General features: G+C 44.8%; 1 protein-coding gene, 2 long non-coding RNA genes and 1 other non-coding gene across 5 annotated transcripts in view; 2 read left to right on the top strand and 2 right to left on the bottom strand.

The window, feature by feature from the left end:
• Positions 1 to 12,568: 12,568 nt before the first annotated feature.
• LOC124654513 lies at positions 12,569 to 14,354 on the top strand. Its single transcript, XM_047193516.1, has 2 exons — positions 12,569 to 12,752; positions 12,862 to 14,354. The coding sequence occupies exon 2, from the start codon at positions 12,863 to 12,865 to the stop codon at positions 13,913 to 13,915; it is 1,053 nt and encodes a 350-aa protein (XP_047049472.1). The 5' UTR covers positions 12,569 to 12,752; position 12,862; the 3' UTR covers positions 13,916 to 14,354.
• Positions 14,355 to 14,433: 79 nt separating this feature from the next.
• On the top strand, positions 14,434 to 17,354 carry LOC124654514. Its single transcript, XR_006988378.1, has 2 exons — positions 14,434 to 16,067; positions 16,740 to 17,354. It is a non-coding gene; the product is annotated as an uncharacterized LOC124654514 (long non-coding RNA).
• Positions 17,355 to 58,284: 40,930 nt separating this feature from the next.
• The window catches only part of LOC124658274, a 4,138-nt gene continuing 1,328 nt past the window's right edge, over positions 58,285 to 61,094 (bottom strand). For both annotated transcript variants that reach the window (XR_006989102.1, XR_006989103.1), the window contains exons 2-3: positions 59,967 to 61,094; positions 58,285 to 58,650 (exon numbers count right to left, since the gene is read on the bottom strand). The exon at positions 59,967 to 61,094 is cut by the window's right edge and continues 577 nt beyond it. This is a non-coding gene — a long non-coding RNA (uncharacterized LOC124658274). The remainder of the gene's footprint in view (positions 58,651 to 59,966) is intronic.
• Positions 60,904 to 61,009, bottom strand: LOC124658575. The gene has a single exon (XR_006989291.1). It is a non-coding gene; the product is annotated as a small nucleolar RNA snoR97 (small nucleolar RNA).

Genomic DNA, 61,094 nt, shown 5'->3' with positions numbered 1-61,094 from the left:
CTTGGAGCGTCTGTTTGTTTTTCTTTTTGTTTTTTTTTGAATAAATCGGATCCTAGCATTCTTTGTTTGAGAGAGAGACACGCTCCGCTGTTTTGTATGAACACATATGTTCTTAGCTTTATCTTTAATGTTCATTGCGAAAGTTGGACTATTTCATTCATTGTTATATGGTTGGAAACGGAAAATGCCGCATGTGGTAAATGGTTTAATGTCTTGAATAATTTGATACTTGGCAATAGTTGGGCTCATATAGATCATGTTTAAGCTCTTGCATCATGTACCTTGTACTCATTAATGAATAACTACATAGAGCTTGTTAAAATTTGGTTTGCATGATCGATCTCTAGAGTCTAGATATTTTCTGGTTGAGGTGTTTGAACAACAAGGAGATAATGTAAAGTCTTATAATAGTTGCAATATGTTCATATGTGAGCTTTGCTGCACCTTTTATACTTGAGTTTGCTTCAAACAACCTTGCTAGCCTAGCCTTGTATTGAGAGGAATTCTTCTCGTGCATCCAAATCCTTGAGCCAATAACCATGCCATTTGTGTCCACCATACCTACCTACTACATGGTATTTCTCCGCCATTCCAAAGTAAATTACTTGAGTGCTACCTTTAAAATTCTATTCCTTTGTCTTTGCAATATATAGCTCATGGGAAAAATAGCTTAAAAACTATTGTGGTGAAGAATATGTACTTATGTGTCTTATTTCTTAATAAGTTGCTTGTTGAGCGGTAACCATGTTTCTGGGGACGCCATCAACTTTTACCTTTGTTGAATATCATGTGAGTTGCTATGCATGTTCGTCTTGTCTGAAGTAAGAGCGATTTTCATGATCAAATGGTTTGAGTATGCATACTGTTAGAGAAGAACATTGGGCCGCTAACTAAAGCCATGATTCATGGTGGAAGTTTCAGTTTGGACAATCAATCCTCAATCTCTTATGAGAATATTAACTGTTGTTGAATGCTTATGCATTAAAGAGGAGTCCATTATCTGTTGTCTATGTTGTCCCGGCATGGATGTCTAAGTTGAGAATAATCAAAAGCGAGAAATCCAATGCGAGCTTTCTCCTTAGACCTTTGTACAAAGCGGCATAGAGGTACCCCTTTGTGACACTTGGTTGAAACATATGCTATGCAATGATAATCCATGTTAATCCAAGCTAATTAGGACAAGGTGCGAGCACTATTGGTATACTATGCATGAGGCTTGCAACTTATAAGATGTCTTATACATAACACATATGCTTTATTACTACCGTTGACAAAATTGTTTCTTGTTTTCAAAATGAAAAGCTCTAGCACAAATATAGTAATCAATGCTTCCCTCTGCGAAGGGCCTATCTTCTACTTTATTGTTGAGTCAGCTTTGCCTATTCTTTCTATCCTGAAGCAAACACTTGTGTCAACTGTGTGCATTGATTCTTACATGTTTACTTATTGCACTTGTTATATTGCTTTGTGTTGACAATTATCCATGAGATATATATGTTGAAGTTGAAAGCAACCGCTGAAACTTATATCTTCCTTTGTGTTGCTTCAATGCCTTTACTTTGAATCTATTGCTTTATGAGTAACTCTTATGCAAGTCTTATTGATGCTTGTCTTGAAAGTATTATTCATGAAAAGTCTTTGCTATATGATTCATTTGTTTACTCATTATCTTCATCATTGCTTCGAATCGCTGCATTCATCTCATATGCTTTACAATAGTATGATCAAGATTATGATAGCATGTCACTTCAGAAATTATCTTTGTTATCGTTTACCTACTCGAGGGCGAGTAGGAACTAAGCTTGGGGATGCTTGATACGTCCCAAACGTATCTATAATTTCTTATGTTCCATGCTACTTTTATGATGATACTCACATGTTTTATACACATTATATGTCATATATTATGCATTTTCCGGCACTAACCTATTGACGAGATGCCGAAGAGCCGCTTGCTGTTTTCTGCTGTTTTTGGTTTCAGAAATCCTAGTAAGGAAATATTCTCGGAATTGGACGAAATCAACGCCCAGGGTCCTATTTTTCCACGAAGCTTCCAGAAGTCCGAAGAGGAAACGAAGTGGGGCCACGAGGTGGCGACACACCAGGGCGGCGCGGCCCAAGCCCTGGCCGCGCCGGCCTGTTGTGTGGGCCCCTCGTGACCCTCCCGACTCTGCCCTTCGGCCTATTTAAGGTCTTCGTCGCGAAACCCCCAGTACCGAGAGCCATGATACGGAAAACCTTCCAGAGACGCCGCCGCCAATCCCATCTCGGGGGATTCAGGAGATCTCCTCCGGCACCCTGCCGGAGAGAGGAATCATCCGATACGGAAAACCTTCCGAGAGACGCCGCCGCCGCCAATCCCATCTCGGGGGATTCGGGAGATCGCCTCCGGCACCTGCTGGGAGAGGGAATCATCTCCCGGAGGACTCTTCACCGCCATGATCGCCTCCGGAGTGATGAGTGAGTAGTTCACCCCTGGACTATGGGTCCATAGCGATAGCTAGATGGTCGTCTTCTCCTTATGTGCTTCATTGTCGGATCTTGTGAGCTGCCTAACATGATCAAGATCGTCTATCTGTAATGCTATATGTTGTGTTTGTCGGGATCCGATGGATAGAGAATACTATGTTATGTTGATTATCAATCTATTACCTATGTGTTGTTTATGATTTTGCATGCTCTCCGTTATTAGTAGAGGCTCTGGCCAAGTTTTTACTCTTAACTCCAAGAGGGAGTATTTATGCTCGATAGTGGGTTCATGCCTCCATTAAATGCGGGACAAGTGATTGAAAGTTCTAAGGTTGTGGATGTCTTGTTGCCACTAGGGATAAAACATTGATGCTATGTCCGAGGATGTAGTTATTGATTACATTACGCACCATACTTAATGCAATTGTCCGTTGTTTGCAACTTAATACTGGAAGGGGTTCGGATGATAACCCGAAGGTGGACTTTTTAGGCATAGATGCATGCTTTGGATAGCGGTCTATGTACTTTGTCGTAATGCCCAATTAAATCTCACAATACTCATCATATCATGTATGTGCATTGTCATGCTCTCTCTATTTGTCAATTGCCCGACTGTAATTTGTTCACCCAACATGCTATTTATCTTATGGGAGAGACACATCTAGTGAACTGTGGACCCCGGTCCATTCTTTTACATCGAATACAATCTACTCGCAATACTTGTTCTACTCGTTTTTCGCAAACAATCATCATCCACACTATACATCTAATCCTTTGTTACGAGCAAGCCGGTGAGATTGACAACCTCACTCGTTTCGTTGGGGCAAAGTACTTTGGTTGTGTTGTGCAGGTTCCACGTTGGCGCCGGAATCCCTGGTGTTGCGTCGCACTACACTCCTCCGCCATCAACCTTCAACGTGCTTCTTGGCTCCTCCTGGTTCGATAAACCTTGGTTTCTTTCTGAGGGAAAACTTGCCGCTGTACGCATCACACCTTCCTCTTGGGGTTCCCAACGGACGCGTGCTGTACACGCATCACACCTCCTCAAGCATCACCTCCTCTCACCCCCACAATCACCGACGACCACACCGACGACCACACCGACAACCACCTCCTCTTTCTAAGCAGATGACCATCGTGGCGGCGGTACATCTCCAAGGCACGACCTAGAACTTGACCGACGACCTAGAACACGACCGACCTAGATCTAGATCTAGATCCGCTTTTTGAATCCTGGAAAACATAGCGCCGGCGAACTAGGGCCGGTGCGCCGGTGATAAATCGAGTTACCGCCGGCGAACTAGATGGTGCGCTGGCAATAAGCCTTTATCACCGGCCCGTTCGCACCGGCGGGCTCTGGTGCGCTGGCAGTAGCCCAAATAGGTGCGCCGGCAATAGGCCTTTTCCTTGTAGTGACGGCAGTGAGGTGGAAATTGAGCGGCGGTGGTGGCTAATCGAGGCAGTGGAGTAACGGAGGAGGTCGAGGGAGAAGAGAGGAGTCTTTGCGGTGTGAAGAAATCGACGAATGGTGGCCTCCTTTTATAGGCGCGGAGGTGGCCGTGGGTGCTGCGGCGAACTCGACCACGGCGCGGCTTCTCCGGCGGTCTATCGAGCTAGGAGAGGGCGGCGTACTGTTCTGCACATCCTGGCGAACCTATGGGCGGCGCTAGCTAGCTCAGGCGGTGCCTAACACGGTTGGGCTGTCGCGAGTTCTAGCGCGCCCGAGGCGGGGTTTCGTCCTCGTCTCCGGCGGCGGCGGGCACGGGTCGGTGTCGAGCGAGTGTCTGGCGGCGTCGCGTTGTCACGGTGAAGCTCAACGTGCGAAAAGGGGGTCCAGGCGATGCGCGAGGTGGCCAGGCGACAGGTGGCCAGTGGGTGCCCGTGGGCGCGCGCGCGACGCCATCGGCATGGCATGGCCGCCATGGGCGCGAGCTGGTCTGGAGTCTGTCGGCCTCTTCTCCGGCAGTGGCGTGTGTAGGCGGTTGCAGTAGGGCGAGGTGGCGAGATATGGCACGGTGGCCGTGGCTGGTGAGTGAAGGAGAGAGGAGAGGCATGCCATGTGGAACATGGCCGGCATGGCCATGGCCATGCCATGTATATCTCCTCTCTTAGGGTTCCTATGCCAAGGTTTGATGGAGAGGGGACCAAGGGACATGTAGAGGCCAAGTGGTGCAGTTAGGGTTAGGCAAACACTATTTAGAATAGTGTTTAGGATTTGATCATATTTGAAAATCCAAATTTGTGTCAAATTTGTTCTATGTAATGTAGTTTCAAAATTTGAAATTGAGTTGTTTGGATGAGTTGCAAATGACCAGAGACACACATTGGTGGTGGTGGCATTGCAAACATAAAAGAAAAGCAAAAATTGCAAAATGTGAGATTGTTGAATTTGGTAAAAAGTCTCAACTTTGCATGAGCATAGTTTTTGATCCAGGGTGAATTTGATATGATGGTCTTTACAAAAGTTGTTCACCTTGATATGAACTTGGATGAGGTGCAAAGAATTGGATTTGTTTGGTTTGAAAATCTTGAAATCCAGGGGCTCAAAGTAGTGACCAGATTGTAAATGGCAGAATTGACCATTATTACATGTGATCACATTTTGAGTTCAAACTTGATTTGATTTGAGTTTATTTGATTCCAAGAGTGTTAATAAGTGTTTAGTAACATAATACAACTAATGGTGAAAGTCAAATTGGTCTAAGGTAAGGATTTGCAAAAATGGCATAAACCATATGTGAGGGTTTTAGGGGTTTTCCTATTTTATTTCTTTTCTTTTTCTTTGATTTGAATTGTGATCTTTTCTTGATCCATTTAGGGTTTTAGGGTTTAGCACATAAGCATAATAACAATCATCATGGCATATCACTCAATAATGCACAAGTCCTATGCATAGCACTATATGCAAATAAAAGTTTTTGTTGGTTCCAAATTTTGCACAATTGAATTCTTCTTCTTCCTTTATTTGAAATTTGGGATGTTACACACCTTGACTAGCATGCATAATGTGTTAGTCCTTAATATTGCAAAAAGAGCAGGTGCGGGTGCCCAACCCACTTAAATTAAACACATAATCAAAATATCCTAACACTATGTACTTGAGAGAAATTATGAACCATAGCTTGTTCAAACAAAGGAGAAGAGGAACTTTATTGTTCTCTCTATAGGAGCCGCTCTTGAGGCCATTAAACATGAAGGGATGATAGATCATTTGATGCCATTCGTTGACGTACAGACCTCTCAAAATATATTTTCAACACCTCTATTGCATTCAAAATGAAAAACTCTAGCACATGAGTAATCTTGCTTCCCTATGCGCAGGGCCTTTCTTTTAATTTTATATTGAGTCTTCATCTTCTAACTTTATGCACCAATTAAGAGAGCATAGTTGTCATTCTGAGTATAATGTGCATAGTCCCAAAATCTATTATTGATTGTAAATCTAGGCGCAATGCACTTTATATCCATGTTGATTAGCTTTGTGAGGTAATTGGCATAATTAGCCTTTGTTTTGCTTGCTAAAATTATTGCACTGTCATGTCGTAGTTGTTTTATGCTTTGCCAATTGTTGTTCAGCCATTCAGTTCTAATAATTTTATGCAGTTGAGGAAAACTACTGCAGTAGGAAATTTGTATCTTATAGCTTCACTGTCTGCAAATTATACAGAAATAGGAATTGCATCCTCTGAATTTGGTTCATCGGAACTTAATTGGAACATTTTGTGTGGAATGCTTTTACAATTGTTAGATCTATTTTGTACTGGGCCTCGCTTTGGTTTTCCGTGCCTTCTGTTTTCTTAATCTTTGTAGGATTGGTTGCTATTAACAGATATCTAGGCCTGATGTGCACAAAACATTTTCTATAGCCTGAGAGAAAAGCGTACATAATAGACTGGGAAGACATTGTGGATAGAAAAAATGTAGCAACTGAGACCACCCTTTACGACTTATGCAAGCAAGACAGCGACACTATCGTGGCAAACCTTTACCTATAGCTGCATTCTACAAACCAGATAATCATCATGCCATCAATCTACCAAGACATATACACACACGAACTAACTAGCGCTAAATTTTGCAGGGTAACAAGTACTACCTCTGGACGGATTTAATTGACGCGGCTCTACTAAGCGTGCAGGCTAATCTTGCTTCAATCCGCGTCAATCTATTCCGACCGGAGGGAGTATAAGCTAAACATAACGGTCACCGATGTAGACGATCCAATCAACTGGTGGTTCCATTCTTGCAAAGTATGCTGAAAAAAAATGGATTCAGTCAGGAGTTTCTCGCAGATGCCCCAGCTGCCACACCACAGATGAACGCTACAGGTATAATTATGAGCAGACGAACAAGAAGTATCAGATAAATAGTTGCATATTATGCATGTGCCCGCTAAAGAACCGTTCATGTATGCAGGTACAAGATGAAAGTCAGCGCAGTAGATGTGCAGCCGAACGCTCGAGATGTACCCGTCACTGGCCACTTGACATTCCTCGGCGACAGCGGCGAGGCTCTCACAGGCAAAGAGGCAGATCTTCTTGCTCCACTTACTAAAGGCTGTCCTAATTATGTCCCCGCTGTCATTACTGCTACAGTTGGCAAGAAGTGCACTGTGATCACCGAGGTAGACCAAGAGACCTATGATGCTGATCCCGGAATAGTGTTTCTGACTGTCTCGAAGGCCCAGCTAATCACTGACTCAGTCCAGCACTGGGATCTTCTACCCACACTAGCCTTGCAATAGCCAATAAGGCGATTGTGCCAGCCAAGGACCTTGAAAGTACACAAAGCCGCCTCCCAGAAAGCTGCAACTCGCAGACAACGCTGCCGAAGGATATAATCGAACCAGCAGATGCTGACGAAGAAGAGGTAAATAGTAGACTATATGATTCTCTATGAACAGCTGCACAGGTGTGTTCTAATGTCTATTTCTACCAGGACATGGGTAAGACAACCAAAGACAAGAAAAGGAAGAACACCAACGAGAAGAAAGGACCTGCATGCCAAGGCATTATTCAAAGGGAAGCGGTAAATGATTCCCCCCCCCCCCCCCCCTCCCCTCTCTCTCGCAGCTACAGTAGCTGAGCGTCTCCACTAAGATCCCGGGCCGCCCCGACGCCGATCTCGCCGGCGACGCCGGTAGAGATGGACGGAGGGGAGGCGCCGGTGTACATAGTTTAGCTAGGGTTTGCGGCAGCTTGCCGGTTGTGGGTTTCTTGCCCAGTAGTGGAAGCGGAGGTCGAGATCTGGCCGCCTGGATCTCGCCTGAGATAGGGTCTCTCCGGTTTCTTCTTCTTCTCCGGTGGTCGGAGGGAAGAGGGGAGCGGGAGACTGACGCTTCTTCCAATAAAAAAGTGGCGGTGTTCCTCCTGTTGCAACGCGGATGCGGCGGGCGGTGCCTTCTCCTGGCCGGCCTTGGAGGCGAGGGGGAGAAGGTGCGCACGCCGGAGAACAACGATGTCGACGAGCTCCTGGCCGGCCGTGGAGGCGAGGAGGAGTTTAGCCGCACCGCTACCATCTCTGCTGCTTCTTGGAGGCTGTACCTCTGCTGCTTTTGGTGTGAAGGTAGCACTCCGACGCTGCTCCTCTCGGCCGGCCATGGCGGCGAGGGTGAGGACAGCAAGGATGCTGCTGCTTCCACACACTGCAAGCGGCACCACAAATGGGTTCGAGCTGCTACGGGTTCATGCGCCGCTGTTCAAGCGGCTTTCTTCCTGGGATGTTCTTCACCAGGGGACCTACGCCGGCGTCTTCGCCCTGCCCCTGTACCTGATGGCCGAAGGGCGGCCCATCTCTAGGATCTCAACCTCCACTGGGAGGTTTCTCTCTGGCTCGTCGTCGACAGCCCATGCTGGCGGCGCCCCAAGTGGCTTGTTCCCCGGCGGCGCTGACAGCAGTCCATGGCGGAGTCCTTTCTCCGGCGAAGAACAGGGACCTGATCGCGTTTTTAGTTTTTCCGCAAGGGTCCTGTATGCAATTTCGGAGGGCTGGTTTTTTATTTCTTGTTTCTTCGTGGCCCTTTATGTAATTTGGTCTGTAACCGTGTGGAATTAATGCAGCTCTCGGTCCTTCGGGACCTTTCCTGTTCAAAAAAAAAAAAAAAACAAAGGGAAGCGGTAACATTAGCCTTGCCAGGTCATTATCTAGCCGCCTGATGACGATGCACCTCACATCTCATCGTAATCAACTACTGATTCTACATCTTATTTTCATTACAGACTCTCATCACAGAGTTGCGTCGAGGACAAGTGAACTGTCAAGGAAATCAAAAAAGTCAATCAAGCACCCAGCTGCAGATAAAGCTTCTTATCAATCTGCCAACTTACCCTATTTGTGCTACTAATATTATCTAATATACTTAGGTCAATCGCTGCAGTCTCCTAAGATTGCATACCTAAGAGCATCTCCAGCCGCGTCCCCCAAAGCGTTCCCAAAAGGGATTTGGGGGCGCCGGACAAAAAAACCGTTCCAGCCGCGTCCCCCAAAGCCCATTTTTGTCCGGCGAGCTCCCATACAGTGTCCGGCGGCCCGAGCCCGTCCCGAACACAACGAAAAGCGAGGCGGGGAGTGGCGGGGCCGACCCGTCAGCGGCACAGTTAATTTTAACCTAACCGTCGCCTACCTCGCGACGGAAGTTATTCGCGCGCAGTGACACACGGCGACATCTTTGCCTTAATGGCGACGGAGGGCGGGCGAGACGTCTCGTCGGTCGGCCGCGCAGCCTCCACGCGTCGCCGGTGTTCGCACGCCACCGCCCGTTCCCGCGCGATCTTCCCGCCTCTTCTCGCTCTGTTCCCGCGCTTTCTTCCCGACGCCGGCGTCTATAAAAGGTCTCCCGGCTCAACGGTAGCCACCACACCCCGCCGGCAACAAACACGGCCCTCGCCGCTCCACCGCCGTCTCCTCCACCACCGGTAGCAATGGCGACCCGCCCGGCGCCGGCCACTTCCCTCCACCGCCGTCCCTCCACTTGCGGTCCCGGAAACGCGAGGTCGACACCGACCCCTCGGCAGCGGCCGGGAAGAGCGATGGCGTGCACACCGTCGGCAGCGGCGGGAGGCGATGCGGCAGCGAGCCCGCCATCGGCGGGAGGCGGCGCGGCGGCGGATCCGGCGGCGTTCGCGCCCATGGCCCCGCTGGCCGGCGAGGCCGCGGCGGCGGCAGCGTGGCGAGAGCGACGAGGACACCACCGTTGCGGCGTCCGACGCCTCGACGAGACGAGGAGGCGCGACGATGCCGTCACGGGCGGAGATGGAGCCGCGGTGGGTCGACGAGCGCCGCCGCCGCGCGCGGTGAGCGGGAGGCGCCGTACCGTGAACGGCGGGAGTCGATAGAGCGCCGGCGGCGGGAGTCGATCGAGCGCCGGCGGCAGCCGGCGGCGGAGGAGCGTCATCGGCGGGAGGCGGCGCCGAGGGCGTATGGGGGAGGCGGGCGGACGAGTTGGCGGCGGAGGACGCCGTGTCGGCGGCGGCGATGATGGAGGCGCCAACGGATGTGGAGGAGGAGGCGCCAATGGAGGAGGAGGAGGCCGAGGCGGAGGAGACCGAGGCGGAGGACGACGACGGCGAGTTCGAGTGGTCCGACGACGACGGGCCGCACCCGACGAGACGGTCGATCGGCAACGCGCGCTCGTCGAGTCCTTCGAGTCGGAGAAGAAGCTCCGGGACGACGCCCGTGCCCGCGAAGAGGCGCGGATTCGTCGCGCCGTCGAGCTCTCCCTCCGGGCGGCCCGACAGGGGAGGCGGAGGAGGACGCGCGGCGGGAGCGGCACCGTCCGGCCACCGCCGAACGCAAGGAGAGGAGGCGCGCGCGACGGAGTTGCGGCGTAGGGGAGGCGTCGACGGGGCGGGACCGTCGAACGCACCGCCGGGCGGTCAGTAGTCTAGGTTTAGATGAAATCTAGCCGTTTTCATTCAAACTTTGTAATATATAATCAAAATTGAATGAAAACCTTTGTTTTCGTGCACCAATATTCATTTGGGGGCGGCGTTTGGGGGACGCGGCTGGGGAGCGACGTCCCCCAAAGGCGGCACGAACAAAACACGTCCCCAAACGCTCAATTCGGCGCGGTTTGGGGAACGCTTTGGGGGACGCCGGCTGGAGATGCTCTAAAAAGCTCAATGTGTGAGTGTTTGCTGTTCAGAGCTCCAGTATGATTATTTATGTATACTTATCCAGTATGTACACCCTTATCGACGACAATGAACCTTAAGACTTGATGAAACACCAGCTTTCTAGGTATACTACCGCTTTACCCTTTAGTAGTGTTATATATACTTTCTTCCACTGGCTCATGGAGTTGCGTGGTGGTGAGGTTATGCCTCCTTCCGTCGAGGAAGTGAGGCATGTGGTTCCTTTTGATGTTGGGATTGCTAAGTCAGGCTTGCAGGCACCAGTGTCCGGCGGTGTCGTCGCTAGAGAGGTTTGCGATTTTCTCGCTACCTTGGCTGCTACCTTTCCTGCATCCGCAGTTGATTGATGGGTGCCCCCAATGTCATGGCATGTCTTTGTCGGCGCAGGCGCAGTGTTGATGTGTCGTGCTGGAGTTCATTCGTGTCGTCATGTGGTTCTTTGTGTTGGCTAGTGTGGGTGCGGCCTTGTTGTTTGGGTCCTTGTTAGGGTTGGTTGTGTGTGTGGGTGTGGTTTATGTGGGCTCGACCCTGTTGTTATGGTTTTCGCCCGGTTTTCTCCTAAAAACTCGGCACCTCCTTCTTAATTAATGAATGAGGCAAAGCTTTTGCCTCCGTTTCAAAAAAAAAAAAATATGTACCGTGGCAACTCCATCAGTTGTTGCTAATCCTTCTAACTGCTATATTATTAAGCTCCTGAATGTGCCTTGAGTTCATGCAGGAACATGTGATAAACTATACACCATCTTACACAAAAGGCTAAAACGGGTCACCAAATGAACTATTCCAAAAACAAATACATCTATACAGTTTATACTTTGCAGCCTCTTAGCTGTATATAAGAAAACCTTACTTAGATCCTCCCTCACAACTATACAAACAAAACCAGTTAAATTACTCTTTTATATTTCTTTTTTCTGATTAGAGATAATAACCAGATATTCCTGTTGTGCCCTCTTTACCTCCCTTTTATTAGCTTATATATGAAAAACATAGAGGTTTTTTTGAGGGGTAGGAAATATAAAGGTTATGTACTCTTTTCGATCTAAATATCCAGATTTGTCTTCCGGTACTGATGCCGTATGCTATGCATTCCAGCTCCCAACAAATGCAAACAAGCAATTCATTCTCATTCATTCATAAAAGACACTTGTGAAACCAAATCTGAAGCAACATTTCCACATAGACAAGCAATTCAGTCACGGAGAGGGAGAGGGAGAGGGCAGAACCATACCAGACCATACGGCGGATAGCGGTGACAAGGACCAATCGCTGCTCATGGAGAAGTCAACGGCTGCAGCTTCGGCGGGAGGAAGGCGTCCTCGCATCTATCCCTCTGCCCGGCCTATGTGCTCTGCTGCCTCGGTTCCCTGTCCACGGCGGGCGGAAGCAGCTACCAATTCTCGCACCAATTTCTGCCAGATGGCTCGCACGCCGACTAAGCGAAGACGAACGGAGATAACCTCCAAGACAAGACAGTGCCGCCCCAGATCCCCGCCTCCTTCCGCCAAACCCACCACATCTCGGCCCTCCGCTCACATGGCCGGCCGGCTACCTGGGATGCTAGGCATCGACCGTAGTAGCACTGCGCGTCAGCCAACTGCCTGGAATGGAGCTAGCTAGCTGCTGCCGTCTTCTTCTGAATATTATCAGGTAGGTCACACTACCTCGATCCACTTTTTTTCTCTTCCTGAAACAAACACGAAAGCTATTCACTGGCTCCCCCCCTCCCTCGGCTTCTTTAGTTCAGGCCCATACATACATACATACATACATACATACATACATACATATATATATATATATATATATATATATATATATTGTTTGTTGTTTTGAGTAGCTCATCAAGATATCGCTCGATTATATATATATATTGTCTAAATGGAGAAAACGTCCACATCTGCGACCTAATAAAAAAAATGCAGCCAAACTCCCACACGGTTCGCTAGAGGTTGTTCTGTTGGGTAGACTACCGCGGCGGGGTTGGAAGTGGACGAACCCTAGTTCCTCGCCCCCACCCTCACCCCCTCTGCTCCGTTCTCCGCCGCCGCCTCTCTCCTACTCCGACCCCGGAACCAACTCCGACCCCGAAACAGACTCGTGCGCCCCGCACCCCGCCTGTCTCCTTCTCCTGCGCGATTTGGTTTGGAGGTATGAGCTCTATATATCTAGATCCGCCCGTACGCCCACAAGATGAGATCGATTGCGCTCTTCTAACAAAAATCCCATCTTTTTTTTTTGTCTCTTCTCTGGTTTGTAGGATGTCTAAGCGACGATGGCAGGGTCTGGCCAACTGCCATCACCGCAGCGGCAGCAAGACTGAGCACAAGAGCCTATATCTGGTTCTAGATGACTGGCACAGGGGCTTCACCATCCGCAAGCTTGACGCTGACAGCCCTGACCTAAGCACCCCCCCTGTCGTCCGGCTAGTGTCACCTGCCTTTAATCATGCCATGGATTTTGCAGCACTGAACAGCAACATCATAGCTACTAGCAACCAATATACTGCAACCGTGGTCTTCGACACCGAAACTTCTTCTTTGGCAATGGGAAATCCCCTCCCTGATTCACTTCTCAATACCGTCAACTACTTTTTTACCGACGGTCAAGTGCTGTTTGCGTTTGCCTACGACTTCATGTTGCGGCCTCAATCCTTTGAAATCCTCACCACCACCAAGGATGACATCAACTCTTTGTGCCCAAGCACTGACTGGTCCTGGAAAAGCATGCCGGCACCCTTCGCCAAGGATGAAAGGATCCAATCCTACGCCCTTCACCCAGACGGACACACCATATTTGTGTCCTCTTACAGCAGCCGTGTCCGCCGTGGCACCTTCTCCTTTGACACCAAGAACCATGAGTGGAGGCGTCATGGGGATTGGATGTTGCCTTTCAATCTCCAAGGCTACTTCGACGCCCAACTAGATGCATGGGTTGGGCTACACCGAGATGGCTACATCTGCTCCTGCCAAGTTCCCTCCCTCGGCAGTAGCTGCAGCACATTGCAAGAGCCCAACTGGAAGATGGCCAAGGAGCACAAGATGTGGAGCCCACAGCGTCAGTTGGCTATAGGGCGAGGGGCTACTCTCACCTACATGGGCAACTCCAGGTTTTTCCTTGTTGATTGTGTGGCGGCTGATGGTTTAGAGTTCCAGGATGCTTTTGGTTACTCTTGTGGCTGCGTGCTCAACATGACCACGTTTCGTCTCAGGTACGATCGTGAGGGCAATCTGCAAATCAAAGACAGGAACACTACCTCTTGTCCTGTGTCTAAGCAACTCTCATCGTTCTCCCCGGTGGCATTCTGGATGTAGCTGTGGATATCAAACTTGCTGTTTTATTTATTTGGCTGTATGTCATGCATACTAGCTATATTCATCGTCCTATCTGTAAATTACTCCCTCCATTTTTCTATATACAAGGCCACCTTCTGAATTGGTTCCAACTTTGACCATTGATTTGAGCAACAAAATATATGTTGCATGCCACAGAAAGTTAGACCCATTTGTACGCTTTCTGTGACATATAACATATATTTTGTTGCTCAAATTGATGATCAAAGTTAGACCCAAATTATTAAATGGCCTTGTAGAAAAAAGAGAGAGTATGATTTGAATCAATAAAAATCAAGCCGGTTATTATGTGGAACCTTCCGGAGCTCTTAATTGTTAATTCTGCAAATGCAGAAACCGATCGATGGATGTCTATGATTATGAGTTCCAGCAACTTATGATATTTTTTTTGTAATGATTAGTATAGATGTGAGTTGGAATCTATTCTCTTGATGAATATAGCTGACATATAATATCTCTGCAGTCCCCCCCCCCCCCAGGGGGCTCTTGTCGCATTTTAACTTCAAGTAAAGTTAAACAAAGCATAGTGTGAGTTGTTCATAATTTGCAAACATTTACTAATTTATTATATGGAATGGAGAATGTAAATTCATGGTCACTTCCTTTCCTTGACATGGTAATACGTACATTCTCCTGTCCATAAGTCAAAGACTAGGTACAATTTAGAACATCTTTAGGATTCAGATCTGTGTTACATTCTGTTAAATTGCAAAGTTTTTTTTGGTTTTTGTTTGGCAACTAAATCCTCACCTGTTTAGTTGCTTTTATGCATTACTGATTTACAGTCAGTTGCGAAAGAAAGCCTTCACTACTTGTTATGCTGGTGCAAAGCGTGATTTAGCAGTGCACTAAACATTTTGTGATAGGTTATTATTCTGCCGTTGTGCCATGTTCGTTAATTGTGCATCACATGTTCACCGAAGTGGCTAGGCTATTAGAAACTGTGACACTTCTTTTTTGCGGTATTTATTCTGCATTGTACAGAACAAGTATTATGCATGTTATTTTCCTCCTAGAGAACTCTGTGCATGCACACATCCTAGTGAGGACCTCAATGAGGGACAGGCTAGGCTAGAGATGTCAGTGAGGTTATCCAACATTGGGGCTTGGGAACACCGGTGTGCTGCAGTACCGGATCAGCATTTCCACTGGATGCCATGAACAGCTTGTTGAAGCTAGGGAATGCCACCTGTATCACACATCTTCAATAGATCAAGAAAACATTGGTATAGTGAGCGTTGCTTGGCAAGTCGATAAAAGCATCTCCACCGGCGTGCCCAATAGTGACCCCAATAGCCCTATTGGGGCCGCCACATGTTTTTGGGCCACACCAGGGCGCCCCATAAACCGTCGGCACCAATCCGAGTCCAATAGAATAGCCGGCACACCCGTGCCGGCCCCTAGGGACAGGGCGCCGGACAGGTGCACCGGCGCGTGTTGGCACATATGATTTGTTGTGTGGGGCCGTCCTGGCAGTGAGAGAAAGGGAATAGTTTAAGCGTAAGTACAGTACTAATTGTTGGGCTATTCCGGAATATATGGTCTAAAAGTTGCCTTTCTCACATGTAGTTGCTTGAAGAAAAATATTAGAATTGATGGATTAAAAATGCTCTTTTCTCTGAGTTACCGTCTTTGCTTCCCTCCATGTTGTTAGTCCATGTGCCATCTTTTCCGATATTCTACCTATCTTTTTGTCTTTAATACACTTTGGCTCAGATTTTCCTGATTTTTGGTTATTTCATATGTCTGGCTTGTTTTTGTATCGTGTTGAAGGCATCCTAATTCAGCACTGCTCCTCCAGATTTGTATTTGTTATCCTGGTTTGATTAGAGTGAACATAAGTTGGAAATTAAGTGGGAATACTTTGCTTTTCTGTTGAGATTGAATATCCACATTACCCCTATGAAAGTGTGCAGTTTTATTCCTGTTTTTATTTTATTTTCATTCAACTTTCCCTGTCACGTTTTTCTCAAGGTTGAGTATTGCATGAGGTAGCTACACTCTTGGCTTCTAGTTTGCTATAATCTCATGTTCACCAGACTGTATGTAGGTGAAGTATAAACTTCATGGAAGAATGACCCATGGGGAAGAGTCGATGTTTGTCAGGAGCAAGGTACATGATATCTACTTACGTATTTCTAGGGCCTCATTGGTCAAATATCTAAATGGATTTGCACGACAAGATGGTTATTCTTCCTCTTACTGTTATGATCATTACTATAGCTTTTCCTGTTCTTTCATTTTATCGCTGCCTGTGCCTTGTGGTTGCATATGGAGCTGTTCCCATGAAATTGTTTCTAGGATTGGTCAAACAGGGGATTCATTATCTACTAATGCTAGATACTAGAGTTACAAGATTTGTTGGAGGCGAGCAAATCCACTTTGAATCAATGCTTATAAGATTCTTTACCTAAAAGGGCCATTTTATTAGTGTAAAAAAATGGTCCATATCAGATAAATATGGTGGAGAGTTTAGTTTGTGTTAGCAGAAAGGTGTAGTATTACTATGCTCAAGGCAATTACCTCAATACCTAGACTTTTGTAAGCTAAAATAACTTAACTTTCATCCATAAAATTTTCATATGAAATATTGCAATTGCTTGATATGTCCGTGATAAATAGTTGTGTACATTGTTTAATTTGAGCTTTTTTTACCTTTTCCTTGGAAATATTGCGAATCCCAACAAAGTGTTTTGCTGCATGCACCTATGGTTACAGGGATGAACTGATTTGAACTAGTTTATCATTTTCCTAATTTGTACTGTATGATGTTCCATTACTACAGGTTGTCGAAGGGAGATTGGGCTCTTTAGGTGGCTTAGATACAGCAGCATCTATTGCTGTCCTTTCAGATGCTGGCATGCATTCCAGCAGAGGCAGAGATGCAGGGCAAGGAGATTACGGTGTGTATCAAAGGAGGGCAACCAAAGTGGGGGCAGTGGTGGCCAGGATGTTTCTTCTTGGCATCATCTAATAAGAAAACCTCTGCCTGACCCCAGACAGTGGAAAAGGAGTAGACATAATATGTCTTCCGATGGTCAGGCACTTACGGAAAAGATCATCGATCATGGTATTGTGAAAGGAAATGTTTCAAGTGCCGAGCATGATGAGAAAAAGTCCCATGAGGATACTTGAAAGATGCTTCAGTTAGCACTCAGAAGCTAGATGCAAACCAGTTAGCTAGAGGATACTTCGAATGAAAGGCAAGCATGAAGAAGTTTGACTTAACTTTTGGCAAGTGTTGCAAATATTGTTGCTGTGACTATATTGACAGGATCGTTTCTCCCATTCAGTTTTGAAATGTTAAATTTTTAAGCTGGGCTTTCTTCTGTTTGTTACTCCTGCAGTTGAAACAAATTCAGTCTCTTTGCTGATCAAAATGCTAATACTATTTAAATCATGTTGCTTTGTGTCTTTGTGTGTATTGTGCCAGTGATAATTGGTGTAGAAGTGAAATAAGCCCATGTTAATGAGCCATCTGATATACCCTTAGTTTAGTCATTCTGAAAAAGATAAATATATCCCACTCCTTTGAGAAGCAGCTCCTGTGCTGCTGTGTGCAAATATTGAATATTAAACAGTAGCTGAAGTTCCTATTTCATTGATTACTGTATATGCTCCTGTAGTTTATCTGCCTGCTTAGCATATTATTGCTTTTTTTTTTGTAACTGCAAGCATACGATAAAAGGGGAATGTATCACCTGAAAATGGCTCGGTTTCTGCAAATCTGCGAATGCCCCAGAGACGTCGGATTAGCCACGCATGGTCAGATCTCGTCCTACCACTAAGCCACCGTGCACTTTATACAAACCCCCTACGCATCTATTCCTTGCTGACATGAGTCCCTAACCCTTTGTGAACGAATTCCCCATTCCTCTACTCATCTCTCTCCAATATCTCCCCAGTACCCATCTTATACAAACTCCATGGCGATTCTGCCCAAGCCGGCCTAGTCCATCCCGCCACCGCTGCGCAGCTAGGTCCTCGATGGGAAGTTCGTGGCATCATTTCTTCACCGCTACACCCTGCTAGGTCCTCGCCCAGTTGCAAGATCTATGCGTGGACATCTGAACCTAGGGTTTCCTATTCAGTTTGTCCACCACTCGGTTAGTTTAGCCTTGTAGAGATTTCTTGATGTGAAATCACTATATTTAGTTTAACCATGCTCCATTGATCCATAAGATGGTTTCATGTTGCCTTTGAGTTGATATTGGTGGTGCATTGCTCTTAGAGGCTCTAACCCATTGGGTTTGCACGTTTGATTGGTATGTTTAATCTGGGAAACAAACTAGGCTTACTGATAGTTTGTCTAGTATGAGTTTGGAGTATTCTGTGATGGAGTTGTCTGCAAATGCTTCGATACTTTATGTTAGATGCAATGAGAAAGTTAAAGCTGGTTTTGATTCTATCATTTCTCGAGCGAGATATAAACCATTGCTCTGGCCTCTGTGGATATTTCTGATATTTCTAAATGTTAGGTCGAGTTTGCATAATGAAATTATGTCAGAAAACTTACATTACCTCTAACAACTTGCTTATGCAGCAGAATATATAGCTCCGAGGCTTTCATCAAATTGTCATGAGATTCGGTTCTATAAATAATCATGTACTTAACTCTACATCCTAAGTCTTCATGGTTAACATCCTTACTTCGTTCAATAATAGCAGGATGATAAGCTAGGACGCTGCAAGTAGAATATAGATTTGATATCAATTATCAAATGGTGATACAGCTAGAATAAAGTTCTGCTTGCTTTATCCCCATCCTTGCATATTAATATGCCATCCCATTTATTATTGTGATTTCGTGCTATAACTCTTAGAATGACATTGAGTTTTCTTTCCTTACAACTCACGCGAGCCACCTCAAATTTGCTGCACCCCTAGCTTGATTAAAATTACGATTCATTGCTATTCTGCAACAACGTTACTTATTGAGCTCTTTTCTTGTCCTCACATTGGGGGCATCTATTTTCCACTGGAAACAAACATGAATGCATATTTAAGTGATATCATATTTTTATTTTATAAATTTAAGCCATGTATTAGGTTTCATGATAACTCTACTGCAACGGGAACTAATGGTTTTGTGGCGGCGGATTAAATTTGTTTCAGTTTTGGATTTTTTTTCTCAAGTTTAAAATTACAAGTCTTTATTCAAAGGGTGATCAGTGCATTTCATTGGCATGTAAATCAGAATACGATCTACAAGTATGCTGTCCTGCAAATCTGAAACTTACATGCCTGAATTCTGAGAGAACTCGTCTTCACCATTGTGAGTGTTATTTTACAACAGGGTAGGCACATGTATTAGAGAAATGGGACAGTGGCGACTTGATGTAGAACCTCTCTAACTGAATTTGTGGACATATCAGAGAGGAATAGACCTGCAGCCTTATTGCCTAAACCATCGTATTATCCTTCTTTGACTTGAAAAAAGATACTTGCTAGCTTTCTTATAATACATGCTACTATACATTTATTATTTCTTTAGGTCACATAGATACTTTCCTGGAATTGAAAGGATTTTTCCACTGTCATCTCATTTAACTTATGCATTTTTATCTGCAGAAATTTGAAGGACAACAATGCACTCTGTAGGTCCATTCAGCAGATGATGCCGCCGCGGGATAGTAGTTGTCTTGCAGCATTCGAAATCTGTATATGTTATCTAGAACTTATGTATTAGATGGGATTTCTATAATTAGTCCAAATTCCATGCTCCATTTGATCCACGATGGTTTCAGAAAATGTAAAACACACATGTGCTGGAGACATGATGCTTAATTGATTCTTTTTTACCTATGTGTTGAAGTTTAATGCTCTTTTTAAATAATCTGGGAGCCAATAACATCGGTGCTAGCTATAGCTAAATTTGTTATACACTAACTGAAGCTGATATGTATCACGGCACTCGTTTTAGTTAATTTGTGAAACATAAAGAATGGTATACATCCAAAATTCTTGCAACCAAAATTCTTGCAACAACGACCAAATCAAGTGGCACGGTTGCTAACCGAAGAAGGTCCACGTGAGACACAACTCATACTAGCGGGCCTGATTTTTCTTGGAGAACATCTGTGAAGGGCCTCATCGCGAATTCTTAGTTGTGGCTGCGGGTGTTTACTTGTAAAAGGACAGACTAGTCTCAGACGATATCATAACCATTTGTTCAGGATCCACCAGACCTGAGCAAAAATTTGCAGATTTTCAGGATCTGGACGTTTTCACCAGACACGCCCCCACGATAAAAGCTGTGGTTTCAGCTGAAAGCAAGAAAGGAGAAGAAGATGCTGACCTGTATTCTGCAAATAAAATTCTTCATAGCAAGCATTACAACGTGTCTAGAATTATAGAGGTTGAGTATGAGTGGGTGGCAATCCCAGAAGGAAGAGTGAAGACGCGCATGAGAAGGAAAGTACTCATGGACATATCTTAACTCAGAAAGAGTGCTGTTTGTATTGTTTTGAGATCCCATCCAGGCCAAACCATCTGGTTGTGGCTCTAGGGAACATCACTTGCCTGATACTTGCACAATTTGAGCATGTTGCTCCTGGTCACTGCGTTATTCTTCCGTTGCAGGTATTGTGTGCTGTGCTTTCATAAGAAGCGAGCTACAGCTGCTGTGAATTCAATAATATTTTACCTTAATTCTTAGTGGTCCTTTTATTTTTTGGTCTGCAGCATGATTCTGTAATAAGATCAGTTGATAGCAGAGTTTGGGAGGCTGAAGATGTTTGCGCAGCAGGGCAAGGATGTGATTTTTATGGAGACTGACATGTGCTTGACCAAGCAATGGAGACATACACTGCATGATTGAATGCATCCCCATGATAGCGGTGTTTGGGAGGAGACTCAGTTTTGTCATAAGTTTCAAGGACATAAACTGCAGAATGGCCCAGTTGTACTGACCGTATATTGTGTGCAATGTTACTGATGCACAAAATGTGTCTTTCTTCCTAGCGAGAAATGACAGTGAACTCAGTTCACCATCAGGTTTTGCTTGTGAAAAATAGTTATTGTTCAGTATTAACGTGTTGCTGCTACTCCACTTTGGTAAGTTTGTACTGCGTCCTGTCTGTATCCCGGTCTTCCAACGCGGCTGCCTTTCATCATTTACTGGGCGTTTTGCCATCGTACTTACGCATGTCTCTTCTGTGTGTTAAGTTTCACCCTGTTATCTTCGACCAAAGCAGCAGCAGTGTAATAATGTATCTACATATCTTGTCAGGTTTGTGCTGCTGCACTCTGGGCATTTTGGTCTTTCTTGTGGCCTGTATCTGTCTGCAAGCACCGAGTCCTCAACTGATTACCTATTTACCTGGGAAAGCATCTCATCATACTACACTTGTTGTTACTGGTCTTGCAAGAAAATGGATTCCATCATAAACCCAAATTTAGGTCGCTACACACATTTTTATACAGCACATCATCTAAACAAATCAAGGCCATGAACCTAACAAGCCAACTTTGATTGTTTTGTTGCACATAGTATTATATACAAAAAAGATGAGTAGCAAGTGAGAGAAAATATCATTCAGGTACACATACCATTCAAGTACAAGTGACAATGTGCATTCAGTTACAGGTTTTATTCGTCAAAATTGCAGTTTCTTCATGTTTGCCTCCACAGTATTCTAAACTCTGTCAACATCTTATGCATCCTTTTTTACATGAGATCACAGTATTCTAAACTTCATCAACATCTTCTGTATCCTTTTTACATGAGGTCACAGTATTCTAAACTTCTGCAACCTTTTTACATGAGGTCACAAGTGACAAACTACTTTCTTCTAGCATTACCTCAGGTTCTTCAGGTGGCCGAACTTGGACAGTGCCCGCTGGAGATCAGAGAGGAGTGACAAACTACATTCTTCTAGCATTACCACAGTATTCTAAACTTCTTCAAAATCTTCTGCAACCTTTTTACATGAGGTCACAAGTGACAAACTACTTTCTTCTAGCATTACCTCAGGTTCTTCAGGTGGCCGAACTTGGACAGTGCCCGCTGGAGATCAGAGAGCAGTGTGGGGTAATTATCTGCCAAGAGTACAGCAAGCAAGATATTGATGTACACCTGTGCGGGATGAGTAAAGCAGTCCCGTACAACCTCTACAACACCAAAAAAGTCATCTGCTCGCTCTTTTGGTTTCACCATTGCTCCAGAGTTGAGCAAATGGCTCCTCAGATTGGGGTGTATGTAAGTAAGTGCATCCATGAACAGCTTCCATCTGAATTTTCTCAGCTTCCAGGAACCATATTTCATCATCAGCTCTGACTGTGCTATCACGGTATACTTGCTGAATTCTTCCGTTCGCAGTGTCAACACAATAGAAAACATGGAGACGAAGTTTCCGTGTATGTCAATAGGATGCAGCATGTTAACATGACGTCTCAGGACTCTATCAGGAACCTTCTCAGTCTCGAGAATGCAGGAGATCCAGCCACATATATCTTTTGGAATATTGCAGCCCTTGTCCTTGAAGATGTCTTCAACCATCTGTACAAACTGCCTCCTGTTTGCTAAGGCAAGAGCTTCATCATAATCCACCAGCTGTGGGTGCTCCAGGATCACTTGCGCCGAGTTTTTTGAGATCCTAAATCTTTCTGCAGTGATTGCATTCTTAATGCACTCACCTCCGCTGTGGTAATTGGACACTGATGTAAATGCACCTAGGAGGGCACCCTTGATTTCATCACTTCCGATTACCATTTCTGCCCTGCTTCTAGGGATTTGCACAGTAACCACCATTTCCTTTGCATCAAATTCCGAGAATTGCTTCCAATCAAAGTTGAGACTCCGTCTGCAAAGTATAGCATGCTCTTCTTCTCCTGGAAGTACCCTCTTGCCGCCTGTAGCCACAGCTTGTCTGTCCATAGCACAGTTTTTTTTTCCATGGCACGGTTAGAAAAAAATAACTATGCTTGCACAGATGCGGTGCATGAGAGATCAGAACTACCTTTTGGATGATTTTCTTTTTGGAGATTTCCTTGAAGTTTCTCCTAAATGATTTTTACCCTTGCTTCCTGCGGGTGAAGCTTCTTCCCTGTTTCCATATCATGGTCAGGATAAGTTGATGTCATAGTGATACAGAGTACGACATGTATTACGTTCAGATGAAAAACTATTCGATAAAACAAGAAAATTCTGCAGATGGTCTACCTTTCACAATTCATAGTAGACTTGTCTCTGGTTGGAGTTCCGTAATTCCTTGTGTCCCTGTTTACATATCATGGTCAGGATAATTTGATGGCATAATGATACAGAGTAGGACATGTATTACGTTCAGATGAAAAACTATTCGATAAAACAAGAAAATTCTGCAGATGTTCTACCTTTCACAGTCCATAGCAGAATTGTCCTTGCTTGGAGTTCTGTAATTCCGTGTGCTATATTTCTTGGGTATGGTGGATTTTTCTTTCTTGGGCCTGGTGCCATTACATGAATCAGGGATCATTAGAAAAAATGGAATGGCATATGCCAAGAATAGCAAAAAATACGTAGAAAAGAAATTACCATTTAACGTAATCATCAATAGACAACACTTCCCATTTAGTTACACAGTCTTCCAACCATTTCTTGTTCACAGTAAACATTTTTTTTGATTTTGCTTGTTCGTAATCTGCACAGTAATTGCATTTTCACTTAAATTTCTACTACATGAGAATAAGAAGTACAAGAATAGAAGAACGTCCAGCCAACCTTCCACTGTATTGCATATCAGATATGCGCCGTCACTTATGTTTACATTTTGGGCGCCAATTATTTCCACCAGCCTCTGTTGAATATGAAAAGATGATTGCACATGTGATTTCATTGGTTGATACATAAAGCACAGTTATAAGAAATTACCTTAATGCGGCGAGCTTCTACAGGCGGGAAACCGAGGTGCGCAATTCGCACGTCCCGTGTACCTTTCATTCCAGAGAGTGACACTGGCGGCTTGTATAGTACCTATCACACCATGCAGAAAAGGTTCATGAGCCAATACACCATTATTATCAATCTAATGCATTAAGAATCGATAAAACCCCGTACATCATTGATATCAGCTAGTGCTCCTCCCTCGATGGAATCTTGAAGCCAGAACTCGTTCACTGGTACAGAGCGATTCTCCCGAGCTTGGACACAGCTAGGATCAGACTATATGTGTGCAAACAGAGTGAAATTTAGACAATGAACGGGACAATAATGGTGTTTATAATGAATTAAAACAGCGTACTCACGTAGCGTGATGTTGTGCTGGATAGAACGACGTACAGACCCTCCGACATATGTAGCTTCTCAATGTGTCCTCCTCTTTTCCGTATTTGTTCACGAAACTGCAGAAAAAAAAAAAGCAGAGTAAAGATCATAAGCATAATAGATTACATACCAAGTTAGCAACAATGATCCTAAGAATATCTAATTGGACAGGAACATTTGATCAAACAATTTTCTTGGTCTAAAAACACAAGCAAAGCAGAAGCCCAGATGGACATGTGCCAAAGAATGGATAATGTTAGCTACAAACAAAGTCTCACACTCTTCAGCTTGGATTTAAAGCTTCCATGTGCAGTTCATACTTACACACACTTGTTATCCAAAAATCCATCGAATCAAGTCAAAACTACCACCCCCCTTTTTCCGCAAGCTAACTCAAGATAGGTTTAGGTACCCCTGCCCGCAGATGTAGAGAGGTTGCCTCTGGAACTGCATAATCAAAGTCGCCATCAGGTAGAGATCTATCCGGATTCAAGACTAGAAACCGGGAAAGCGCTATCATAAAAAGGGAATGGCGGCTAAATTGCTGTATGTTCCAATAAACGCCGCTAAAAAGATGTTATGTTGCAATAAACAGAACCTCAGGATTATCGTCATGAGATATATTATCCACATTATTAAAAAGGGAATGGCGGCTAAATTGCTGTATGTTACAATCAACTCCCCAATAAAGATTCTACGTTTCAATAAACAGAATCTCATGATTTATAAGCAGCAAACTAGATTCATGGTAGTACCACATCACATCTGCACAACAGTAGCTAATCACATCCCTTGTCCCGCTCTCCCCAAAATAGAATTCCCAATTTGCAGTTATCCCCTCCAGGCACGAGCGCCTGCCCTGGGATGAGCACCCCTCCTCCCTACACATCCCCTTTTTCCCACGAAACCCCCTCCAGCTACGAGCGCCTCCGCTACCCCTTCTTCACCGCAGAACCACTGAACCCGGACGCCGCATCATGCTCCATGTTCTCGGGATGGAACTCGCGACGCGTCGATACCAAATTTCCAATTAACGACAAGGATCGCGACCAGAGGAGAGCGCGTCGGCTGGGCTGAGCACGCACTTTCCCTACACATCCTAAACCATCCCCTCTTCCTTCATAATCGACTGGATCGAACACGGGAATCATGCGGGGCCAACAGTTCTCCAATCTAGCGGCGAACGATCGCAAGGAGAGGAGCGGGGAATAGACGGGCGCAAACCTCATCCTCGACGTCCTCCTGGAACCCGATGAGCTTGAAGCGGAGCCCGCGGAAGAAGTCTCCGCCGCCCGCCATTGCTAGGGTTTCGGAGAGAATTCGGCGGAAATGCGGGTACGATTGGGGTGCGGGCACGATTGGGGGCGGAGGTGAGGGATAGTGGGGGAAGTAGGCTTCGGCGCTCGAGGTTTAAATTTGGTGAAGGAACCCACGCGGATTCACACTGTCCCGATGCCGTTCGTTTCTAATCGGACGGCTGCTAAATCGCTAGGATATCTCTCGGGGCACACTGCTCACGGGCTAGCCCATGTAACGCTCACTACGAGAGTAAAGCAAGCCCATGCTTCTTTTAACCATATAAACTAGGAAGCTTTGGTTAAACTGTCGGGGAGTGGGCAATGTCTCGACAGTTCGTGACTTGGTCGCAAAGTTTGCTCCTTCTATTTTATGTATTCAGGAAACTCAAATAAGCAAGGATCGTGTTGATGCCTTGGCTAGTACTTTAAATTTTGACCATTTCTTTGTTGTTGATATTGATGGTAGAAGTGGAGGTCTAGGGATTTTCTATAAACATTGACATTCTAGGTTATTCTCAGGTACATATTGATATGTCTGTCATGGGACTTGGTGAAATTCAGTGGAGGTTAACAACTCTATATGGTGAACCAGCGCTATAAAACATGGAACATGATGAAAGATATTTGTAGTGGAAGCACACTGCCTTGGCTTTGTCTTGGCGATTTTAATGAAGTACTGCGGCATGATGAACATGAGGGCATTGGGCATCGAACCCATGATCAGATTCATGATTTTAGGGAGGCGGTCGATGTCTGCAATCTCTTTGATCTTGGCTACAAAGGCCACTTCTGGGACCTGGGAGAAAAAGCTTGCTGTAGGTACGTATACAAGAGTGCAACTTGATCGGGCGCTGGGGTTGGCTGAGTGGGGTGCCCAATTCCCGCTCGTGTGTGTCTCACATGAGGAGCTTTGGACATCTGATCATTGTGTTTTACTGTTTCGGCTGACTGATGATGATCTACGTGCGAACATGATTAAACCCTCCTTCCGATATGAAACTATGTGGGAGAGACATGATGACTTGAAATCTACTATGGTAACAGGATGGCATGGCGGGACAGTCAACTCAGCTTCGGCTATTCGGGACAAGCCGTCGGGTCTAGCTTCTGACTTGAGTAGATGGGGAACCGAGACCTTTGAGAGTAATCTTCTGAATTTTTGTTTTTATTCATTTTCCGATGGTTGATACTTGTCTCAACCATCTCTGATCCGTGATGTAATCTTCTGAATTTTTGTTTGAACCATTCAAATAAATGAAAAGCCGTGTGCATCACATTGATGCAGAGGCTGGGGAATGCCCCATTTCGAAAAAAAAGAAATTCATGAATTGCGAAGAGAATTGGGACAACCGGGAAACTTTCCATTTGCGAGTTGGCCCGAGCCATAGAGAGATCAAGATAAATGATAGATTGGTTGAATTACATCACCGTGAAGAAATCATGTGGACGCAGAGATCACGGGTTGATTGGCTGAATCATGGAGACAAAAACTCCAAGTTTTTTCATCAGCGAGCTAGTATGAGGCGTCGGAAAATTTTAATCAAGACACTTGCTTGGCAAGATGGTTCCATGACAGAAGATAAAGTGGAGTTGCAGGCCCTAGCTTTGGATTTTCATTAAAAAAATTGTACTCGACCATGTTCCAGTTAAGGTTACTCCAAGAATGAATGATGTCTTGACAACTCCCTTCACGCAAGCCGAGGTGAAAAGGGCTTTGTTTCAAATGTTCCCAACAAAAGCCTCATGGTCTGATGGTTTTTCGGCACATTTTTTCAGCTGCATTGGGATGTTTGTGGGGAAGATGTCACAAAAGTGTTTCTTAGTATATTACAAGGCAATGAATCAGCTGAGAGTATCAGTGACACATGTGAAAGTGTATGGAGCCCCCATGTGTGATTTTGGTAATTAATGACAATCTCTATGGACTAATGTTTGCGTTGAGTTATATTTGTAGGAATTGTCCATAGGCAATGCTTGAACCATATGTTGACTTCAAGGTTGCAACAAGGATCAAATTAAGAATATCAAGTGACAAGTATGTCTTGAAGGAAAAGATTGAGTGTCTCTCGTGTGTATCTTCAAGACATCAATAAGAAGAAAGAACAAAGAAGAAATGTTGTGAAAGTTCAAGATGAGCCAACTCGAACAGATCATATGCTTGAAGCTTGCCATTAATATGGTGTTCATGGATATGTGAAGATGCGCAGAAGAAGAAGCTCTCCCATAGTGGAGTATGGAGAGCAATCGGCAAAACTTCATCAAGCAAGCACAATCAAGAAAGACGTTCCATGTTGTTGCGACCAAGATCGTCATCATCGAGCTCAAGTGTAATGTGCAAGTTTAAGATTTTATCTTGATAGGGTTTCTTTCTTACTGATCTCATGGTTTATTTGGCAGACCGGTTTATAGGTTAGTTGTCGTACTATCAAGAGGGCTTTCTAGTGAGTAACTCCATTGTATCGTTCGGAGAGAGCTCAAACCTTTGCATTCTTGCATCACCTTTCTTGGTTGTTATTTGTATATTATCAATGTGGTGATTTAGAGCGTGTGGTTATTTTCATATCAATCTCTAGTTCATCGAAAACAGATTCCGCATGAACCACTTGTTCCGTTTTCGATATTGGAGTTTTTCTCCATTTCTCGTATTGAGAGGTTTCACTCTAAAGTCCATAGAAAATATACTTCAAGTTTTCTTAAGTTTTTAGCTCCTTTTGAGGGTAGCTCTTGTTGTCCTTTTCATAACAAAATTGGTTTCACCTAAATCAGAGTTTCCTAACTCAAATTGTTGCAATTTCCTTATTGGAGGTTTTATCAGTTTGTCTTTTATAGATAGGTAAAACCTTTATTTATTTGTTTCTATCCTCCCTTAGTGTAATATGATGTTTCTATGAATATTGTTTTAGAGCTTGTTGTTGTGACTTCAACAAGCTCAAGATCATCGAAATCGGAGTCTAGACGCAAAAGTTCTTAAGGTTTCGTATCGGGTGTCTGGGTTTTCTCATGGACGCCGGCACTGCCGCCCGAAGAGGGCCGACACTACCGACCAGACATGGTTTTGACTATAAGGTTCAGATCTTTTGGAACCTATTGAAGGGGTCCTCTTCCCCAAAGGTTCCCAACTGTTTTTAGCTCGTTTTTGCCCCCATTGTTGATCTTCTTTGAGCTTGCTATCCCATCTCCCTCCAATGAATTTTGTATCCATTTGAGTGAAAAAGATAGAGAAGATCTAGATCTACATCTTCACCAATCAAATCCCTCTCTTTGTGAGAGGAACCACCTAGATCTAGATCTTGGAGAAACTTGAAGTTCTTTGTGAATTTCATTTGTTCTTCCTCTCTTATTCCCCCAATAGTTTTAGTAGCTTTGTTGGAAATTAAGAGAAGGATTGAAGCATCTTTGTGGTGTTCTTGCAAATGCATTTGTTGCATCGGTTTGAGCTTTCCACGGTGATTCGTGGAAGTGAAAGTGAGGAGCTTGTTACTCTTGGGTTCTTGGAACCCTAGACGGATTTTAGGCCTTTGTGGTGATTTCTTGGGAGCCTCCAATTAAGTTGTGGATGTGTGACCCAAGATTTGTGTAAGGCCCGGTCTCCGCATCGAAGGAACTCCCTTAGTGGAATCGTGACCTAGGTCTTTGTGGCGAGGGTCACTGGAGAATAAGGTGAGGCCTTTGTGGCGCTCGGTGTGCGGTGTGACTACCACATCTTTGGGTGAGGCCTTTGTGGCGTTGGTGTGCATCGAGCAACCACACCTCAAGGTGAGGCCTCTTGTGGCGTTCGGGAGCACTAAGCCACCGCACCTCTCCAATGGAGATTAGCACTCGCAAGAGTGTGAACGTCGGGATAAATCATCGTCTCCCGCGTGTCTCAGTTATCTCTATACCCGAGCACTTTAGTTATGCACTTTACTTTGTGATAGCCTTCGTGCTTGAAGTTATATATATCTTGATATCACATAGTTGCTTATCTTGCTTAGCATAAGTTGTTGGTGCACATAGGTGAACCATAGTATATAGGTTTTGGGCTTGACAAAGTAAACACTAGTTTTATTCCGCATGTTTTAAGCATATCTAGGAAAAGTTTTTAACCGCCTATTCACCCCCCCCCCCTCTAGACGGCATATGTGTCCTTTCAACATGCCTAGTCCTGATCCCTAAGGTCAATAATCCAACTCTCTTGTCCCAATTTCGTCCTATTAGCTAGTTTGTGCAATGTTTTTTTATAAGATTCATTCAAAGGTTATCGCTAACCGTCTCAAAATGATCCTTCCTGAAATAATATCTGAGGAGCAGTCCACATTTGTATCTAGAAGGCTAATTACTGATAATATCATTTAGGAATATGAATGTCTCCACTTTATGAAGATAAATAGATCGAAAAATAATAGTTATTGTGCCTTGAAACTTGGTATGATGAAGGCATACGATCGTGTCGAGTGGGACTATTTGGAGGCCATCATGATCAAGCTGGGTTTTGCTCAACAAGTAGTACATGTGATCATGGGTATGGTCAGATCAGTGTCATTTTCGGTATTGTTCAATGGTAACAAGCTTGAGAGTTTGAAACCAACAAGGGGAATCAGACAAGGTGATCCTATCTCATCCTATCTATTTTTATTGGCAGCATAGGGCCTTTCGTGCCTTTTAAAAGTCCATGACCAGTCATCGCAGCTGGGAGGTTTCAAAGTTGCACCGTCGGCGCCACCGGTAAACTACCTTTTGTTTCGCGGATGATAGCCTGCTATTTTTTAAAGGTAGTAGAGAAGGAGCAGAAGAATTATCAAACCTGTTGGATGTGTATTGTCAAGCTTCTGGTCAGCGGATAAATAGGACAAGTCGTCTATATTTTTCACAAAAGGATGTCCTCAAACCAGACGTGGTGAAATAAATAATGTGCTTCATGTAGATAACGAAGCTTTGAATGAGAGGTATCTCGGTATGCCAACTGATGCTGGATCATAGAGGTCTAGCACATTCAAATTTCTAAGAGATCGTGTATGGAACAAGGTGAAAGGTTGGCTTGAGAAGACCCTTTCGGTGGGAGGAAAGGAAGTTCTAATCAAATCAGTTGCCTAAGCTATACCTGTTTTTTCAATGGCATGTTTTAGGTTGCCGGGAGGTCTATGTGATCACATCAATTCTCTGATACGAAAGTTTTGGTGGGGCAGTAAAGAAGGGAAGCGAAAACGATGCTAGGTGTTGTGGGAGGTGATGACAAAACCTAAACATTTGGGTGGCCTGGGATTCAAAGATCTGGAGCTGTTCAATTTATGCTTGTTAGCACGCCAGTCGTGGAGAATGTTACAAGAGCCAAATTCTTTGAGTGCCCGCATCCTCAAGGCTGTCTACTTCCCTAATGCCTCTATACTTGATGCTGAGCTAGGATCACATCCCTTCCAGATATGGCGCTCTATCCTGGATGGTAGGGATATCCTTGTTCAGGGTTTAATAAAGCGGATTGGTGATGGAAAGTCTACGCATATCTGGACTGAGAATTGGCTTGCTCGAGAAAATATGATGAGACTGGTTGCAGCTATCAAAGTTAATCCACCTCAACTTGTATCTAACCTGATTGATGAAACATCTGGTACTTGGAAGGAGGAGTTAGTGAGATCTTTCTTTCTTCGTATGGACGCTGGCATAATTTACAAGGTTAGAGGCATATTCTACTTGGAAGGAGGAGTTAAGACTCTGCCCCATGATCAGTTTACAAGGTTGAATGTTACATTATGGGCTATATGGACGACAAGAAGAAAGGCCATTCAAGAGGATATTTTCCAAAGTCCATTGTATACACATGGTTTTGTCAATGTCTTCCTCGATGAGCTGAAGGGTTTATCAAAACCCCAAGTCCAAAGACCAAGTACTGTTGGAGCACAAAAACCTTAGCCGCACTGGATACCTCCACCTACATATGTTCCTAAAATTAATGTAGATGTCGTAGTTTCAAAGTCATATAAAAAAAGAGCGGTTGTTGCCTTCTGCCGTGATTCTAATGGCCTATACTTGGGATCTTCATCTATGGTTTTCCCTGAGATCACCGCCCCAGCGGTTTTGGAGACACTAGCTTGTCGTGAAGCTATGACTTTGGCTTTGGACCTGGGCCTCACAAGTTTCCATGTAGCATCTGATTGCAAGCAGGTGGTTAATGATATTGAGGAAGAAAGCTTAGGTAAAAATGGGGCAGTGATTATTGAGATCAAGGCACGGGTTGCACAATTTGTGGAGTGTAAAATTGATTTTGAAGGAAGAGCTCATAACTTTGAAGCTCACAATCTAGCTAGACATGTTCTTTTTCTAGAGGCTGGCCGCCACATGTGGTTGGGCACGCCGTATGATTCAAACATCCCTGTAAACATTATTGCTATTTAATAAAGTCTAGCTGGTTGTCTTAACAAAGGAAGCTTTGGTGATGTTCCTGCTCAATTGTGTCGTTTGGAGAGGGTATATACACATAGAACTGTGATTTTTTTTCTAAAATTCCACCAACCTATTAATAATCATCAACAATAGTATAAATAGATTCAAAAGTAATAAAAATTACAAATAGGTCATTGGACCACCTAGCGACGACTACAAACACTAGCGCGAGCGAAGGCACGCCACCGTCCTCACCCCTCCATCATCGGAGCCAGGCAAAGCTCGTTGTAGTAGATCTTGTTGTAATAGACAAACGTGAAGTCGTTGTGCTAAGGCCTTAAAGGACCAGCGCACTAGAGCAGCAACCGTCGCTAGTGATGAAAACCGTAGATCGGAAGAGACTGACCTAAAACCAACCAGCGAACACGAAAATCAACTGAATCCAGGAGATCCACCAGACACACAACTCCACGCGCCCTTCGTCGGTGCTAGACGCACCACCAGAGCGAGGCAAAGAGGCATATCCAATCCATATGATATTGGTTAACTCACTTAAAGGTGCGTATCTAAATAGAATTGGCCAGGCATGTGTTGATCTTGGGATAGTGGATGACCAAACATTATAGACTGATTGATTACAGTACATATCATAACTAATATTTACATCTCAGAGTTAACCATCAAAATAACGACGGGTAGTGCTGCTACCATAAGAAACTCCACTGTAGAACATAACACAATCAGAGAATGCACTGAAACCTAGTCCCACCTATATAAAGCAAATCATGAAAATAACACAAATCAATTTGACTCAACACCACCATGAGTAACGAATTAACTCAGCCATAGGAGACGGCCAGCTGGGGCAAATAAGAAGGAACACCCTTCCACCACAGCAACACACGATATAAGCAACTCGATGTTTATGATATCTGCCTGACCAAGTAGCTATAAATACAACAATCCAAAACATGACGTTAGAAATAAACAACAAATGAAGGAGACATAAAACCAAAAGTACAAACAAAAAAATTATATTTACACTTTAAGAAGGCAACTGAACATTTATCAGGTAGGACCTACATAAAAATTTAGCAACATGCACAAAGTGAGAAGATCGTCGTACACAGAAGGAGCAAACAGAAGCTGCATGCAATAGTTAAACTGAAACCTGTAGTACTTTGTCTAGTGGTAGATAGGTGATTACTATACCACACTGTTGTTACAGTGGCCGTCTTGACAAACACATCCCTCTGAGTGGGTTCACTGAGAGCATCTCCAGTCGCGTCCCCCAAACCGTCCCCCAAACCGCGTCGGATTGAGCGTTTGGGGGACGTGTTTCGTTCGTGCCGCGTTTGGGGGACGTCGCTCCCCAGTCGCGTCCCCCAAACAAAATTTCGCAAATTTTAAACTTAACTAGATTCGATTAGATTCGTCCAAATTTACATAGATTCGAACGAAATTTGACTAACTTTAAAACTAAACCTAATCTAGAACCGCTTGCGGCGGCCGGAGGCGTCGTAGTACTGCTGGAAGTTGTACATCTCGTCGGTGACGACCTCCTGCTTGCCGCGCTCGTCGACGGGCTCGTCCACGGGCTCGTCCTTCACCAAGCCGCTTGGTCCTGCCTCGCCGTCGTCGGTGAGGTCCACCAGCGGCTTGCCGGAGTCGAGGATGGACATGGCGATCGCCGCGTCCAGGTCGCCCCTCCAGGCGTCCTTGTCGTCCATGGACGCCATGAACGCCGCCCGCAGCCCCGGGCAGTCCTCGGGGTCGTCGCCGCCGGCGATGAGCCGCTGCTGCCGCTCGTACTCCGCCGGCAGCGCCGCTGCGACGCTTCCTCCGGCTCCTCCTTCACCTCCGGCTTCGGGATAAGGAGGGCGCCGCCGCGCCTCCCTTGCTGCCGCCCGCTGCCGCTGCCGCCACGCCTTGTGTTGACGGGCGTCGCCGGCTCCTCCTTGACCTCCCGTTTGGGGACGGTGTAGGGCGCCGACCGGTACGACGAGGACGGCGTCGATCGCGCCGGTCCCGAGGAAGAAGAGTGCGAGGAGGACGAGTACGTCGTCCTCCTCGGCTGCCATTGAGGAGACGGCGGCGGCGATGACGGCATCTCCAGCCGCGGGGCGCCGTTGCGGATGCCGCGGATGACGTTCTCGAGGGTGCGCCCCGGAACGCCCCGCAACGGGCGCGGCCGTCCTTGTTCCAGCTGTTGGGGCCGCCGACGAGCCCGTCGGTGCTGTGCATCTCGACGTCGTACTTGGCCTTGAAGTACGTCGTCCACCAGGCGTCGTTGTTCTCGACCGCCCACGTCGGATCCCTCCGCTCCTCCGCGGTGAGTTGAGCCCGCCGGGCCATGACGGCGTCCCACCATTGGTCCGTGCGCGGCTCGGCGGCGGCGGAACGCCAATGCCGTTCACGGCCATCCTCCGGCCGCCGGCCGCTGGCAGCCGCATGTCCGGCGGGACTGGATACCGGGCGCGGTACAGCGCCCACGCCTCCGCCACGGTGAGGCTGCCGCGTCCGTTCGCCGCGGCGATCTTGCGGGAGGACGACATTTTTTTGAGCGGCGAGGAGAGGATCTGGGAGGGGAGGCGGCGGCGACGAGAAGGATGAGCGGCGCTAACTGCAGGGCGCCTTAAAACAGCGGCGGCGGCCGGGTGGTTGCACGCAATAACTCCGGCGCGGACGGCCACGCGGCCATGCACGACGAGACGCGTCCTCGCGTCGCCCGGGAAAACAGGGACGCCATTAACGTCGCTTGACCAAAGGTAGGCGACGGGTTTTAGCCTTCCGTGCCGCCGACGCGTCGGCCCCGCCACTCCCGCCTCGCTTGTCGTTGTGTCCGGCGTCCCCGGAGCGTCCCCCGTGGGACGGGGACGGGCTCGGGCGCCGGACACCGTATCGGGCCGCGCCGGACAAAAATGGGCTTTGGGGGACGCGGCTGGAACGCTTTTTTTGTCCGGCGCGCCCCAAATCGCTTTGGGGGACGGTTTGGGGGACGCGACTGGAGATGCTCTGAGCCATCGCTGTTTGTCGACAACATCGTCAGGTTTTATGGCTGCTGAAAATGAAATTGTTTATAGTTGATATCAGGTTTTTTGGTATAATTTGTACAATATAGTTTTAACCTATTTTGTTGAGGACTTCTACCGTACCCGCAAGTTGATATGGGCCGTACCGATTGTGAAGAAAATACAATAGAAGTAACAAGGCCATAAGAGCATCTCCACTCGTCTCCCCGACGAGGCCCCCGAGCGACGTTTTTTTCCATCCGGACGGCGTAATTCGGTCCAGTCGCGCCCCCGGTTCCTCGTTTTCGTCCGGATTTGGCCCTACATCCATCCGGCGAGCCCACGCCAACCCCGGTCCCCCGGGGGTCTATCGGGGACTACGGACGAGTGAAAAGCGGGGAAGGGCCCGATCTGTCGGCGACTCGACACACGAACCCCACCGCCACCTCGCTCAAAATCTTCCCGACCCCTCGTATCTCTCTCGCCGCCGGCACCACCCCGCCGGCTTGTTGCCCAGATTCCGCCATCCCTCCTTCTCCACCTGCCTATATTCCGCCGTCTTTCGACGGAGGCCTATCTGGCTGCTCCTCCGCCGGCCTGTTTTGCGACTTTGGCCTACTCCTCGTCGCTCGCGGCTCGGGTTGCCTCGACCACGCCCGTCAGGTGTTCGTCCATTTGCCTCGCCGGCCATGGACTCGGACGAAGAGGAGGAGCAGATGTTCGTCGAGCTTATGCGATAAGAGATGGCAGCCGCTGAAAGGACACAGATGTCGCCTAGAGGGGGGGTGAATAGGCGATTTAAAACTTTTACGAGATGGTCTTAACAAATGCGGAATAAAACTAGCGTTTACTTTGTCAAGCCCAAAGCCTATATACTATGGTTCACCTATGTGCACCAACAACTTATTCTAAGCAAGAGTTCACCTATGTGTACCAACAACTTATGCTAAGCATTACAAGCAAGTATGTGATAGCAAGATATAAATAACTTCAAGCACGATGGCTATCACAAGGTAAAGTGCATAAGTAAAGAGCTCGGGTATAGAGATAACCGAGGCACGCGGGAGACGATGATTTATCCCGGAGTTCACACTCTTGCGAGTGCTAATCTCCGGTGGAGAGGTGCGGTTGCTTAGTGCTCCCGAACGCCACAAGAAGCTCACCTTGAGGTGTGGTTGCTCGATGCACACCAACGCCACAAAGGCCTCACCCCAAGATGCGGTACTCACACCACACACCGAACGCCACGAAGGCGCCTCACCTAAATCTCCGGTGACCCTCGCCACAAAGGTCTAGGTCACGGTTCCACTAAGGGATTTCCTTCGAGGCGGAAACCGGGCCTTACACAAAGGTTGGGGCACACATCCACAACTTAATTGGAGGCTCCCAACAAATCGCCACAAAGGCCTAGAATCCGTCTAGGGTTCCAAGAACCCAAGAGTAACAACTTTCTTGCTTTCACCTCCACGAATCACCGTGAAGAACTCAAACCGATGCACCAAATGCAATGGCAAGAACACCACAAAGATGCTCAAGTCCTTCTCTCTCAAATTCCAACAAAGCTACAAAAGCTATTGGGGGAATAAGAGAGGAAGAACAAAGGAATTCACAAAGAACACCAAGATCAAGATCTAGAGAGTTCCACTCACAAAGAGATGGATTTGATTGGTAGAAAAGTAGATCTAGATCTCCTCTTCCTTTTCCCTTAAATGGATTCAAGAATCATTGGAGGAGTAGAGGGATGAGGCAAGCTCTCAAGGTCAACAATGGTGGAAAGCAAAAGGAGGAAGAAGAAGTAGGGAGAAAGAGGAGGAAGAAGGCCTTAAATAGGGGTCTTAGATTTCTGCCCGTTGGGGCCAAAATCGCGACAGGCCGGCAGTGCCGGCCTTGTTCCACCGGCAGTGCCGGGGTGGCCGGCAGTGCTGGCCTTTTCCACCGGCAGTGCCGGCCCGGTGGCAGTGCTGGGGTGTTCCCGGCGGCAGTTCCGGCCCCCAGTTTTTTCCCAAACACCCGATACGAAAACCTCAAGAACTTTTGCATCCGGACTCCGATTTTGATGATCTTGGGCTTGTTTCGAAGCTAGTAACAAGCTCTACAAGATCATGCAGGGAACCATCATAGTCCAGCAAATTAGGATAGAAACAAATGGATAAAGGTTTTACCTATCTATAAACAGCAAACCGGTAAAACCTCCAATATGGAAAATGCAACAACTTGAGTTAGGAAACTCGGATTTAGGTGAAACCAATTTTGTTGTAAAGAAGATGACAAGATATACCCCACAAAGAGTGAAAAGCTTAAGAACAAGTGGGGTAGATTTTTCTATGTATTTTAGAGTGAAACCTCTCAATACGAGAAACCGAGAAAAACTCTAATATCGAAAACGCAACAAGTGATTCATGCGGAATCCGTTTTCGATGAACTAGAGCTTATCATGAGAATAAGCACAACCTCTAAAACACCATATGGATAAGATCCAAATAACAAACAAGAAAGATGATGCAAGGATGCAAAGGTTTGAGCTCTCCGAAGGATACGATCGAGTTACTCACTCGAGAGCCCTCTTGATAGTACGGCAACTAAACTATAAACCGGTCTCCAACTACACCATGAGACCGGTGAGAAAGAAACCCTATCAAGAGAAAACCTTAACCTTGAGTATTCCACTTGAGCTTGATGATGACGATCTTGACCGCAACAAGATGGAACACCTTTCTTGATTGTGCTTGCTTGACGAAGTCTTGTGGATTGCTCCCCCATAATCCACCATGGGAGAGCTTCTTCTTCGGCACATCTTCACATATCCATGATCACCATATGGATGGCAAGCTTCAAGCAAATGATCTCTTAGAGATGGCTCATCTTGAACTTGCACATCATTTCTTCATTCTTCATCATGTTGATGTCTTGAAGTAACTTGAGGGCTCACTTCATCTTCATCTTCAAGACATACTTGACACTTGATATCCTTCATCAAATTCTTCTTATTGCAACCTTGAAGCAAACATATGGTTCAAGAATTGCCTATGGACAACTCCTACAAATGTAACTCAATGCAAACATTAGTCCATAGGGATTGTCATTAATTACTAAAACCACACATGGGGGCTCCATGCACTTTCAGCCGCCGCCCAAGACCAAGAGCACATGATGATCCTCGGTTGCTTGTCAAGCATGTACGCCGGACTGGCAACTGGTCGACGTGGTGGGTCGGCACCAGGTCGCCGGAAGTGCAAGCCGAGAAAACGAATGGAGGGCTACTGCATGTTGTACGCCGACTACTTCGCCGACAATCCATTGCACGGTGAGAGTGTTTTCCGGCGTCGTTTCGAGATGAGCAGAAAGCTATTTCTGCAAATTGTGTATGCCATCTGAGACTTTGACCCCTACTTCGGATGCAAGGCGGATTGCACTGGTTTGGTTGGATTTTCGTCACTGCAGAAGTGCATAGTGGCTATGAGGATGCTGGCGTATGGAGCTCCCGGTGATGGTGCAGATGACTATCTTCGGATGGCGGAGTCCACCGCCCTTGATTGTTTCTACCGGTTCGCAGGGCCGTCATAGCGGTGTTCGGGGACTTTTACTTGAGATCACCCACTGTCGAAGACACTCGGAGGATCCTTGCAACAAATGAAGCTAGGGGTTTTCCGGGGATGCTTGGAAGCATTGACTGCATGCATTGGAAATGGAAGAACTGTCCGTTTGCGTGGCAGGGAATGTACAAGGGTCACAAAAACGGCTGCACTGTGATACTTTAAGCAGTGGCTACCCATGATCTCTGAATTTGGCACTCTTTCTTTGGTATGCCTGGATCCAACAATGACATCAACGTCCTAAACTGCTCCCCGATCTTTTCCAAGCTTGTTGAGGGTCATTCTCCCCCGGTGAACTATGTGATCAATGGTCGGCACTACAACAAAGGATACTACCTTGCAGACGGTATCTATCCAAAGTGGGCAACATTTGTGAAGACTATCTCGAAACCTAGCACCCCCAAACTTTGCGAGTTTGTGAAGAAACAAGAAGCTTGCCGAAAAGACGTCGAGCGTGCATTTGGTGTCCTCCAGCAGAGATTTGCTGTCGTCCGGTTCCCCGCTATGACTTGGTCCAAAGATCAGATGTGGGAGGTGATGAACTGCTGTGTGCGCCTACACAATATGATTATTGAAAATGAGCGAAAACATCCGGTTCCTCTGGCTGAGCAACAAGCACCATATGAGAGAGAGGGACCTCTTGCACAGCCTAATCACCAGGTGCCTCCATCATGGGCCGCCTTCAATTCTATGCGCCAGGAGATCCGAGACTCTACAATGCATCAACAGCTGCAAGATGATCTGGTGGAGCACATATGGACGCTCCGAGGCAACGCCAACACCGACGCCAACTAGTGTGTCTTTATTTATTTGTTTCAAAACTTGTGAAATTGTGTGCTTCATTTGTTTAAACATTGTACTGATTTTCGCCCAATTTGTTTCAGCAATTTTCTGAATCTTGTTCACCGAACTTGTTAAATTTTATGTCGAATTTGATTGAAACTAGTTGAATGCCCGTGCGTTGCTACGGGCCAACCAATTATTTTCTTGCTTTGAGATATTCAAATAGTATATTTCAAGAAGAATCTTTTTTGCTTAAAATGTAATTTGATAAAGATATCATATGCATAGAAGTCAATAACCCCAATAATATCTCTTGAATAAGATTTTAATTTATTACATCCCATAAGTAACTTCAAGTAATAGTTTTATATGAATAACTTCTGAAATATAAAAAACTCGAATGACGTGTCATGCATGTGGGTTGGCCCGTTATACTCTGTCTCGCTATTCTCGTTTGCTATACAGATGCAATTGTCCGTCAGATTATACAATTGAACCATATGTGGCTCTTGCTTGACTCAGAGGGGGTCAACGGGTCTGCAAAAGTACTTGTCACAACTCCACCTCCCTGTGTTGGCTACAATACCAAGAATAGAAAAACAAAATGCTTATCAAAAGTTCCTTTCATTTTATGAATACAACACAAATTGACATTCTTTGCACTCATTACAATTAAATATTTATTGAATCATAGGCACTCTCTCCTTTTTGTTGTCTCATTTTTATTTTCTCTGCCAAAATTTGTGTAGAAATTAATTCTACATCAATGTCCCAAATTTGTAATTAAAGCTTACATAACGTTGAAATAAATATAGTTCTTTATTTTTCAACTATATATAATCAAGTTTGATGAACAAGACGTGCTTATTGGATATGTTACTTCCTTAGAAATTCAGGCGCGCTGCCACAAAACAAGAAAACTGAAAATAGAAACATAAGATAGCTGGAAGGCCATTTTATCACGCCATGACACTCACTCAAGCTCAAAGACAGGGGTGGACCCACGTTATGCTTAGGGGTGTCACAGGACACCGGGTTGTGAGTGATATTCTTTGTTATGCTTCATATAAACACACTCCGTGACACCCCTATGTGAAGCAAGAATCTGTTTTGTGAGCTACACTAAGGACACTGGGACGTTTTTCCTCTAGGTCCGCCCCTGCTCAAAGACTCTAGAACAAGCTTGTGTTTTCCTTACCATGTGTCTTCTTTCTTTGTGCCGCAAACCTTTTGACTTTGTCTCTTGCTCTATCCACCTGGTACACTCACACGGTAAAGTTTGGGTTGTCGCGTTACCCTTGTACTCGCCAACATTAGCAAAGTCCGATCCTCGTTGTGTGACCATTTCCGGTTCACATAGAATTATGTCAAACCTTTGTTATCTCTTTTCACTGGAAGCTGAGTATATCACTACAGGAATCGACGTAGACGCCGACGGCCGGCTGCCCTCGGCGTAGCCCGGCCTGGCCCTCGGCGTAGGCTACGCCGACGGCAGCCCTCGGCGTACCTCGTCGGCGTCCAGGTCCCTCGGCGTAGCCCGGCCTGCCCTCGGCGTAGAGGTAGCCGTCGGCGTCCTCGCTCCATGCCGACGGGGAAGAAGACCCTCGGCGTCGTTGCCGTCGGCGTCTGGCCACGGCGCGCCGTCGCCGTTAACGGAGGTGATCCAGACGCCGACGGCTTTCCCCTCGGCGTAGCCACGCCATCTGGGGGCCGTGGGGCGACGTGGTCAGACGCGAGGCTGCCACGTTCGGCGTCTACGCCGACGGCCGGGCCCTCGGCGTCTGCATGGCCCATGCAGTGGACACGCGGCACACGCGGGCGCGGCTGCCAGGTGAGGCCATACGCCGACGGCAAGGCCCTCGGCATAGAGCAGCTCCTCCTGGCGACGGGCGGGACACGTGGCGCGCGCTGGTGCCGCGGCATACGCCGAGGGCAACCCCTCGGCATAGCCTCGACCATATGGTCATGCCGGGGCTATGCCGACGGCAACCCCCTCGGCATATGGCCTACCATTTGGTTTTCCCGATTTAAATTGGGTTCCAATTCATCTAAATTCAGTTCAGCAGGTCCAATACATCCAAATACATCGAAATTCATCCAAATTCACCATAATTCACATAAATAGCATGAAATCCATATAGTAGCATACAAATACATCCAAATTCATCCATAATTCACATAAATAGCATGAAATCCACATAGTAGCATACATGGTGCATGTAGTAGCATACAAGAGGAGAGTGCCATGTCATCCAATACATAGTAGTAGGTAGCAAATGATGGCAAGCAAGAAGCCCGGTGCCGACTAGCGGAGGAAGGACCCGGGCGGGGTGTGTCCGCCCACATCGTTGGCGAAACGAGCAGCCCGGGGTTTCGCTCCGGTAGAAGCTGCAGAAGAACCACCTGGAGAAGGACCGGTAGCACGCCCGGGAGAAGTCGACGGAGAGGCACCGGGAGTAGTCCCGGGAGTAGTCGACGGAGAGGCACCAGCGAGAACGCCCGGGAGACCGACCACCTTCATGAACCGGTGTGACCTCGCGCCCACCCGGCGATGCACGGTTCCCGGACCATCCCGTTCCCTACGTGTTCCCTACATGTTAGCAACTTGCGAGGCAAAGGAAAGTGGTAACTACCGGTTTGGCAAAGAACTTACCTCCGGTGTGGATCCGTAGTAAGTCGCAGCGAAAGCTGCCCTCGATGGCATGATAGGCATGTCCCCCGCCACGGTAGCTCGGAGCCGGTGGCGGTGTACCGATAGACATAGAAATCATCATTTCCTGCAAGATAGGTTACAAGTTAGGCTTTGCAGAAATAAAGCATCAAACCGAGACTTGTCATCTACTTGCGTGAAGAAAGATTCAGACTTACTCCTATATACGCCATGTAGGCCGTATTCGCCTATTCCACCGGGCAGCGGCCTGCGATACGCTTCATTGCGAGGCTTCGAAGGCCGCCTCGAACTCGGGCTACAATTTCAGAAACAATGAATCTCGTAAACACTTAGCCATGTAGGAAGGAAAACCGGAAAGAGGATGAAAATGAGGAAACTTACATCGTAGGCGGGTGGACGAGCAGGCCGTGGACGAGGCTGGGGGCTGTCGGCGGTGAGGGTATGCTTGAGGCGCGTGTAGCTCGTGGAGTGGGTAGGCTTGACCACCTTATTCATCCAAGGGAAACGGCCATGCGGACGCCCGTGCCCCGACAGGACCAACGACTCCTCGTCGACCGGAATGCTCAAGGGGTCATCCACCTCGGGGTGACGAGACTTGACCATGTCGCAGTAGTCCTCCTTGGCGGCCTTGGCATTGCCGTAGTACTGTGGCTGAGGCAATGCGGGATTGGGCTTCGCTTCGTCCGCATCATGTCATATATCCGGGCATCATGAAGCACCACCCCGGTGGTGCCTCGGCCACCTGCATCGCGAAAAGAAAAGTTAAGCGTACCACAAATGAGACATGGCGGGAAATGAATGAAGGTCGTTCCATGTATATACATACCTTTTTCCCCTTGAAGCGGGTGTAGTCGCGGTTTCCCGCGCAGTGTGTGCCACCGGTGCCTCGGTTCTCCATGTTACGCCTCGACACGGCTGCAAACTCCTCGTCCTGCCCGAGCCACCTCGCCCTAATCAGCTCCTCCCATGCCTCCCTATGCTGCTCGGCCCACTCGGGACAAACCTGAAAACGCAATACTCAGCTCAAGATAATTCAATGAAAACTTAGCAGCAATGTAGAATCTCATTGACATTTTACTCACCGACATGTACTCCTCAATGGTCATTGCCCATTCCTCCGTAGGCTCGTTACCAACATAGTACTCCTTCTTGACCCTCTTACCCTTGTTAGCCCGGAAGGCACTAGCGCTGGTGAACTTTTGGTTGTACCACTGCTCGTGGTGTCAACCTCTCGCAAGCGCCACGCAAAGTGAGACGCGCCTGCGTGTCATGCTCCGGGTCCACACGATAGAAGCACTTCAATCATGCATAAATCAGTTGTGAAAGTCATGAGTTAGCACATTAGGGTCATCAACTATGAACGGTGCTCGAGAAATATATGCCTTACCCGAACTTGGTGGTCACAACCTCGGCAGCTGTCGCGAAGCCTACGGCAGGGGCATCCTCATAGTCCGCCCAAGTAGTGGCTAGCTTCGTCGGGCCACCGGGGACCGTGCTAAGGGGAGTGTATCTGCCGGGCCAGAACTTCTTAATCGAGCCCCAAGCAAGTCTGTTAGGCATGCGGGGGGCTTCGCATCCCATGTCCGAGCTTTGCGCAAATAAATCACACATTAGTACACATGCCAAATTGTTATGATGAAAATACATGTTCGAAATTTCTGAAGTAGTACACTTACTCATCGCTCGAAGGAATGATAAGGGCCTTGTCATCATGGGTCTTCGGCTCCTTCCTCGCATCGGGGACTCTAGCTTCTCCACGAAGCTTCAAGGGCTTCGGCGCACCCCCATCCTCCATCACCTCCAACTCAGCCCTAGAGTCCGACTCGTGTGTAGACTCCGTCTCCATCTCCACCTCCCCACTAGACGGACCCTCTAGGTACAACTCGGGAGCCACGTCGCCAGAAGCGGAGGGTGGCTCGTCAAAGTCCATGTGTACCCCGCCGCCACCTCGTCCTCCACCTCGTCCTCCTCGTCCTCGTCCTCGACCTCCACCTCGTCCTCCTCGTCCTCGTCCTCCATCGGTACCATCGGCGTAACGCGGATTTTGCACCGGGGCTCGATCACTCCGTCTAGTGGGTCTAGGAATATTCCTCTTCACCTGCGCCAGCGTCTTAAGCAAGCTCTCGGAGTCTGCCTTGCCGCTGCTCATATTGTCCAGTCACCTGCATTGAGAAGAATAAAACAGCTTAAGCACAAAGACATATTATATGAAGATACTAAGAATAAAAGGCACAATGCAATTAAGAAGCATGTTGACATAATAAAATGAAGATACTAAGAATAAAAGGCACAATGCAATTAAGAAGCATGTTGACATAATAAAATGAAGATACTAAGAATAAAAGGCACAATGCAATTAAGAAGCATGTTGACATAATAAATACTAAGAATAAAAGACCCTCACCAGCCATCATCGCTCTCATGCTCACTCTCATACTCCATCTCTTTCTCTTTCTCTTTCTCTTTCTCTGGCCCACTATCACTATCACTATATTGTGAGTACAAAGTTGAAGGGTCGACGGGTGGAGGCTCATCATAATTGTCATTCGCCTCAAGTAACTTCTCGAGCATAGATATGTCCTTTAGATCCACCACTGACTCACCACGAGTTTCTGCATCGTTCCCGAGGTCCTCTTGAACAAACGGTTCTAAAATATATTCCCCGAAGTCCTCGTTCCTCTTGATAGAAAATCCCCTCGTATGTCACGGGGTCAATGTTGTTGTAATCATCCTCGGAGGGAATCGGTAGGTTACCATGTGGCGATACACTGGAAGACGACTTCCCAACCCTTGAGTTCCGCTTTCTGGCATGGGTAGGGCAAATAATAAACTTGCTTGGCTTGGTGAGCCACAATAAAGACATCGGCTCCGCTATAGGTGGTTGAAGGCTTAACTTCAACTAACCCAATGGACTTATCACTTCTCTGTCCACCTATTGGGTCGAACCAATGACACTTGAACACGACGATATTGAGTTGCACGTTCGTACGATTGAATGTCAACTCGTATACACTTTGTAACCTTCCGTAGTAATCAAAGTTGTTGGCTCCTTTGGTGAAGACCCCGGTATTTATCGTTTTGGGATTCGCCGGCCCTTCGGTGCGTCTCGTGTGGAAGCGAAACCCATTCACATCATACTTCTCATACTTGGTCACCTCACGGCTACAACCTTGGGAAACACATTTCAACTCATCTATCATATCAACGTTTCTCTCACGGCCCTACAAGAACATTTCAAATTTGTTGTGTGCATTAGTTACGTGTAATAAGAGGGACAAGTCACGTGTTGCAATGTAAGAGGAAAGGTTAGAAATTACTTTTTCCATGAACCATGTCACAAAGTTTTTATTAATTCCGGGAGCACCGTCTTTCAGTAGAGTGTCCATCTCCGAGGTTTCGGGCAATTCATCATACGGCCACATTTCATCCGTGAATTCGCTGAAAGGAGAAAACAAGCATTAGACCGAGACGAGGTTACTAGCTGCAAAGTAATTTGTTCACCATTTTACCTTACGAATGGGATCACTTCCTCCATGTTCATAAGCACATATAGCATTATACAATCCTTCTCTTCGTTCTCCAATTTATATTTTGTTCCTTTACCAGCCTTGCCACCGGGGAATTGGAATAGTTTTAGCTTGGGGTCATTCTCGGGCACGTCGACATTGTAACGAGTGACCGGGTTATGCTGAGTGGGAACATCATCGGGATAGTACGTTGTCGCGGCATCTCGCCATCTCCCGAAGGCATATTGCCTCAGCTATGCATGCTTCAATCTTGGCCTTGTTTCCAGTTATCTTTCGAATATACTTAAACTCTCTCTCAATACGTAACGCCAACGAAACCGCACCGGACCACCCAAGAGTGCCTCGTTGGCGAGGTGCACAATGAGATGTGCCATCGGAGTAAAGAAGCTCTGGCGGAAATATCATCTCCAAATTGCATAGCAACTCCGCAGCTCGTATGTTGTAGCTTTGCAATAACCTCGGGACATATCCGCTTAGCACGGAGCGTGCGGAAGAAATGGCTCAAGCTGCGCAAGCACTCGCCGGACTTTCTCGGGGATATACCCTCGAAGCATCACCGGCATGAGCCGCTGAATCCATATATGATAGTCGTGACTCTTGAGCCCGGTGACTTTTCCCGTCGAAAGATTAACTCCCTTACTCATATTCGAGCAATAACCATCCGGGAACATCACGACGTATTTGAGCCACGCGAATGCCTCCTTCTTTTGGATGGAATCAAGGCAGAAGTTGGCATGCGGCTTGAACCAATTCTTTTGACGGCCAATAGGACGCTTCATGTGTAATTTTTCCCTATCACAGAGGATCTCAATATCGACTCTAGCCTTGACATTATCCTTTGACTTCCCGGGAATGTTCAGGCATGTGTGAAAGACGGACTCCGCCGTGAGAGGGCGGTGACGGTGCGGGTGCGAGGGGAGGTGATGGAGACCTCTACGCCGAGGGCCAGGTAGACGCCGACGGCGGCCCTCGGCGTAGGAGCCTATACGCCGACGGTACCTAGACGCCGACGGTCGGCTTCCGGCGCTGCCCTGGCGAGGCCGTACGCCGACGGCCCCGATAAAATGCCCTCGGCGTAGGGTTTGGCCGTCGGCGTATAGGACCATTCCTGTAGTGTATATCTAATTAGCCCTTTGTCAAGCAAACTATTAAATTTGTAAAATAAGTAAATGAGAACCTCCAGATTATTAAAGATTATCACGTGATAATCGTTAGTTGTTACAAGCACCGAGACCACCCGGTTGAAATATTTAATTACATACAAATATAAGAGATAAATTAAGGTACAATTCTATATTTAGGATGGCATACCATACTAACATGATTTTGATATTTTTTGCGTTGTAAAATTAGATGTTGACTTTTCAGAGATGTAGTTTAATTACTGTCAGAGAAAATATGCATGAATAGGGCATGAAACTTAAATGATTTCGATGCAAGCTATATTATAACATCACTTAGAAATAGGTGAAATATGAAGTTTCTCTAATGCAAGGAATGAACCTAATTAAAAGCTCTGGTGTTACATTAATAATCCTTTTCACTTAACATCTTAGTCCATGAACAACATAGTGAATTAGGCGTTCCTTCCATAAAGAAAAGTGGATTAGGCTTTCCTCTCAGCATCGTAGCAACAAGTTTAGGTAAGAGGTATTAGCACCCCAGGTACATCAACTTGTCAAGTTGGAGCAAATTCATACAACAACTTGTAAAGTGAACTCTGCAGTACACAAACTTGCACCTAGAGAGCAAATAGGTACAAGAGTAATCAGAAGGCGACATGTGGCGTTGTATTTTTTTGCAAAAAGACCCTTGTATGTTTTATTTTAAACTTTGTAACCATGGAGCTGCCTTACATGCTGGTCCCACCTGTCAGTCGCCTACACAAATAATTAAAACTATATAGAAGGAGTGGGGATTCGAACTCGTGATCAAACAATACAGCCCACGCGTGATTGCCACTACAACACGCATCATTTTGCTAAATGTGCTGGTCATTATCTTTTATATTTAGTCTGTGAATACTCTATCTGAACATTGGATATTTCAATTACCCCATATTGTTGTTTTATCTTTTATTTGTAGAGTCCGCATTAGCAACTCTTTAGGTTTATGCTTTCGTGGTATCTTACCGGGAACTACTGATGAACAATGGGTGGGATCTATATCAAGTGCTTCACATTCTCATATTCCTTGTGCCGCTATATAAGTTGCTACATTTTCCTTTTTTCCAATTAATATGAATTGTTTTGACGTTTTGAATCTGTGTTGGCAGCTTTGTGCTTCTGCATTATCTTACTGATAGCTATTGATGAACAATGTATAGTTTTTCGCAAAAAAAGAGGTAATGTACAGGTACAGGTTACTCCTCGCGTCACTCGTATAATAAGACGATGTCCTGGAAACGTGTATGAAGTGTGGCTATGTATGATGGTAATTGTGAGTTGATTGCATTGTTACATAGCTAGTTCGAATCCCCACGTCCGCATGGCCAGTTTTAAATTTTTATGTACGCACCTGACATGTGGGACCAGCCTGTAAGGCAGCTCTACGGTTACAAGTTCGAAATAAAAATACATAGGGGTGTTTTTACAAAAAATACAACGCCACATGTCCTTTTCTGATTGCTTTTGTACCTATTTGCTCCCTCAGTACAAGTTTGTGTACTGCAGAGTTCACTTTACAAGTTGTTGTATGAATTTGCTCCGGCTTGACAAGTTGATGTACCTGGGGTGCTAATACCTCTTTAGGTAATGCAAATGGAGAGCGACAAGAAAATATGTGAAACAGAATCCTTACATAGTATGGATGGTATTCGGAGACGGTCTTTGTTGTCGCTGTGCCCGTTGCATATATCTAGAGCCTTACTCACCATCGTGTGTCAGGCATTCCTGCCGTGACTGTCATGGGCATGGCAGCTGTAGCCGGTCATCGCCGTAATGTGCATGGCCGCCGTGGGATTCCTCAGGGTCATGAGCGTGGCCTCCCCATCGTGTTGTCACGGACGACTTCATGAATGACATAGCCACATACGGAGGGTAAAAACCAATGAATCCGCAGTCACCTTTACAATGTTGAGTGCGTGGAAACCTGCATCAGCAATACCCAGCCCAGGCATTGATACGTCTCTGACGTATCGATAATTTCTTATGTTCCATGCCACATTATTGATGATATCTACATGTTTTATACACATTATATGTCGTATTTATGCATTTTCCGGCACTAACCTATTAACAAGATGCCGAAGAGCCGATTCTTGTTTTCTGCTGTTTTTGGTTTCAGAAATCCTAGTAAGGAAATATTCTCGGAATTGGACGAAATCAACGCCCGGGGTCCTATTTTTGCACGAAGCTTCCGGAAGACCGAGGGGGAAAGGAAGTGGGGCCACGAGGCGCCGCCACACTAGGGCGGCGCGGCCCGGCCTTGGCCGCGCGGCCCTAGCGTGTGGGGCCTCGTGTGGCCCCCGCGTTGCCCTTCCGCCTACTTAAAGCCTTCATCGCGAAACCCTCCGTACCGAGAGCCACGATACGGAAAACCTTCCGCAGACGCCGCCGCCGCCAATCCCATCTCGGGGGATTCGGGAGATCGCCTCCGGCACCTGTCGGAGAGGGGATTCATCTCCCGGAGGACTCTACACCGCCATGGTCGCCTCCGGAGTGATGAGTGAGTAGTTCACCCCTAGACTATGGGTCCATAGCAGTAGCTAGATGGTTGTCTTCTCCTTATGTGCTTCATTGTTGGATCTTGTGAGCTGCCTAACATGATCAAGATCATCTATCCGTAATACTATATGTTGTGTTTGTCGGGATCCGATGGATAGAGAATACTATGTTATGTTAATTATCAATCTATTACCTATGTGTTGTTTATGATCTTGCATGCTCTCCGTTATTAGTAGAGGCTCGGCCAAGTTTTTGCTCTTAACTCCAAGAGGGAGTATTTATGCTCGATAGTGGGTTCATGCCTCTATTAAATGCGGGACGATGACAGAAAGTTCTAAGGTTGTGGATGTCTTGTTGCCACTAGGGATAAAACATTGATGCTATGTCTAAGGATGTAGTTATTGATTACATTACGCACCATACTTAATGCAATTATCTGTTGTTTGCAACTTAATACCTGGAAGGGGTTCGGATGATAACCTCGAAGGTGGACTTTTTAGGCATAGATGCATGCCTGGATAGCGGTCTATGTAGTTTGTCGTAATGCCCAATTAAATCTCACTATATTTATCATATCATGTATGTGCATTGTTATGCCCTCTCTATTTGTCAATTGCCCGACTGTAATTTGTTCACCCAACATGCTTTTATCTTATGGGAGAGACACCTCTAGTGAACTCGTGGACCCCGGTCCATTCTTTTATACTCGAAATACAAATCTGCTCGCAATACTTGTTCTTTACTCGTTTTCTTGCAAACAATCATCTTCCACACAATACGGTTAATCCTTTGTTACAGCAAGCCGGTGAGATTGACAACCTCACTCGTTTCGTTGGGGCAAAGTACTTTGGTTGTGTTGTGCAGGTTCCACGTTGGCGCCGGAATCTCCGGTGTTGCGCCGCACTACATCCCGCCGCCATCAACCTTCAACGTGCTTCTTGGCTCCTCCTGGTTCGATAAACCTTGGTTTCTTTCTAAGGGAAAACTTGCTGCTGTGCGCATCATACCTTCCTCTTGGGGTTCCCAACGAACGTGTGAGTTACATGCCATCAAGCTCTTTTTCTGGCGCCGTTGCCGGGGAGATCAAGACACGCTGCAAGGGGAGTCTCCACAATCCAATCTCTTTACTTTGTTTTTGTCTTGCTTTATTTTTATTTACTACTTTGTTTGCTGCACCTAAACAAAACACACACAAAAAATTAGTTGCTAGCTTTACTTTATTTATTGTCTTGCTCTCTATATCAAAAACACAAAAATTTTAGTTACTTGCATTTACTTTATCTAGTTTGTTTTATTTACTGTTGCTAAAATGAATACCCCTGAAAACACTAAGTTGTGTGACTTCACAAACACAAATAATAATGATTTCCTATGCACACCTATTGCTCCACCTGCTACTACAGCAGAATTCTTTGAAATTAAACCTGCTTTACTGAATCTTGTCATGAGAGAACAATTTTTTGGTGTTAGTTCTGACGATGCTGCTGCCCATCTTAATAATTTTGTTGAACTATGTGAAATGCAAAAGTATAAGGATGTAGATGGTGATATTATAAAATTGAAATTGTTTCCTTTCTCATTAAGAGGAAGAGCTAAAGATTGGTTGCTATCTTTGCCTAAGAATAGTATTGATTCATGGACTAAATGCAAGGATGCTTTTATTGGTAGATATTATCCTCCCGCTAAAATTATATCTTTGAGAAGTAGCATAATGAATTTTAATCAATTAGATAATGAACATGTTGCTCAAGCATGGGAGAGAATGAAATCTTTGGTAAAGAATTGCCCAACCCATGGATCGACTACTTGGATGATCATCCAAACCTTCTATGCAGGACTAAATTTTTCTTCGCGGAATTTATTGGATTCAGCTGCTGGAGGTACCTTTATGTCCATCACTTTGGGGGCGGCTACAAAGCTTCTTGATGATATGATGATAAATTACTCTGAATGGCACACGGAAAGAGCTCCACAAGGTAAGAAGGTAAATTCCGTTGAAGAAACCTCCTCCTTGAGTGATAAGATTGATGTGATTATGTCTATGCTTGTGAATGGTAGATCTAATGTTGATCCTAATAATGTTCCTTTAGCTTCATTGGTTGCTCAAGAAGAAAATGTTGATGTGAATTTCATTAAAAATAATAATTTCAACAACAATGCTTATAGGAACAATTCGGTAATAACTATAGGCCATATCCTTCGCTAATAGTAATGGTTATGGTAATTCTTATGGGAATTCTTACAACAATAATAAGAGTTTACCCCTGGTCTTGAAGCTATGCTTAAAGAATTTATTAGTACACAAACTGCTTTTAACAAATCTGTTGAGGAAAAACTTGATAAAATTGATATTCTTGCTTCTAAGGTTGATAGACTTGCCTCTGATGTTGATCTTTTAAAATCGAAAGTTATGCCTAATATGGATATTGAAAATAAAATTGTTACTACAGCAAATGCCATCCAAGTTAGAATTAATGAGAATATAAGATTAATGGCTGAATTGCGTGCTAGGTGGGATAGAGAAGAAAATGAAAAACTAGCTAAAGAGAATAATGTAGCTAAAGTTTGGACTATTACCACCACTAGTAATGTTGATTCCTCACATGCTGCTGCACCTCCTACTATGAATGGTAAAATAATTGGTGTTGGCAATGTTTCTACTCCTAGTGCAAAGCGTACAAAACTGCCTGAAATTGCTAAAACTGCTGAAATTGCTTGTGATAAAACTGCTGAAATTTTTTCCAACCTTGGAGACAATGATCCCATTGTTGTAGCTCATAATGATTTATACTTTGATGATTGTCACATCTCTGAAGTTATAAAGTTCTTACAAAAACTTGCTAAAAGTCCCAATGCTAGTGCTATAAATTTAGCCTTTACAAAACATATTACAAATGCTCTCATAAAAGCTAGAGAAGAGAAACTAAAACTTGAAACTTCTATTCCTAGAAAGTTAGAAGATGGTTGGGAGCCCATCATTAAGATGAAGGTCAATGATTTTGATTGTAATGCTTTATGTGATCTTGGTGCAAGTATTTCTGTTATGCCTAAGAAAGTCTATGATATGCTTGACTTGCCACCATTGAAGAATTGTTATTTGGATGTTAATCTCGCTGATAATGCTAAAAAAAACCTTTGGGGAGAGTTGATAATGTTCATATTATGGTTAACAATAACCTTGTCCCCGTTGATTTTGTTGTCTTGGATATTGAATGCAATGCATCTTGTCCCATTATATTGGGAAGACCTTTTCTTCGAACTGTTGGTGCTACTATTGATATGAAGGAAGGTAATATTAAATATCAATTTCCTCTCAAGAAAGGTATGGAACACTTCCCTAGAAAGAGAATGAAGTTACCTTTTGATTCTATTATTAGAACAAATTATGATGTTGATGCTTCGTCTCTTGATAATACTTGATATACACTTTCTGCGCCTAGCTGAAAGGCGTTAAAGAAAAGCGCTTATGGGAGACAATCCAAGTTTTTACTACAGTACTTTGTTTTATATTTGAGTCTTGGAAGTTGTTTACTACTGTAGCAACCTCTCCTTATCATGTTGTTGTGCCAAGTAAAGTCTTTGATAGTAAGGTTCATACTAGATTTGGATTACTGCGCAGAAACAGATTTCTTTGTTGTCACGAATCTGGGCCTAATTCTCTGTAGGTAACTCAGAAAATTATGCTAATTTACGTGAGTGATCCTCAGATATGTACGCAACTTTCATTCAATTTGGGCATTTTCATTTGAGCAAGTCTGGTGCCATTTTAAAATTCGTCTTTACGAACTGTTCTGTTTTGACAGATTCTGCCTTTTATTTCGCATTGCCTCTTTTGCTATGTTGGATGAATTTCTTTGATCCATTAATGTCCAGTAGCTTTATGCAATGTCCAGAAGTGTTAAGAATGATTGTGTCACCTCTGAACATGTAAACTTTTATTGTGCACTAACCCTCTAATGAGTTGTTTCGAGTTTGGTGTGGAGGAAGTTTTCAAGGATCAAGAGAGGAGTATGATATACTATGATCAAGAGGAGTGAAAGCTCTAAGCTTGGGGATGCCCCCATGGTTCATCCCTGCATATTTTAAGAAGACTCAAGCGTCTAAGCTTGGGGATGCCCAAGGCATCCCCTTCTTCATCGACAACATCATCAGGTTCCTCTCCTGAAACTATATTTTTATTCAGTCACATCTTATGTACTTTGCTTGGAGCGTCTTTTTGTTTTTGTTTTTGTTTTTGTTTGAATAAAATGGATCCTAGCATTCACTGTGTGTGAGAGAGACACGCTCCGCTGTTGCATATGGACAAATATGTCCTTAGGCTTTACTCATAATGTTCAAGGCGAAGGTTGAATCTTCTTCGTTAAATTGTTATATGGTTGGAATCGGGAAATGCTACATGTAGTAATTCTAAAATGTCTTGGGTAATGTGATACTTGGCAATTGTTGTGCTCATGTTTAAGCTCTTGCATCATATACTTTGCACCCATTAGTGAAGAAATACATAGAGCTTGCTAAAATTTGGTTTGCATATTTGGTCTCTCTAAAGTCTAGATAATTTCTAGTATTGAGTTTTGAACAACAAGGAAGACGGTGTAGAGTCTTATAATGTTTACAATATGTCTTTTATGTGAGTTTTGCTGCACCGGTTCATCCTTGTGGTTGTTTCAAATAACCTTGCTAGCCTAAACCTTGTATCGAGAGGGAATACTTCTCATGCATCTAAAATCCTTGAGCCAACCACTATGCCATTTGTGTCCACCATACCTACCTACTACATGGTATTTCTCCGCCATTCCAAAGTAAATTGCTTGAGTGCTACCTTTAAAAATTCCATCATTCGCCTTTGCAATATATAGCTCATGGGACAAAATAGCCTTAAAAACTATTGTGGTATTGAATATGTACTTATGCACTTTATCTCTTATTAAGTTGCTTGTTGTGCGATAACCATGCTTCTGGGGACGCCATCATCTCTTTGTTGAATATCATGTGAGTTGCTATGCATGTCCGTCTTGTCTGAAGTAAGAGAGATCTACCACCTTAATGGTTAGAGCATGCATATTGTTAGAGTAGAACATTGGGCCGCTAACTAAAGCCATGAATCATGGTGGAAGTTTCAGTTTTGGACATATATCCTCAATCTCATATGAGAACACTAATTGTTGCCACATGCTTATGCATTAAAGAGGAGTCCATTATCTGTTGTCCATGTTGTCCCGGTATGGATGTCTAAGTTGAGAATAATCAAAAGCGAGAAATCCAAAATGCGAGCTTTCTCCTTAGACCTTTGTACAGAGCGGCATGGAGGTACCCCTTTGTGACACTTGGTTAAAACATGTGTATTGCGATGATCCGGTAGTCCAAGCTAATTAGGACAAGGTGCGGGCACTATTAGTACACTATGCATGAGGCTTGCAACTTGTAAGATATAATTTACATAACTCATATGCTTTATTACTACCGTTGACAAAATTGTTTCATGTTTTCAAAATAAAAGCTCTAGCACAAATATAGCAATCGATGCTTTTCTCTTTGAAGGACCTTTCTTTTACTTTTATGTTGAGTCAGTTCACCTATTTCTCTCCACCTCAAGAAGCAAACACTTGTGTGAACTGTGCATTGATTCCTACATACTTGCATATTGCACTTGTTATATTACTTTACATTGACACTATCCATGAGATATACATGTTATAAGTTGAAAGCAACCGCTGAAACTTAATCTTCCTTTGTGTTGCTTCAATACCTTTACTTTGATTTATTGCTTTATGAGTTAACTCTTATGCAAGACTTATTGATGCTTGTCTTGAAGTACTATTCATGAAAAGTCTTTGCTTTATGATTCATTTGTTTACTCATGTCATTACCATTGTTTTGATCGCTGCATTCATTACATATGCTTACAATAGTATGATCAAGTTTATGATGGCATGTCACTCCGAAATTATCTTTGTTATCGTTTACTCGCTCGGGACGAGCAGAACTAAGCTTGGGGATGCTGATACGTCTCCGACGTATCGCTAATTTCTTATGTTCCATGCCACATTATTGATGATATCTACATGTTTTATACACATTATATGTCGTATTTATGCATTTTCCGGCACTAACCTATTAACAAGATGCCGAAGAGCCGCTTGTTGTTTTCTCGCTGTTTTTGGTTTCGAAATCCTAGTAAGGAAATATTCTCGGAATTGGACGAAATCAACGCCCAGGGTCCTATTTTTGCACGAAGCTTCCAGAAGACCGAGGGGGAAAGGAAGTGGGGCCACGAGGCGCCGCCACACTAGGGCGGCGCAGCCCAGGCCTTGGCCGCGCGGCCCTAGCGTGTGGGGCCCTCGTGTGGCCCCCCGCGTTGCCCTTCCGCCTACTTAAAGCCTTCGTCGCGAAACCCTCTGTACCGAGAGCCACGATACGGAAAACCTTCCAGAGACGCCGCCGCCGCCAATCCCATCTCGGGGGATTCAGGAGATCGCCTCCGGCACCCTGCCGGAGAGGGTATTCATCTCCCGGAGGACTCTACACCGCCATGGTCGCCTCCGGAGTGATGAGTGAGTAGTTCACCCCTAGACTATGGGTCCATAGCAGTAGCTAGATGGTTGTCTTCTCCTTATGTGCTTCATTGTTGGATCTTGTGAGCTGCCTAACATGATCAAGATCATCTATCTGTAATACTATATGTTGTGTTTGTCGGGATCCGATGGATAGAGAATACTATGTTATGTTAATTATCAATCTATTACCTATGTGTTGTTTATGATCTTGCATGCTCTCCGTTATTAGTAGAGGCTCTGGCCAAGTTTTTGCTCTTAACTCCAAGAGGGAGTATTTATGCTCGATAGTGGGTTCATGCCTCCATTAAATCGGGACAGGTGATAGAAAGTTCTAAGGTTGTGGATGTGCTCGTTGCCACTAGGGATAAAACATTGATGTTATGTCTAAGGATGTAGTTATTGATTACATTACGCACCATACTTAATGCAATTGTCTCGTTGTTTGCAACTTAATACTGGAAGGGGTTCGGATGATAACCTGAAGGTGGACTTTTTAGGCATAGATGCATGCTCGATAGCGGTCTATGTACTTTGTCGTAATGCCCAATTAAATCTCACTATATTTATCATATCATGTATGTGCATTGTTATGCCCTCTCTATTTGTCAATTGCCCGACTGTAATTTGTTCACCCAACATGCTTTTATCTTATGGGAGAGACACCTCTAGTGAACCGTGGACCCCGGTCCATTCTTTTATACTGAAATACAAATCTGCTGCAATACTTGTTCTTTATCGTTTTCTCGCAAACAATCATCTTCCACACAATACGGTTATCCTTTGTTACAGCAAGCCGGTGAGATTGACAACCTCACTCGTTTCGTTGGGGCAAAGTACTTTGGTTGTGTTGTGCAGGTTCCACGTTGGCGCCGGAATCCCCGGTGTTGCGCCGCACTACATCCCGCCGCCATCAACCTTCAACGTGCTTCTTGGCTCCTCCTGGTTCGATAAATCTTGGTTTCTTTCTGAGGGAAAACTTGCTGCTGTGCGCATCATACCTTCCTCTTGGGGTTCCCAACGAACGTGTGAGTTACACGCCATCAGGCATCCCAAGACGTCGCAGCGACGTGCAGCTTGGCCACCGATTGCGACAACGAACGCAAGAGGGAGCAAGGAAAGAAAGTGAGAAAAATTGGCCATGCTACAGTCAGAAATATGTGCCTATATCTATTAGACTAGCACAAATGCCCGTGCGTTGCCAAGAGTTCTTAAATTTCATTTCTCAATGCACATATATAATTCACAACTCACTATGAAAATTCAAAATAAATAAGGGATATCATAATATACTACAGCATGGTAATATCGAACGCAATAACAAGACAACATTTTTGTGCATGTGCATAGTTCCAAGTTCTAGATCTTTTGGTACTTCTCTATGGTAAGTTTCACATATGTGTTCTCGTCCATCATAACTGTGAACTCAACAAAATCTTTTTTTGGATGTATTATTGTCTCACAAAATATGGGTGTTGCAACCACGGGTAAAATTGAAGGAATACTTTTTTTGATTAGTCCAAACAATACTTTGATATTCATAAATACCCAGAGACAACCCTACATCTCAGCCTTCTGTGTCAAACATACAAAATAGGTCTTAGCAAATTTTTCAATAATGGTTGGGGTAAAAAAAAAGTCTATCGGCTGACCGGTGGTGCGGACGGGCCTTAGCAAGATAGATTCTTGTAGTTATGCAATTTAAGACCACAAACATCAACATCTCTCATGACGCAACCCCAACCTGATCACCTTTTGGCGGCTCTTGATAAAAAGGATGTGTCATCCTATAGTTAATATTTTGGGGCAGGGTGAGGATATCCTTGTATTTTGTTTGTGATAGCAACACAATATGCCGTGTACCATGCTTGAGAACTCTTGAATCATGTGGGAACATGGTTCCCACACAATAATGCATCAAGATAGATAGAGCAGTAGAGTATAGCAGCGGTCTCGATAGTGAGGGTGAGGCACGGATGCGGAGTAATTCTATTGTGAAATGGCAACTTTTGAAAAATGTAAGGACCCATGGATACACATTCTCATGTGGGTAATGAATTAAGAATAATCTAGAATAATAATTACTCCCTCCAATCCAAAAGTGATGGAGATTTTGTATTGATGTAATATAAAGTTTGTAGTAATTAAATAAATATCCAACACTTATTTTGGATCGGATGGAGTACATCATTTTGCCAATTACTATTGGGACATCAACTTAATTACTATTTGAACATCGCAAATAGGGTAATACATAATGAGCATGACAGAAATGGCAACTTTTGAAAAATGTAAGGACCGATGGATACACATTCTCATTCTCATGTGGGTAATGAATTAAGAATAATCTAGAATAATAATTACTCCCTCCAATCCAAAAGTGACGGAGATTTTGTATTGATGTAATATGAAGTTTGTAGTAATTAAATAAATATCCAACACTTATTTTGGATCAGATGGAGTACATCATTTTGCCAATTACTATTGGGACATCAACTTAATTACTATTTGAACATCGCAAATAAGGTAATACATAATGAGCATGTTTGGATAATCTGAAAATTATATTAATTAATGTCATACCAAAAACAATAGTGGCAAGCAACTCCATGGGACAACTCAATTCACTGTGCAGAAGCCCTAGGAAGCATACCAGGGGCCAAGCATATAAGATTAAGTGATCAATGATCATAGTTGATACATGGACGACTAATTTTAGTGACATGCCCAATTTATCGCCTAAACATATAAGCTTACATCTCACAATCCATACAACAGTTTGGTCCTTTGCAAGTTCAGCCTGCTCTTCCTACTGTGCTCCCAGAAATACAATTTGTAGAAGTCGTAACAATGAGAATCAAACGGTGTGCCCAATGATGGTTCCATGACATGATCACCCTAGTCTCGCCATACCCTCGGATCGATCTTCCAAGTGCACCTACCTGCTTTTACAAGGAGTATATCCGGTCTGGAGGATTGGCAACGATCCTAACCCTGCAATTATTTGTAAACCACCATGAGATGGAATAAGTCCAACAAGCTCACAGTTTATGAACCACAGAATGATAGAACTCATTTTCATTTTATATAATCACTTCTAAATCTCTCTGGTAGATTCCTCTGCTGCGGCAAAAATCAACAACATCAATAAGATGCTGGAAGTATTTACGTGCATCGGCTTTACCTTGGCAATAGGGTAACGAAAAATAACGGTAAACTTTCCTAGGTAGAGATATGTCTTCAATTCTGGAGTATAAACCATTGGTAGTATAAGCTCCATGTTGTCACTATTGTATTTTAAAGTACATAGAAATATTTCTTACTCAAGGGTGAGTAAATGAAGAATTTCATTTTAAGATTTCCATAACATGGAAGAAGTGATACCTTGCTGGCACCAGGGTAAAAAAATCAGAAAGCAAATGCAACGCAACATGTAATTAATTAACTGTCTGCCACTACAGTGTTGGCATGCTGCTTTCTGAAAGTATCAATGAAGCCTCCGACGGGACTATGTGAGAACTTATACACGCAATTTTCATTTTTATTAGAGATTCAACCAAGATTCATATCCGAGCAGATACATAAAATTAATATTCATTGACAGGAAACAAGATGATCAACTTACTTTATTGCTATGCAAAATACGCAAATGATTTGGTCACTATATATACGCAAGGGTACTGGAAATCTACTTTGGCTCATAGGTTATATACATTCACTATTCAAAATCATATTTCAAAATGTCCAAAAATTCTGAAAAAATATCAGAATGTACACCCAGACATTCTATGTCTGCGCACAAAGTTTCATCGAAAAAAATTATTTTTTGTGGCCAGCGTAAAAAAAAAAATCCAGCGCTCCAAAATAGCTTTTAACGAGACATTTTTTTGTCTTTTTACATAGTGCACACAAAATGTTTTTTGTGCCAAACTTTTGTGAGCTAACATAGAATGTGAAGATGCACACTCACAATTTTATTTTAATTTTTTTAGACATTTTGAAATAAATTTAAAATAATTTTTTATAATAGGTGCATCTAGACTTATGAGCCAAAACACCATGTACCAAGGGTACTCTCTATGCAGGTACTATCTTCACTCAAAGATATATTACATGCAACCAGCTACTGAACTTGTCTTTTGAATGAGGAGAAAAGCAACTAAATATACGACACTCCACCCAAATTAGAAATACAATTCAGTTCCCTATTTGATTTTTAAACCTACTTTATGGGATCCGTGTTAAAGATGCAGCTGTACAAATAATGAACATGACTTGGACGACTTTGTTTGTACATTGACAGAACTAACCTGCTAGGCCTGCAATATCCATTGCCACTTTTCCATTCCTGATTGTTGGGACTCCGCCACACTCCATAGAAGAACCGTTCTTCTGTTGGAGAGTCAGTCACCAGCATGCTGCCTGCATACGCAATCCTACAAACAACAGCCATGCAGTGTTTAGTATCATGTCATATAATTTCAGAACTTTGAGGACCAAAATGGCAAACCAAGTTGATATTTTGGGAATGAATGATGCTTCTTCTAAGTTATCGTTTTTTAAGGATCAACATGCCCCTATTCACCTCAATGATTAATTCACTCTACACTATTGAACATTTCTATATAGTAGCAAAACAAATAATTTTTTACAATGAAAGTCAACTGATTCATATGGTTAGCTTAGAATCCTAGTGTGGGCACCAACCAAGCACACCCTTCGACAAGGGGATGTTTGTTTTTGACTCTGCAGGTGTGGAGGCCTTGAGAGAGAAGTGTGTGCGTGTGTGTTGTAAATTGTGATTTGTGAGTGGACTATGATTAGAGAGTGATTATGATATAAAGAAAATGTTTCAAACAACATTTGACATTCAACCTCAATATGAAGTTCAGGTTCTTAATATCTAAACATCCAAACAAAATTATTGGCATTCAACTTCAATATCAATACCTTGAGTTATTGACATTCAACCCAATGTAACATGCAATCCCCCCAATGCAAACATCCAAACAGAGCATAAGCCTATATCCACCGATTGGTTTGGTTATTTATTTTTAGAGTTCTGAATTAGTCGTACCTTAGTTATGCTAATATGCATATAAATTAAATGGATGGATTATGTAGAGGGAAAGTAACAACCATGGTTACCAAAACAAAATTCATTATATCTAATTCAACTCACATAAACAAAACAATTCAACTTGGAGTAGTTCAATTTGTCATCAAGCAAAGTGCTGCGACCTAATCAAATATTGTGTCTTTATTTAACTCCCATCTTGTAGGAACAAGAGATGAAGCTGATGACAACACGCGCTATCCCGAGCTTATCAGTCTCTTCCACAAATCAGAGGTACTTGCTAGAGGATAGTTAAACTCGGCAACCAAAAAACGCAGAAATGTACGACTACAGATTTAAATGCAACATACAGTGAAAGGTT

This window comes from Lolium rigidum, chromosome 5, assembly GCF_022539505.1.
Source record: "Lolium rigidum isolate FL_2022 chromosome 5, APGP_CSIRO_Lrig_0.1, whole genome shotgun sequence".
NCBI classification, from domain to species: Eukaryota; Viridiplantae; Streptophyta; class Magnoliopsida; order Poales; family Poaceae; genus Lolium; species Lolium rigidum.
This window is presented reverse-complemented; position numbering and strand designations above follow the sequence as displayed.

Bases quoted from the DNA above. Each gene is read 5' to 3' on its own strand.
- LOC124654513 (XM_047193516.1), top strand. From the start codon at position 12,863: ATGTCTAAGCGACGATGGCAGGGTCTGGCCAACTGCCATCACCGCAGC.